Source organism: Mesocricetus auratus, unplaced genomic scaffold (genome assembly GCF_017639785.1).
Source record: "Mesocricetus auratus isolate SY011 unplaced genomic scaffold, BCM_Maur_2.0 Super-Scaffold_100676, whole genome shotgun sequence".
Classification (NCBI taxonomy): Eukaryota; Metazoa; Chordata; class Mammalia; order Rodentia; family Cricetidae; genus Mesocricetus; species Mesocricetus auratus.
In genome coordinates this window covers 128599773-128671861 of record NW_024429266.1, presented here as the reverse complement: position 1 = coordinate 128671861, position 72089 = coordinate 128599773, and the positions used below count along the sequence as shown (strand labels likewise).

At 39.5% G+C, this 72089-nt stretch overlaps 1 protein-coding gene and 1 pseudogene across 1 annotated transcript; one reads left to right on the top strand and one right to left on the bottom strand.

Moving 5' to 3' along the window:
* Positions 1-33221: 33221 nt before the first annotated feature.
* On the top strand, positions 33222-43315 carry LOC121136533 (annotated as a pseudogene).
* Positions 43316-44838: 1523 nt separating this feature from the next.
* Positions 44839-51077, bottom strand: Mad2l1 (mitotic arrest deficient 2 like 1). Its single transcript, XM_021230628.2, has 6 exons — positions 50864-51077; positions 50346-50492; positions 47342-47462; positions 46404-46507; positions 45511-45690; positions 44839-45414 (listed from the first exon to the last, which is right to left on the bottom strand). The coding sequence occupies exons 1-5, from the start codon at positions 50934-50936 to the stop codon at positions 45518-45520; spliced, it is 618 nt and encodes a 205-aa protein (XP_021086287.1). The 5' UTR covers positions 50937-51077; the 3' UTR covers positions 44839-45414; positions 45511-45517.
* Positions 51078-72089: the final 21012 nt, after the last annotated feature.

Here is a 72089-nt window from a genome sequence, read left to right as displayed (position 1 = left end):
GATCTACTGCCCAAGGCTCAATAGATTACTTAGGCCTCCTCACTGACACCCACATTCAGGGGGTCTTGATGAGTCCCATGCTGGATTCCAAGGCATCAGTCTGGGATTTGAGAGCTAACCCTTGTCAGGTCAGCTGTTTCTGGGGATTAAAGCATCACAGTCTTAACAACTTTGGTCATCAGTCCTCACTCTCTGTTACTGGCTTTCTTGAGTTCAGCTCAGTGCTTAGCCATGGGAGTGTACCTCTTCTTCCATCAGCTACTGAATGAAGTTTCTGTTTCCCAGACTCTCTGGCCATGGGATTTTAGGCTGGCACTCCCCAGATCTATGTCTAAAATCCATATATGAGAGAGTACATGCAATGTTTCTCTTTTTGTGACTGTGTTACCTCACTCAGGATGGTTGCTTCTAGTGTCATCCACTTGCCTGCAAATCTCAGGATTCCATTGTTTTTATCTGCTGAATAGTACTCCATTGTGTAAATATACCACATTTTCTCTATCCACTCTTTGGTTGAGGGACATCTAGGTTGCTTCCAAGTTCTGGCTATTACAAATAATGCTGCTATGAACATAGTGGAACAGACTTCCTTGTTGTATGAATGGGCATCTTTTAGATATATGCCTAAGAGTGGAGTTGCTGGGTCTTGTGGTAGGTTTATTCCCATTTTTCTGAGGAATCTCCATACTGATTTCCAAAGTGGCTGAACAAGTTGGCACTCCCACCAGCAATGGAGGAGTATAGTCTATGTCTTTTTATAGGTGAGTTAAGACCACTGACATTGAGGGATATTAACGATCATTGATGGTTAATTCTTGGATTTGTTGGTTGTGTGGATTTCTACCCCTTTTTCCTTTGGTAAAGTGAGATTATCTATTGCCTGTTTTTTTCTGGTTGTAGTTAACTTCCTTGGGTTGGAGTTTTCCTTCCAGAACTTTCTGTAGGGTTAGATTAGTGGATATGTATTGTTTAAATGTGATTTTTGTCATGGAATATTTTGTTTTCTCCATCTTATAGTGATTGAAAGCTTTGCTGGGTATAGTAGTCTGGGCTGGCATCCATGGTCTCTTAGTGTTGGTAGAACATCTATCCAGGACCTTCTGGCTTTCAGAATTTCCATGGAGAAGTCAGGTGTAATTCTGGTAGGTTTGCCTTTATATGTTATTTGACACTTTTCCTTAGCTTCTCTTCATACTCTCTCTTTATTCCATATGTTTGGTGTTTTGATTATTATGTGGTGAAGGTTTTCTTTTTGTGGTCCACCAGGAGAGGGACAGACCCTACCTGTACCCACTGGAATAAGAGATGGAAAGACAAAAATATAAGAACACATTCAACAACAGGAAGAACAATATGATGCCACCAGAGTCTAGGGACTCTACACCAGCAAGACGTGAACATACCCACAGATGAATCAGAATAAAACTTTTGACCCTAAAAACTTTATGAGCTCAGAGCCACCTGAGGCCTAGGGATGGCACACTTTGGATCCAATCCCAGTGGGGTCCAGCTTCCGTGTCCCTTTCTTGGCCCACAGGACAAGATAAACTTGGGTCTATTTCTGGTCAACCTTTCAGTGCCCTGCTCAGAGGAGCCTGAGGCCTGGGGAATGCTCAATAGGGAACCCATCCGACAGTCCAGCCCACCCAGAGACTGCCAAGACCCCGGTACTAGTCCCATCTCCATCCACGGGAAGAGGAGAGTTACCAGAGTATTGAACCTGCTTGCACCCACCAGAAGGGAGCCTTGGTCCCCTACCCACCAGGAGAGGAAGAGACTCCTCCTGCACCACTGGAAAAAGGGATGTGAAGAAGACAATATAAAAACACATTCAACAACAGAAAAACCAATATGAGGGATATTGGTCTGAAGTTCTCTTTCTTAATTGTGTCTTTGTGTGGCTTGGGGATCAAGGTAATTGAAGCCTCATAGAAAGAGTTTGGCAAAGACCCTTCTGCTTTTATTGTGTGGAATACTTTGAGAAGAATTGGTATAAGCTGTTCTTTGAATTTCTGGTAGAATTCTGCACTGAGGCCATCTGCACCTGGACTTTTTTTGGTTGGGAGACTTTTGATAACTGCTTCTATTTCCATAGGGGTTATAGGTTTATTTAAATTGCTTATCTGTTCTTGATTTAGTTTCGGCAAGTGATAGCTATCCAGGAAGTCTTCCATTTCCTTTAAATTTTCGAATTTTGTGGAGTACAGGTTTTCAAAGTATGACCTGATGATTCTCTGGATTTCCTCAGAGTCCGTTGTTATGTCCCCCTTTTCATTTCTGATTTTGTTAATTTGCATGTTCACTCTCTGCTGTTTGGTAAGTTTGGACAAAGATTTGTCTATCTTGTTGATTTTCTCAAAGAACCAACTCTTCGTTGCATTGATTCTTTGTATTGTTTTCCTAGTTTCTACTTTATTGATTTCAGCCCTCAATTTGATTATTTCCTGGTGTCTACTCCTGATGGGGGAGTTAGCTTCTTTGTGTTCTAGAGCTTTCAACTGTGCTGTTAATTCTCTAGTATAACTGTTTTCCAGTTTCTTCATGTGGGCACTTAGTGCTATGAACTTCCCCCCGTAGCACTGCTTTCAAAGTGTACCATAGGTTTGGGTATGTTGTGTCTTCATTCTCATTGAATTCGAGGAAGTCTTTAAATTCATTTTTATTTCTTCTTTGACCCAGGAATGGTGCGTTTGAGCATTATTCAATATCCATGAGTTTGTAGGGTTTCTGCAATTTGTGTTGTTGTTGAATTTTAATTTTAAAGCATGGTGGTCTGATAAGATGCATGGAGTTATTCCAATTTTTTGTAGCTGCTGAGGTTTGATATGTTGCCAAGTATGTGGTCAATTTTTGAGAAGGTTCCATGTGATGGTGAGAAGGTATATTCTTTTTTATGTGGATGAAATGTTCTATAGATGTCTGTTAATCCCAGTTGGGCCATTACTTCTATTAGACCCTTTGCTTCTTTGTTGTGTTTCTGTCTGGTATTCCTGTCTAGTGGTGAGAGTGGTATGTTGAAATCTCCCACTATATCTGTGTGGGGCTTTAGATGTGATTTAAGTTCTAATAATGTTTCTTTTACAAATGTGGATGCCTTTGTATTTGGGGCATAGATGTTCAGGTTAGACACTACATCTTGGTGGATTTCACCTGTGATGAGTATGTAATGACCTCCTTCATCTCTTTCGATTGATTTTATTTTAAAGTCTAGTTTGTTAGATATGCTTGTTTCTTGGGTCCATTTGATTGAAAATTTTTTTCCCAACCTTTAACTCTCAGGTAATGTCTGTCTTTGAGGGTGAGGTGTGTTTCTTGTATGCAGCAGAAGGAAGGGTTCTGTCTTCCAATCCATTCTGCTAGTCTGTGTCTTTTTATGGGTGAGTTAAGGCCATTAATGTTGAGGGATATTAATGACCATTGATTGCTCATCCTTCTTCGATTTGCAATGATTGTTGTTGGTGGAATTATGTGTGGAATTTCACCCCTTTGTTCTTTTGGCTGATGGTAGAGAGGGATTCTCTAATGACTATGTTTTTCTGGTTGTAGTTAGATTCCTTGAGTTGAAGTTTTCCTTCCAAAATTTTCTGTAGGGCTGGGTTAGTGGATACGTATTGCTTGAATCTAGTTTTGTCATGGAATATCTTGTTTTCTCCATCTATAATGATTGAGAGCTTTGCCGGGTATAGTAGTCTGGGCTGGCATCCATGGTCTCTTAGTGTAGGTAGAATATCTATCCAGGACCTTCTGGCTTTCAGAGTTTCCATGGAGAAGTCAGGTGTAATTCTGATAGGTCTGCCTTTATATGTTACTTGGCCTTTTTCCTTAGCTGCTCTTAATATTCTTTCTTTATTCTGTATATTTGGGGTCTTGATTATTATGTGGCGAGGGGACTTTTTTTGTGGTCCACTCTATTTGGTGTTCTGTAAGCTTCTTGTACCTTCATTGGCATGTCTTTCTTAAGGTTGGGAAAGTTTTCTTCTATGATTTTGTTGAATATGTTTTCTGCCCCTTTGAGGTGGTTTTCTTCTCCTTCTTCTATACCTATTATTCTTAGGTTTGGTCTTTTCATGGTGTCCCATATTTCCTGGATGTTTTTTGTTAAGGATTTGTTGGACTTAAGGTTTTCTCTGGTTGATGAATCCATTTCTCCTAGTGTATCTTCAACACTTGAGATTCTCTCTTCCACCTCTTCTATTCTGTTGGTAATGCTTGTATCGGTAGTACGTGACTGTTTTTCTATTTCCTGCCTTTCTTCAGATTGTGTTTTTATTATCTCTATTTCAGTTTTCAACCCTTGCAGTAGTGTTTGCATTGCTTCTTGCAATTTTCGGTTTATCTTTTCGTCCATTTGTTGCCTTTTATGAATTTCTTGGTTTGTTCTTTCTTCTATTTCTTGTATTTTTTGGTTTGCTTTTTCTTTCATTTCTTGAATTTTTTGCTTTGTTTCTTCTTCCATTTCCTGCCTTTTTGCTTTGTTTCTTCTTCCATTTCTTGCCTTTTTTTGGTTTGTTTTTTCTTCCAATTCTTACATTTTTTGGTTTGCTTTTTCTTTCATTTCTTGCATGTTTTGGTTTGTTTTTTCTTCCATTTCTTTGAGGGATTTTCCTATATCCTCTTTTAGGGCCTCTATCATTTTCATGAAAGTGGCTTTAAGGTCATTCTCTTTTGCTTCGTTCGCATTGGAATGTTGGAGTCTTGGTGGTGTGGAGTCTCTAGAATCTGGTGGTGTCATATTTGTTTTTCTGTTGCTGAGTGTATTTTTGTATTGTCTCTTTCCCATCTCTTCTTCTAGTGGGTGCAGAAAGAGCCCCTTACTGGTCTGGTTGTTTGGGGACCAGAGTTCCTTTTTGGGGGTGCTAGCAAGTCCAATAATCTGGTGGTTCTTCTATTCCTTGTCCTCGTTCTGGTCCCGTGGGTGGAGAAGAACAGGAAACTGGGGTGCTTAGCCTCCCACCTGGTCCCCTGGACCCATTGCTGGATCCTGTTGTACCTGATCCTGAGGCCGGAACAGCTGCTCCCCTGGTCTCCCTGGCTCATCTGGTTTCCTGGTCTCGTTGGTGGGAAAGAAGACCCGGAGTCTGGGGTGCTTGGCTCTTGCTGAGATTGGGAGCTCTGTGCAGTTCCCAGGCGATCCCCAGGCACTGGAACACAGCCCAGAAGCCATCCTGTTTTACCTGATGCTGCCGCCAGAACAGCTGCTTCCCTGGACTCCCTGGCTCCTCTCAATTTCTTTCATTAAAGAATCAAAGTTCTTGATATACAGGTATTTCACTTCCTTGGTTAACATTATCCCCAGACATTTGATGCTGTTTATGGCTATTGTAAAGGGTGAGGTTTCTCTGATTTCTTTCTCAGTCACTTCATCATCTGTATATAATAGGGCCACTGATTTTTTTGAGTTTACCTTATATCTTGCCACTTTGCTGAAGGTGTTCATCAGCTCTAGGAGTTTCCTTGCAGAGTTTTTCAGGTCACTTATGTAAACTATCATATCATCTGCAAATCGTGAAAGCTTGACTTCTTCTTTTCCTATTTGTATCCCCTTTATCTCCTTTTGTTGTCTTATTGCTGTAGCTAGGACTTCAAGTACAATATTGAAGAGATATAGAGAGAGTAGACAGCCTTGTCTTGTTCCTGATTTTAGAGGAATTGCTTTGAGTTTCTCTCCATTTAATTTGATGTTAGCTGTTGGTTTACTGTATATTGCTTTTATTATATTCAGGTATGTTCCTGTTATCCCTGATCTCTCTAGGACCTTTATCATGAAGGAGTGCTGGGTTTCGTCAAAGGCTATTTCAGCATCTAGTGAGATGATCATGTGTTTTTTCTTTTACAGTTTCTTTATATGGTGGATTACATTGACAGATTTTCTAATGTTGAACCATCCCTGCATTCCTGGGATGAAGCCTACTTGATCATGGTGGATGATTTTTCTGATGTGTTCTTGAATCCGGTTTGCTAGTATTTTATTGAGTATTTTTGCATCGATGTTCATGAGGGAAATTGGTCTATAGTTTTCTTTCTTAGTTGTGTCTTTGTGTGTCTTGGGTATCAAGGTAATTGTAACCTCGTAAAAAGAGTTTGTCAGTGAGCCTCCTGCTTCTATTGTGTGGAATACTTTGAGGAGTATTGGAGTTAACTCTTCTTTGAATTTCTGGTAGAATTCTGCACTGAAGCCATCTGTGGAGATTTGCTGTTTCCTATTATGTGGTCAATTTTAGAGAAGGTTCCATGTGGCGCCAAGAAGAAGGTATATCCCTTTGTGTTTGGGTGGAATGTTCTATAGATGTCTGTTAAACCCTGTTGGGTCATAACTTCTATTAGTTCCTTTGTTTCTTGTTTAAGTTTCTGTCTGGAGGTCCTGTCTAGTGGTGAGAGCAGAGTGTTGAAGTCTCCCACTATTAGTGTGTGCGATTTTATGTGCAATTTGAGCTTCAGTAATGTTTCTTTCACAAATGCAGGTGCCTTTGTATTTGGGGCGTAGATGTTTAAAATTGAGACTTCATCTTGATGGACTTTTTCTTTGATGAATATGAATTGTCCTTCTTCATCTCTTTTGATTGATTTTAATTTGAAGTCTAGTTTGTTAGATATTGGTCTTTTGACTGCTGAGTTAGCTCTTATTCAGTCTTCTTCCCATTTCTTCTTCCAGTGGGTGATGGTGGGTTTTTCCGTCTCCACTGGTCTCCTTCCTTCTGGAATCTGACTGGGATCACTGGAGTTTGGGGCCTGGAAGGGCTGACGTCTTTACTAGCTATCTGGGATCGCTGGAGATTGGGGCCTGGAAGGGCTGATGACTTTCCTGTGTGGGCGGGTCTTCTAGCTGGGATCGCTGGAGATTGGGGCCTGGAAGGGCTGATGTCTTTCCTGTGTGGGTGGGTCTTCTGGATGCCAGGAGTGTCCTGGAAGATCGAAGATCGAGGGGGTCAGGTGGTGGATGGGGGTCCCCCCGGAGACCCAAGCTCACCTAGCTATCTGGGATCGCCCGAATTATGAATTCTTTATATCTTTCATTAGCCTATTCACTATTTGAATTGCTTGACTTCTTGTTTAGTTCTTTCAGTTCTTTGCATATCCTATGTCAAATGTACATCTGGCCAAGATTTGTCTCCTATTCTGTGGGCTGTCTTTTCACTTCATTAACTGTCTCCTTTGCTGTGCAGAAACTGTTTGACTTCATGAGATTTTGTTTGTCAACTCCTGGTCTTATTTCCCAAGCAACTAGAGTCTGATTTGAAAGTCCCTGCCTATGTCTATATGTGGAAGTGTTTCACCTTTAACAGTTCCAGAGATTCAGATCTTATATTAATGTCTTAGGACTCTTGAAATTAATTTTTGTGAGGGTGAGAGATGGGGCTATGGATTAAGTATCTTACATGTGCGTGGTGATATATTATTTATTATTAGCTAAAGCCTACCTGAGGTTTCAGAAAGCCAATTAAGCCACAAGCTATAGAGGTTAGGCAATGGTGATACACACCTTTAATCTCAGCAGTTATAGAGCTAGGAAGTAGTGGTACACACCTTTAGTCCCAGTACTCAGAATTAAGAGGTAGATGGATCTCTGTTATTTCAAGGATACACTGAGCTACACAAAATTGATCCAGTCCTAAAGAGAAACAGCTCACACAAAGATGATCTCAGCACTTGGGATCACACGCTTTTAATTCCAAGATTTATCAGAGGAATATAAGACAAGAGCAAGGTCTCAGATCAGGCATTCATTCTCCATCTACACTATGGGTAGGAAGCATTCATTTTTCAGCCACATTGAGGATAGGGAGACATTGAAGTCTCAGGATTCTCTAGCCATGCTGAAGAGAGGCAATAGTCTGAGGTTTGGTGGAGCCAGGACTGCCTTTCAGTCTGAGGTAGAGGTAAGAGCTAGTGACCACTTGCTTTGCATTTCTGATATTCAGCTTGACGTTTGAACCCCAATATCTGACACTGCGTCTTTTATTTTTTGTGTTACACATATGGACACACCATCCTCCTGCACTGAAAGCTGAAGAGGCTGGCTTTTCTCCAGTGTGTGTTGTTGACATCCTTCTCACAGATAGGTGACTACAGCTGCACAACCTTGTGTCTGGATCCTCTGTTCTTTTCCACTGATCTGTTTCAGGTTTTGTGCAAGTACCATCATGTTTTCTTTACTATGACTCTGTAATATAGTTTGAAATGAAGTAATATCAATGGGTATAAAAATAACCACCTTATCCACTATACTGTAAGTCTCATTATTCTTTTTAACAAAATTGAAATAAAACTAACTACATTGTGAAATAAGCCACGTTAGTAATACCAATTAGCAAATCTCAGGGGAAAGGTTATTCCATCATATAATGACTTACTATCACAAATTCAAGTATTTCTAAAATGGTTATTATGGTATGAAAAAATATATGATATCAGATTTCTGGATTTTTTGTTATATCCTAATGTTTATCCATATGTTCTTTTTTAATAAAATAGAACCCAGTTTTTAAGTAATTTGAATATTATAGTGTACAGATAATACTTTATTCCACTTCTCATTCATCTAATACAATAATAATGCTACCATCCCATGAAGAACTAAAAGATACATTCCCAAACATGTAAATCTCATCACTTGTTTAATTCCAGAAATGTCAGTCCATACCATTATTAGAGATCTATAATATTGTTTTTAACTAAAATCCCCATATGGTGTGTTTTGTGCTCATTTGTGAATTCTGGAAAAGTAGGCTATAAAAGGCACTAGTTGAATTATGATGAATCATCCATATGCTATGCACCAAAGGAGTAACTCACGCTCAATCCAAACACAACCTTGTCAGCACCTGATTTGTGTCATGAACAGTGCTAGGCATTAGAAAAAGAACAATATATAAGAATCATGTTTTCGCCAGGCGGTGGTGGCACACGCTTTTAATCCCAGCACTCGGGAGGCAGAGGCAGGCGGATCTCTGTGAGTTCGAGGCCAGGCTGGACCGACAGCCTCCAAAACAGTACAAAGAAACCTTGTCTCGTAAAACCAAAAAAAAAAAAAAAGAATCATGTTTTCAATATGATGTAAGTGCATTTCCCAGTCACCCTACTGACTACAGCATACAATCATGGGCACTGACTGAAGTTGTGCCTACTATGAAGATTTTACTTCATTATGTCTTCCATGGTTGTTCCAGAAGGGGTTGCAATGCTGCAGCTGTCCACTTCTGGGTGGTGTTTGCACAGTGTGCAGAACATCAGTAAGCCAGACCCTAGTCGTCTCTTTAGTCATCTGATCATGAGTCACATCCCATAATGCCAGAGGTAGATTCTTGGGGACAGAAGACAGTGGAATAAAAGTAGAAACATAGGCATTCTTCATTACTTCCTGTGCCCTCAGAACCTGCTGAGACCTTATAACATATGGACCACTTCCATTTGATGATGGATGGCTACCGTGCACATCAAACTTTTACAAAGCAGCCTGCACCACAGTACGGGTCTGTTGAGTCTTATCTTATTCTAGCACTATACAAGGTTAACAGTTTTCCCTGTTACTTTGTTTATGGGCTGGAGTAATAAATCTATGTAAGGGTTATTGTATTTCCAGATTCTATATAGGCCTGCTAAACATTCTGTTTCTTTCTTGAAACTTGGAGGGACCAGGTGCAGTAACTTAACTTCCACCTTAGAAGGAATATTTCTACATGCTCTACACCACTGGACTCCTAGAAATTTCACTGAGGTAGAATGTCCTTGAATTGTGGTTGGAATTTTTTCTCATCTAATGTACATTTGTTTTATCAAGTCCAAAAAGGCTGCCACTGCCTGCTCACTTGGTCCAAGCAACATAATGTCATCAGTATACCAGACCAGCATGATACTACTCTGTATCTGAACTAACACCTCATGATAAATAAGTGAACAACTGTTGGGGGAAGTCCTGTGCATTTGTCAATAAAGACTGTCTGGCCAATAGGAATCTAGATAGGTGGGACTAGGAGTCCAGGAGGATTCTGGGAAGGAGAAACACAGAGAGAGTCAACATGTAACACCATGGGGGTAGGAAACCCGGAACTATTCTCCAGTAAGAGACATACTTAGATTAACAATTATGGGGTAATTACTAAAAGCAGAGCTAGCCAGTAAGAAACAAACAAGGCCAACAGCTTCATAATTAATACAGCGTCTTGTGTGTTTATTTGGGGACTACAATGCGGCAGAGCCCAGGTGGCTGGAGGGGGATAAACCAAAGTGGCTAGCAAGGAAAAGCTGCCCTTTACAAACAACCATTTAGAAGCTATTGATTTAAACTAACATCTTATGAATATAAATAAAACCTATTGAAGCTATTGACTTAGTAGATTACTAGCTTCCTCCAATCCAAGAGCTAAGAATGTCATCAGAAAACATCTAGGGCCTACTAAAAATTTTCTACATCTCTGTGTACCTCCATCTCTGGTGTGTCCACCGATGCATTTTAAAGTTGCCTTGATTTATACTTTTCTTTGTTCTGTAAAACTATAACAACTTTATGGAACTGCTTCCACATTGGAACACAGAGTTTTGGTAACCTAGATCTTTGTTCTGGGCCATGGTCACTTATTCACGAATAAACCAGGCCTTTTATTGATGTGAGTGCTGTTTCTTTTGTGGGCAGTGCCAACTTTAATGACTATATATTTTAATTATACATTCTGGGATTGTGGAAATAATCATAGCTTGAATTCTTGGATCCACTGTGAATTGGGTCTTAACCACAAAATCCCTTCAATCACCCGACACCCATCGGCCCATGCTTTAACTGGAAGGCCGCAATGTTTTTTGAGATCTCTCCGAGTCATTGTCAATTCAGAACCAGTATCCAACAGGCTGTGAAAGTCCAATAGTTTATTTTCCCCCAGTGGATAGCCACCCTAGTAAAGGCTATCAGTAATACTCCAGTTTCCAGCTGCCCAATGTGGGTGCTGGGAACTGAACTTTTGTCCTCCAGAAGAACAGCAAGTGCTCTTAGCCACTGAGCCATTTCCCTAGTACCAAGACAAATTTTAAGCAGCGAATCCACTCACTCAAACATTCTAGTTACCCTGAGGCTTCAAAACCTTCCATTAATACTAAACCAAGGGGCATCAGGCCCCTCAGTTCACTTTCAGTAGGTCTTTATTTCTTTCTTTTCTTTTTTTTGGTTTTTGGTTTTTGGTTTTTTGAAACAGGGTTTCTTTGTGTTCTGGAACTAGGTCTGTGGACCATGCTGGCCTTGAACTCACAGAGATATGCCTGCCTCTGTCTCCCGACTGCTGGGATTTAAGGCATGCTTAATACTGGTTGGCTTTAGTAGGTCATCTTTTGACAAATACTTTAGCAAACTCTTGATGTCTTTAAAACAAAAAAGGACAGAAACCTAGAAGGTCTGCTCAGTGATCTCATTTCAATAAACTCAGACTGATTCAATTTTAGTTCCTTCTGCCACCCTCCACAGCCTTAAAATCCACTCCCTCACATATTCCCCAGACTTGTACTTGAATGAAATGGCAAACTCATTAAGTTCTTTGGAAGTACAGCATACTTCCTCATGGTCCAAACTTTGTATCTCACATCTAGGGGCCTATTTAGCCTTGAGTCTAGTTATAGCTCCACAAAATGATAGACGGATGCCATTGTAGCATTGCCTGTTCTGTCATCTCCTGTAGGAAAGTTGACTACTTGCTCTACAGATGTGGCAGGAATAATTCCCTGCCACAGGCAACGGCAGAGAGAGCATCATCATTGCTGCTCAGGGGCAGTGAGACCACCAAAATCTGAAAATTCAACAGCTGCAACCTCTTAGGGTTCTCCCCCACATCTCCATTCCAAACCACAGATCTCACTTTTCAATCAGTTTCCTCACTTTAGCTCAAAGAACCCTTCAAAGCTGAGAATTAAGTTTGCATTGTTAATTGTCAAATCAGTTGACCAATTAATGAGGGTTAGGTTTGTTTTCCCACAGTTCTGATAGGAGACCCCTTGTGGAAGCCCCAGGGGACAGCACTACTTTGCCTTTTCCTTCTTTCCACATTGACTTTTGCCTTGCTCTAGGGATAGGGTCAGAAGTAAATTCAGGATTAGGCTTGGATACAATAGAGGTCTTCCTTAGTACGGGTAGGCGTCAGACACAAGCTATGAGGTCTCTGTATCTGGGCTACAATTCCACACTTACTCATTGTGTTTCCCCAAGTTGAGGCTCCTGCAGAAGTCACTACACTATAGGGTACTCTCCTCTAGGTTCCCTGCATCCTGGGAACAAAATACACCTGTGACCAGCTATTTTGTGCCATCTATACTCAGGGTGTTCAAACTGATCTTTTCCTTGGAGTATCAGAAGATGTGCACAGGCTACTGTAGACACCAAGATGAGGATAAGGAGCTTCTATTGGCTGAATCTGTGAGTGCCCCAAAGTGACTGCATGAGGTTGAGGCCTCCACCAGGTCAGGCACTTCTCCAAGATTATGTCTGGCATAGAAGGCAGTACTATGGGCCCATTGAGATCTAATTGCCCTGTAGGTGAGTAGTAGCCAAGCTAGTGGCTACTCCCGACTGTTCCAGGCTCTACCCTAGCTCCAGGGAATGCTGAGCCCCATGTTTGAAAGCCCACACTTTAGAATATAATTCAGAGCAGGGTCTGGCACTGTAGCCATCTTTATGAAGTTGGTACTTAGGTAGAGTTGCAGCCCTGCCCTGCCAACTCCATTTGCTCTTCTTGGAGTTTCAGCTCAGGCAATAGTTTTGAACAAGTCTCTGTCTGTTATTCAGAGGATCTCCAGATCCAGCGCTTACCCTGTCCTCTGTTGTTTCCTCCAAGACTTGTGCGTGTGGCAGGCTCATTTTCCATGCCAAGATGCAGAGGACGCAGTTCTAACTTGAAGTTAAGTCTTGTCCCTTAGAGTGGGGGGATCAAAATGGCTTCAGGGTATCTTAAAGGAAGGCCCCTCAGTCTCATCTCCCAAGCTCCCAGTTTTTTTCTCTAACTTCCTCTACATTCTTCTCTGTGATACTTTAGTCATTCTGGCCTATGGATGCTACAGTGATATTCAGAGCCACCAAGATCCCCCAAACACATGTCTGAACCTAAGAGATACCTTTTGTGATCATTGAGCAGAGGCACATCTGCTAAGCAGAGGCTGCACAGCCTTGCTTTCGCCACCTTGGTCTCTATAAGCCCTTCCTGGGATCATTTGCCTTCAGTGTTCACTGGGCTCCTTTTACCAGGATACTGAAGTCTCATCATACCTACTGCTCAGCTAGTATATACAGGAGCCTCAGATCCACAGCCTCCACAGTCCTCTTTCTATTCCTATACTCTGCCTCCCTACATTCATTCCTTTATTTAAGTCCCAAAGTATACCTACCTGTGCTCTTACATTGGATGTCATTTGAGTGTATAAATATTGTAGCCTCCCCTACTCTGCCAAGATCATCTTTTGCTTACATACCTTGTCACTTATATATCTATCTTCAGACCGCTTCCTCAAGGTCATGGGAAACAGCTGGTCCAGAGATATCTGGTTTATCAACCTGAGTCTGTTCAACAAGCCTACAAAATGGAAAGGCTTTCTGGCTAATGGTCAGAGGAGGAGACACACCCATGCAGAGAAGGTTGGGTTACACCTCACCCATCCTAGCACAGTTCTCCTACATCAAGACAAAAAGCCAAAAATACCAGTCTGGGGACAAAGGCCATGACTATGGTCAGAGTGTGGCATGCCAAGGATAGAGAACTGGACAGAGTCTTTTCTCCCCAGCCACCTTCAGCTTCCCACTGAGGAGGAAGAACTAGATCTGACTTCTTAGTCAGACTCACTTAGGTGTGGACAATAAGGTTCAGACTCAGCCCAAGGAATCTGCCCCAGACCTAACACCAATACTAACATCTACCTCACCGAGCCTGTTAAGGCAAACTTAGTTAGGTGAAGAGACTACATGACCATGGCAACTCTTAGAAGAAAAACATTTAATTGGGGTTTCTTGCTTACTGTCTGGAAGTTCAGTCCATTATTGTCAAGGTGGGACATGGTGACGTACAGGCAGACATGGTGCTGGCAAAGTTGCGAGAGTCCTCCATCCTGCAGGCAACGGGAAGTAGTCTGAGACATTGGGCAGTATCTTGAGCGTATATGAGACCTCAAAGCCTATCTCCACAGTGACACATTTCCTCCAACAAGACCATACCCACTCCAACAAGGCTACACTTCCTTGGAGTACCACTCCCTTTGGGGTCCATTTTCTTTCAAACCACCACAGAGTGTAGGAGGAAAACAATGCCACCATTAACCATGTGACTTACTAGAGGAGCACACAGATGAGGTAATAAAAGAGCAGTTTACCACACCGCTAACCACACCCACTTTAGGCATGACTAAAGACGTATATGGATGGATGTAAAGACGTATACGGACGTAGGCAGTGAACTATGTCACTAGTCAGGTCCACTTTTGGGCATGGATAGGGGCGTTATGGGGGAAGGTATAAAAGACTGAACAACGGAAGTCTTGGTCTCTTTTTCCGGCTTTCAGCTTCCAGTTTGGTGGCGGAAAACTACTGGGCTAATCTGGGTTACTTGTATGGTATCTTGTGAGTAATTTCTACAATAAATACTTAGTTTTACTTTCAGTAAGTGTGCCGTTTATCATTACAGCATCATTTGGTGTCAGAAGTTTCAGAATCCGGATCCAGGCGCCCAGAAAAGCGGCTGCTCCTCTGCCCAACCAGGCACACATGGACTCTCCCTTTGCTAAGTTCCCCACCACTTTGCTCGGCAAGGCACAATTCCTGCCGCCTGGAACCAGCACCTTCTACCTGCCGGTAAGGTTAGGTGGTATTCCGAGATTTCTCTCTTCGGCCACGTGCTCTTTCACTGGCGGCCTGCAGATTTCGGCGTGAATAAAACTCCACTGATAACAAACTTAACTGCTTTATACAATGTCAGCTAACAACGATGCAGGATGTTAAGAATTTTCTTGTTTTTTGTATGGATGGGATTTTAGAAAGAGTTGATGACCTACCTGAAAGGTACTTCCTACCCACGATGGTGATTATTAGTTTCATAATCAATATAATTTTGCTAAAGAAATGGTTCAAAAATAGAGCAAAGCTTATACAGGTCATACAGTCATTGCAGGATAGTTATGAAATCCTAGTACAAAGAATTCAGGAAATGCAAAATTCCTTGCAGGATAGTAAGGAAGGTTTGGTAGAAAATATTCAGGATATTAAAAATGATAATGTAGGTCTGACAAACAGGTTTAAAGAGATGGAACAAAAAAATTGAATTACTTTCAGGAAAAAATGTGTTCAACAGACAGAATAGAAAAAGTGGAAGATAATGTTGAAACGTTTAACCAACAAAACTGTTCCATGTTTGATGATTTCACTAGCATACTACAAAGACTGGAACATAAGATTGAAATGCTAACAGAAAAGATTTGTTCCATGTCTGAGAGCAATGACAAACTAGCTGATAGAACGTCATTTCTGGAAGGTAGTTTACATGCCATTGAGATACTTTCTAAGGATGAGAATATTAAATATTTGGAATCACATGTAAATGATGAATGGAAAAAAATGAAAGATTCTATGACGTCCTTAGAAAATTATTTGCCCCAAGAACTTCAAGAGCTCAGAGAAACAATGATGAATAGACTGCAGGTTTTAGAAGACGTCCAATCTGATACTTCAGAATCAGACATACAGGCAGCAGGTCAGGACAGGAGTTTCCCAACACCTCTCAAATGCCGGGAAGATATCCCTAAGGTTGCTATACGTTCACCTATGGCTTTCCCAGTATCTGTAACAGAAAAACCATCAATGAAAAAGCACTCAAATGGTCCCTTTGCTTATCAATGGGAACCTATACAGATGAAGGATCTAAAATGAATCAAGGAGGACATTGTTTCGTATGGTCTTCATTCTCCCTATGTCAGAGAGCTCCTAACCTCATGGGCCACTGTAAATAAAGTAACCCCAAAAGACTGGGCCCAATTAGCCTCGGCAGTGCTCAAAAATTCTTGTCAAATTCAATGGAGAGCTTTATGGAGGCAAGAGGCGAAATCCTTAGCGATTCAGGAATTAAAGAATGGTCATGAAGTACCCCAAGAAAAGATTCTTGGGGAGGGTGCTTATGCTGACACACAGGTTCAGTCTGCATATGACAAGTACATGTTGTCTTTATACCGTACAGCTGCTTTAAATGCCTTGGATAAGGTTTGTGAAACAGGAGAGATAATGCAACCCTATACCAAGGTAGTACAGAGTCCAAGGGAAAGGGTCACTGAATTTTTAGAGAGATTATCCAGAGCAATAGAAGTACAGGTAGCAAATCCAGAATCTAGGCAACTCCTTATAGAATCTTTGACATATGAGAACGCAAATTCTCAATGCAGGCAGGTAATATGGCCATTAAAATAATATCAGCACCATTGGAGGAATGGGTCCTATATACAGCAAACCTGGAATGTAAAAGAGAGGATACAGGAGCTTGGGTAGGCGAAGCTATTTCTATAGGCTTGAGGAGGCACCAAGATGCCAAATACCCTACCCGTGACGGTATAGAGGCCTGGGTAGGGAAGGCAATCTCCAAGAATTTTAACAGACATAAAGATGCCATGTGCTTTAACTGTGGTAAAATAGGACATCTGAGTAGGAACTGTAGACAACACATTCCTAGAAATAATGCTTTTACCAGGAATGCATCAAACAGAAGGCCTCAGCCTCCTCCTGGTCTCTGCAGGAGGTGTGGAAAGGGAAAACATTGGACAAACGAATGCTGGTCAACTACAGACAGACAAGGTAGATCTTTACAGCCGGGAAACGGGAATCAGGGCCTCAAGCAGGCCCCAGAAAGAAAGATTATCCAGTCATTCCCAGTGACAGTGAAGGACAGCCTCTTCCAGGACAATTAGAAGATCCACTGCCCATTGTAAATAATACAGCACTGGATAATACATTAGCTCCAGAGGATGAATCAATTATATCAGGAGGAAATACAAAACATATATTTTGGCAAATTTCTGTACAATATCATAGACCCAAGTTACCAGTTAAAGTAAATAATAAGGTGATTAATGGCAATTTAGACACCAGAAGTGACGTCACCATCATTAATCAGAGGTCCTGGCCCCCAAATTGGGCTTTAAAAGAGGTTAACGTTCAATTCTTAGGGATTGGAACCCTATCTGAAGTTAAACAGAGTGTTAGATGGATTTACTTTATTGGTCCAGAAGGACAGGGAGGAAGGTTAAAGCCATATGTTGCAGATATTGCTATAAACCTCTGGGGTCGTGATCTATTACAGCAATGGAATACACAGATTAACATTCCTCCTGTATCAGCTAGGAATTATAGACAAGCTCTTAGTGGTAGAAAGAATATAGTAAGGCAGTGCAGAACACAGATGCCAAGTGTCCAGGCTGTACAGAAGCAGGATGCTAGTGCCAAACCTACAGAGCAACCAAAAGCTCTACCCTTAAAATGGCTGACAGATGAACCTGTCTGGGTGGGTCAATGGCCTATGACATCTGAGAAGTTAGAGGCTTTGGAGAAGTTAGTTCAGGAACAGCTAGATGCTGGACATATTGAGGAATCAACTAGTGCATGGAATTCACCTGTTTTTGTTGTCAAGAAGAAGTCTGGTAAGTGGAGAATGGTTACTGATCTTAGAGTCATCAACAAGGTAATTCAGCCTATGGGGTCTCTACAACCTGGGATGCCATTACCTTCTCTAATTCCTAAGGATTGGCCAATTATAGTTATAGACTTAAAAGATTGCTTCTTCACCATACCGTTACAAGAAAACGACAGAGAAAAGTTTGCCTTCCTGGTACCTACCTATAATAATTCCCGTCCGGTACAGAGATTCCAGTGGAATGTACTACCTCAAGGTATGTTCAACAGCCCAACTTTATGTCAATATTTTGTGAATAAACCTCTCGAAATAATTCATAAAAATTTCCACATTCGTTAATATATCATTATATGGATGACATATTACTGTCTGATTCAAATAAGGATACTTTGGAAAAGATGTTTGAAGCAGTAAAGGAAACTTTGCCTCACTGGTGATTACAAATTGCCCCAGAAAAAATACAAAGAGGAGAATCTATTAACTATTTAGGTTATAAAATAGACGCTCAGAAAATTAGACCGTAGAAAGTACAGATCAGAAGAGATCGTTACCGACCGGACTCTTAATTATCTTCAAAAACTGTGAGGAGAAATCTCTCAATTACAGACAATTATTGGTGTAGAAGGGCATGATTTAAAACACCTGAAAATGGCTTTAAAAGGAGATAAAGACCTAAACAGCCCACGGGTACTATCAGCTGAGGCTGAAAAAGAATTATAATGGGAAGAAAAGAGAATATTAGAAGCACATGTGGACCATGTGGATCCAAAGCAGGACTGTATTCTGGTTATTTTACCATCTAGAGAATACCCCTCAGGAATATTAATGCAGAGGGACGACATCATTCTAGAATGGGTATTTCTGCCACATAAACAGAATAAAAAATTGAAAACATATATAGAAAAGTTCTCCGATTTGATATTAAAAGGTAAGTTAAGGCTTCATCAACTGACTGGGAAAGACCCAGCTGAAATTATTGTACCTTTAACGAATGAGGAAATTTCCTCCTTATTGAAGGATAATGAGTATTGGCAAATAGCTTTCAGTGACTTTTTGGGAACTATTAGTAATAACTATCCCAAAACAGAGAGGATCAAATTCATAAAGAAAACAATTTGGATTCTTCCATGTATTGTGAGGCAAACACATATTTCTAGAGTTCTTACCTTCTACATGGATGCAAACAAATCAGGTAAGGCAGGATATAAATCAGGAAATATAAGTAAAGTAGTTCAAAGCCCTTACAACTCTGTACAAAAGGCAGAGTTATATGCCATTCTCATGGTACTTAAAGACTTTACAGAGCCTCTCAATATAGTCACGGATTCTCAGCATGCAGAAAGAGTTGTCTTGCACATGCACATTGAGACTGCAGAATTTGTTCCTGATAGTACAGAATTAACCTCATTGTTTTTACAATTCCAGGAAACCATCAGAAACAGGACTTATAGAATATATATATATATATATATATATATATATATATATATATATATATATCACACATCAGATCCTATACAGGTCTGCCAGGTCCTCTGGCACAAGGCAATGATGAAACTGATCGTTTATTAGTAGGTAATGTGTTGGAAGCTTCAGAATTTCATAAGAAACACCATGTTAACAGCAAAGGCTTAAAGAAGGATTTTTCTATCACCTGGCAACAAGCCAAAGAAATAATAAGAATTTTCCCCAGTTGTTTATTCTACAATCAAATTCCATTACCAGCAGGCTGTAATCCTAAAGGTATTCAGAGAAATGAACTTTTGCAAATGGATGTATTTCACTTCCCAGAATTTGGCAATTTGAAATATGTACACCATACCATAGACACATTCTCAGGCTTCCATTGGGCTACTGCCCTCAGCTCCGAAAAAGCTGATTCTGTTATTACACACCTTTTAGAGATGATGGCTGTCATGGGTATACCTAAAACAATAAAAACTGACAATGCTCCAGTGTCTCCAGTAAATTGGAACAAGTTTTCAAATATTATAATATAAAACATGTAACTGGTATACCTTACAAACCCACAGGACAAGCAGTGATTGAAAGATCTAACCGAACCTTAAAAGAGATGCTCCATAAACAGCCGGGGAGAACAAAGACCCCTAAACACAGGTTACACAATGCTTTACTAACATTGAATTTTCTTAATGCTGATGAAAAAGGACAAACTGCAGCAGAAAGACACTGGACTACAGAGAAGACTTCTGAACTGAACCAACCAGTGTATTTTAAGGATGTTATGACCTCAGTCTGGAAACCAGGATATGTGTTACGTTGGGGAAGGGGCTATGCTTTTGTTTCCACAGGGGAAGAAAAGCTTTGGGTTCCATCAAAATTAATTAAGATTCGATCAGAACAGAAGACATCTCAGGAGGAGGAAGATAACAGCTCATCTACAAATTCATATTCTACCATGGGTAACGTGACCTCATAAAAGGAAAGAGAAGTGTTTTGTTTTTTGTCTTCACAGGTAAACTCAGCAAAGAATACTGGACATATGGATTCCTGAAGAAGAATGATTAGCTACCCTGAGAACCATCAAACAAACAGTAAGTCACTGTGTGGTATCAAAGTCTAAATCTCTCTATTTTGTTTTTTATAGTACCCTTTTATCTTTGTTTCTTCATATACTTCAGTCCCCATTCATTTAACTGAAGCTGGCTTTGGAGTTGGATTGGCTCTCCTACTCTAAATTCAAGCATATTATTTAAATAAAATTCAGAATTTCTGTATTATATCAAAGAGCCATTGATATAAGACAGAAGAAAATAAAATTAGGGACTATTATCTGTGGATTTCTTTTTCTGAAAAGTCTAATTTCCTTCATGTTTACCATCTTCCCTATTGTCACCTCTTCCAGTATGCATACATATAAAAGTTAAAATATTTCATTGTTAACATTAATTTTTGAGTTTTCCAGAGAACAAGGGATTTCCTGACAGCAATCTTCAACTGCTTCAGAAAGAGAATGAGGATCCACTTCCTTGACTCCACCTGAATCGACTGGAAGCATCTGAACTGCCCCACATCATTGACTCCACCTGACAAGCACTATATTGGCTTGAAACTACATCACTCTACACAACTCCAGACCAAGGAACTGAAACAGCACATCTTCTACAATCTGGCCAGAGCTTCAGACGAGAGCTTCAATCAACACTAGAACCCCAGTCAGGAACTTCAATCAAGCATCTCCTGCCATACAGAGACTGTCTGATCTACTGAGATTTTGTTACACTAACATTTTTCTTCTCACAGGTCCCCATGAGATTATCATCGTTCCATCTCAGCAGGAAGTAGTTTTGAGAATTCCATGTCCCCTCTCCCTACTATTGATATTATAGGATAGTTTACACCTGTTACTGTTAGTTTTCAATTATTTTAGGTTTGGGAATGGAAGGAGGTGTTCAGACTTGGGTGTTTCTTTCAGATAAGTTTAGGTTTAGATGGGATAGATGTTTGATACATTTTGATCATTGACACAAGTTAGTTGTTTTAAGTTTAAATATCCTTTTTAGACTAAAAGGGGAATTGTAGGAGGAAAACAATGCCGCCATTAACCATGTGACTTACTAGAGGCACACACAGATGAGGTAACAAAAGAGCAGTTTACCACACCGCTAATCAGGCCCACTTTTGGGCATGGCTAGGGGTGTTATGGGGGAAGGTATAAAAGACTGAACAACGGAAGTCTTGGTCTCTTTTTCTGGCTTTTGGCTTCCAGTTCGGTGGCAGAAAACTACTCAGCTCATCTGGATTATTTGTTTGGTCTCTTGTGAGTAATTTCTAAAATAAATACTTAGTTTTACTTTCAGTAAGTGTGCTGTTTATCGTCACAGCATCAACAGAGTCCATTAGGTTTCTGTAGGTATTTTCTTACTACCTTTCCCCACCCATCCTACTCATTCTTTCTGGCCTTTTCCCTCCCCCAAAAGAGACCACACTTCTGTCATGTCATGTGTACTTTCAAGTCATTAGAAACATGCCAGAGGCCTACAGTTCCAAACATTAATCCAAGGACATTCGATTTTGAACAGTGTAAAGAGAAGTTTTTTCCTTGAGAGAGAAGCCTTCCTGCCAGCCTGGTTCTAGAGCCACATCAGCCCCAAATAAACACACAGGATGCTATATTAATTATGAAGCTGTTAGCCTTGCTTGTTTCTTACTGGCTAGCTCTGACTTAAGTAATTACCCCATAATTGTTAATCTAAGTATGTCTCTTACCGGAGAAGTTTCCGGGCTTCCTACCCCATGGCATTACATCTTGACTTCTGTGTTTCTCCTTTCCAGAGTTCTCCTGGACTCCTAGTCCCACTATCTAGATTCCTATTGGCTCAACAGTGCTTTATTGACATAATCACAGGACTTCCTCCCCCGAACAGCAGCAAAATTCCTGCTGAGCAAGTTAGCTCTAGTTAGTTCTCAAGAGAAGCTTTTGAGAAAATGTTCCACTAGCAAACAAAGCCATTACAATGTGTGGTTTAAATTCTCATATGTGTATGGTGGATATTTAAAATCATGGACAAACAGTAACAAAAAGTGAGGCATTAACAATCACAAACGCTTGTGTTTTCCTTTCTGAAAAAGCCATCACTAAGTATAAGTGATTTTATGAAAGACTTCACAAGGCCAGTACTCATAGGTTCCTTCTGTGCTGCATCCAGCCTTCCCATCCTGCTAGATCTCCCACATTCTCTCCAAGGTCTAGCTCAGTGAGTCTCCCAGACATTCTCCCTCCAATGCATTCACACAATCAAACATATCTAGCCTGGCTCCCATACCCACCGTCCCTGCCTATTCTAGCCACCACGGCCTGCACTGCAACTAATTTCTAGTTGTTTCTTTTCCAGGAACTATCCTATCTACCTCTCTTAATCCATGTCCCTTCCTGTGCTAGATACAACCTTTACGCCAAGCCAGATCAACACCCACATTCCATGCTTGGATTAAGAGGTGTGTACTGTACAAAAGCCCAGTCCTTTATGTCTACCTAATATCATTCTACCTGAGACATGTCCAACTTCTAGGCAACTAATCTTCCCACATATCCTCTCTTCTGCTCCAAACTGCTCTGTCTTTATCAAACCTGGAACTGATAAAATGTCAGTAAGCTCAGATCCCATTGTAAAAATGTAAATAATGTGAAAGATCAAGCCACTGTCTCTCCTCCCAACCTACCAGTCCCATAGCAATATCTGCTAATAAGAAAAACCTAGATGAACCATAGGACATGAATTTGAAGGAACAACTATAAACCTCATCAAATGGTTTAAAGAAGAGACAACTTAATGAAACTAAGGAGAAAGAAAGAAATACTCCAGTCAAATGGGACCAGGAAGCAAGCAGGTGTCTAACTATCCTAATGTCTGACAGAACAGATTTCAAACTAAAACTAATCAGAAGAGCTAAAGAGGGACATTTAATTCTAATTAAGAGAACACTTATCCAAGAAGACATTATTATTCTAAATATATGTACATCAAACTCTGGAGTATCCAGTTTCATAAAACAAAACAAAACAAAAATCTACTACCGGATAAAAAGAATCTTTAAATCCACTAATGGCGGATAATCTAAATATCCAACTTTGTCCAATAGACAGGTCATTTGGACAAAAAAATCATCAGAGAAACATCAGAATTAGCTGACATCATAATCAAATGGGCTTAACAGGTACCTACAGAATATTCTATCCAAACACCAAAGAATACACATCCTACTTCCTGGAACTAAATTAGGATAACATTTGGAACATATATATTTGTTTCTGATTTGTTCTTGTTTTTCCAAATGTTTGAGTTGCATCATTAATCCATATTTGTTCTTTCTGATTTCTAAATATAGGCACTTAAAGTTGTAAGTCTACTTCATTGGCACTGCTTTCAAAGTGCCCCAGAGCTTTTGTTATATTATCATTCTAATTTAGTTCCAGGAAGTTTTTTAATTCCTTTCTTGATTTCCTTTTTTGACTCAGTCATCATTCAGTCATTATTCAGTCATCTCCAAGTCTGCATATTTTACTAGAGATTTACATGTTGTCCATTTCAAGTGTTATCAAATTATGGTCAGATAGGATACAAGGAGTGTTTTTAATTTTTTTGAACTTGTGATGGTTTGTTTTGCATTTCAGGATAGGATCTCCATCAGAAAATTTTCTATGTGCTGCTGAGTAGAATGTGTAAACTAAAAAGAAACTATAAATAAATCTGCCATAGGCCTCAGTTATATCATTCCTTGGCATGTGCCTAAAGGATTTGACACTCTGGAGGCTCCTAGCTCCAAATATTTAGATGTGAGTACATATAGTCTGTAGTAACTCCAGAACCAGGAAAGTAAACAGAGCTAATTCAAGGGTAGGAGTTTGGAGGAACAAAAGAGAGGAAATAACAAGGGACAAATGAATCTGATCATGGAAACAGGGACAGGGGAGGCTCTTTAGGGAAGGGGAGAGAGGTAAATACAGAAGGATGGAGGTTGGTAAAATAACAATAAGGATGTCTGAAAAGTGATAAGGAATTATACTATCAACTATTAAAAAAACCTTTACTACATGTAACTCTGAGTATAAATATGTAGATTTAATGAACTTTTCTTGTCTGGGGTGGTAGTGTTCCCTCCAAGAGCCAAAGACCATTTAACAAAAGAAGCCCTCTTTTGAGTTGTTGGCCAAGGCTGTCCAAGAGACTCCTAAAACATATAGCCTATTGCTGTTGCCCCCCCCCAGAGATAGACGAAGGTAACTCTCTATTTTTGAAGACACCATATACTTCAGAAACAGAAACAGGAACAGGGTCCATATACCAGTGAACTGGACATGACCTGACTGCCCCTCCCTGAGGACTAACTTTCATAGTACCAGAAGGCATTAGGCAAGCTTCTAAAAGAGACATGCTAACAACAGTTCTACCCAGGTATGTTGCCTATAAACATCAATAACCAGCATGGCACAGTAACTCTACGAATGCAGTAGTGGTGCATATATCTTGATGGTAACTAACAGTTCTCTAATTGAACTTAATACATAACCAAAAAGAAGGAGATAATGCCTGGTACTGGAAACCTAGCAAACTACTCATTGCTAATGAGGTTATGGATATTCGAAGAGAATCTAAATCCACTAATTTACAAAATGAGCATAATCCTTAATAATAGTCTATAAATATTTGTCCTAATACCCACAGATAAACACAGATTTCAGCCATCATCAAGGAAATTTCTGTTTGCAACAGATGGAGACTATTACAGAAAACCACAACCAGGCAGAATACAGAGATGTAGAGCCCTATAAGTGCCAGCATTTACTTAACAGGCCAAGATTATTTGATATGGCTGGCGAGAAATGAAAATCAGGCACAGATTTGAAGGACTGCAGCAAGACTAAGGCTATGAAAAGTTTATTCCAAGCAATCAGACTTTTTATACCCTTACCTGAAACAGAATATAATAGCTGTTGCTAGGACCAATACAATGGTAGTTGCCAGGATACTATGACATTTGCAAACTATACAGGGTACACAAGATTTTTTTCTTTTTTATTATTATTTTAATTTTAAATAGCTTGTTTTACATGTCAGTCCCAATTATCTCTTCCTCCCCTCCTCTTGCACCCATCCATCATCCCCCCCAGCCTCCCTCCCTATTGCCAATTCCTTCCACATAGGGGATATCTAAAGTCTGTCATTTCACTCAGGGTAGGGTCCAGGCACTCCCCTAAGAGTCCAGACAGAGAGCATCCCTCTTTGTGTTATGGACACACGATGTCTGTTTGTATTCCAGGGATAAACACTGATCCACTGCTCAGGGCCCCATAGGTTGCCCAGGCCTCCTCACTGATACTCACATTCGGAGGGTCTGGATCATTCCCATGCTGGCCTCCCAGCTGTCGATCTGGGGTCCAAGAGCACTCCCCTGTTCAGATCAGCTGTCTCTGCTGGTTTTGCCAGCCCATTCTTTGCCAATTTGCTCTTTGCTCCTCTCTCTCTATCACTGGGTTCCTTGGGTTCAGTTCAGTGTTTAACTGTGGGTATTTGGCTCGGCTTCCATTAGTCACTGGATGAAGGCTCAAGGATGGTTATAGACATCAAGTTCATTATCAGGAATGGGCTTAGCTTGCCAATTGGTGTCATCCGTTTAGATCACTAGAGGTCACAATGGTGCCTGATCTGTCTTCTAACCTATGATTCCCTCTTCCCTGTATTCTACCCCCCCAACTCAACCTTCCTGTTCCCACATGACCTACTCTTTCTTCCTCTTCTCCCCCTCTCTTCTTCCCAGCTCCCACTCCCCCCCCACCCCTCGCCATGTTCCCCATCTGTTCAGAGGATCTTGCCTCATTCCTCTTCTCTTGGGTAGCATGCATATCTCTTAGGTTCTTTCCTGTTTTCCAGACTCTCTGTCAGTGGAAGTGCAGACTGGCACTATCAAGATCCATGTCTAAAATCCATATATGAGTAAGTACATACCATGTTTGTCTTTTTGTGACTGGGTTGCCTCACTCAGGATGGTTTCTTCCAGTGCTACCCATTTACCTGCGAATTTCAAGATTCCATTGTTTTGTTCTGCTCAGTAATACTCCATTGTGTAAATGTACCACATTTTCTCTATCCACTGTTCAGTTGAGAGGCATTTAGGTTGCTTCCAGGTTCTGGCTATTACAAATAATGCTGCTATGAACATAGTGGAGCAGATGCCCTTGTTGTATGAATTTGCCTCTTTTGGATATATTCCTAAGAGTGGAATTGCTGGGTCTTGTGGTAGATTGATTCCCATTTTCCTGAGGAATCTCATAGTGATTTCCAAAGTGGCTGTATGAGTTGGCACTCCCACCAGCAGTGGAGGAGTGTTCCCCTCTCTCCACATCCTCTCCAGCATAAATTGTCTTCAGTGTTTTTGATTTTAGCCATTATGACAGGAGTAAGATGGTATCTCAAAGTTGTTTTGATTTGCATTTCCCTGATGGCTAAGGACGTTGAGCACTTTCTTAAGTGTCTCTTGGCCATTTTAGCCTCCTCTATTGAGAATTCTCTATTTAGTTCTGTACCCCACCTTTTAATTGGATCCTTTGGTGTTTTGGAGACTTGCTTCTTGAGTTCTTTGTAAATTTTGGAGATTAGCCCTCTGTCAGATGTGGGGTTAGTGAATATCTTTTCCCATTCTGTGGAATGCCTTTTTGTCTTGTTGATTGTGTCCTTTGCCTTACAGAAGCTTTTTAGTTTCATGAGGTCCCATTTGTTAATTGTTGATCTCACTGTCTGTGCCAATGGTGTTATGTTCAGGAAGTGGTCTCCTGTACCAACTCGTTGAAGAGTATTTCCCACTTTCTCTTCTAAGGGTTTCAGTGTGGCTGGATTTATGGTGAGATCTTTGATCCATTTGGACTTAAGTTTTGTACAAGGCGATAAACATGGATCTATCTGCAGTCTTCTGCATACCAGTACCCAGTTATGCCAACACCATTTGTTGAAGATGCTTTCTTTTTTCCATTGTATAGTTTTAGCTTCTTTGTCAAAGATCAGATGTTCGTACGTGTGTGGGTTAATACCCGGGTTTTCAATTCGATTCCATTGGTCTACCTGCCCATTTTTGTGCCAATACCAAGCTGTTTTCAGAACTATAGCTCTATAATAGAGCTTGAAGTCAGGTATGGTGATTCCTCCTGAAGTTCCTTTCTCATATAGGGTTGTTTTGGCTATCCTGGGCCTTTTGTTTTTCCATATAAAGTTGATTATTGTTCTTTCCAGGTCCTTGAAAAATTGTGCTGGAATTTTGATAGGGATTGTATTGAATCTGTAGACTGCTTTTGGCAAGATTGCCATTTTTATTATGTTGATCCTACCAATCCAAGAGCATGGGAGATCTTTCCATTTTCTGGTATCCTCTTTGATTTCTTTCTTTAAGGACTCAAAGTTCTTGATATACAGGTCTTTCACTTCCTTGGTTAACATTATCCCCAGATATTTGATGCTGTTTTTGGCTATTGTAAAAGGTGATGTTTCTCTGATTTCTTTCTCAGTCACTTCATCATCTGTATATAATAGGGCCACTGATTTTTTTGAGTTTACCTTATATCCTGCCACTTTGGTGAAGGTGTTTATCAGCTCTAGGATTTCCCTTGCAGAGTTTTTTGGGTCACTTATGTAAACTATCATATCATCTGCAAATAGTGAAAGCTTGACTTCTTCTTTTCCTATTTGTATCCCCTTTATCTCCTTTTGTTGTCTTATTGCTGTAGCTAGGACTTCAAGTACAATATTGAAGAGATATGGAGAGAGTGGGCAGCCTTGTCTTGTTCCTGATTTTAGAGGAATTGCATTGAGTTTCTCTCAATTTAGTTTGATGTTAGCTGTTGGTTTACTGTATATTGCTTTTATTATATTCAGGTATGTTCCTGTTATCCCTGATCTCTCTAGGACCTTTATCATGAAGGTGTGCTGGATTTTTCAAAGGCTTTTTCAGCATCTAGTGAGATGATCATGTGGTTTTTCTTTTACAGTTTATTTATATGATGGATTACATTGATAGATTTTCTAATGCTGAACCATCCCTGCATTCCTGGGATGAAGCCTACTTGACCATGGTGGATGATTTTTCTGATGTGTTCTTGAATCCAGTTTGCTAGTATTTTATTGAGTATTTTTGCATCGATGTTCATGAGGGAAACTGGTCTAAAGTTTTCTTTCTTAGTTGTGTCTTTGTGTGGCTTGGGTATCAAGGTAATTGTAGCCTCGTAAAAAGAGTTTGGCAGTGAGCCTCCTGCTTCTATTGTGTGGAATACTTTGAGGAGTATTAGAATTAGCTCTTCTTTGAATTTCTGGTAGAATTCTGCACTGAAGCCATCTGGGCCTGGGCTTTTTTTGTTTGGGGGACTTTTGATGACTGCTTCTATTTCATTATGGGTTATAGGTCTGTTTAGATTGTTTATCTGCTCTTGATTTAGTGTTGACAAGTGATATCTATCCAGGAAATTGTCCATTTCCTTTAAATTTTCGAATTTTGTGGAGTACAGGTTTTCAAAGTATGCCCTGATGATTCTCTGGATTTCCTCAGTGTCTGTTGTTATGTCCTTTTCATTTCTGCTTTTGTTAATTAGCATGCTTTCTTGTCTTTTGGTTAGTTTGGACAAAGGTTTGTCAGTCTTGTTTGGACAAAGGTTTGTCTATCTTGTTGACTTTCTCAGAGAACCATTGTGTGCAAGGAAGTCCAATATTCTGGTAGTTCTCCTCTTCCTGGTTCTTATCCTTGTCCTGTGGGTGGAGAAGAAGACCAGGAATCTGGGGTATGTGGGCTCCTATCTCGGAGGGGAGACTCAGTGGCATTCTTAAGGCACTGGAGCATGGGCCCAGAAACAGCCCCCGAAATTGCCTGGTCCCATGAGTGGAGAAGAAGACCAGGAACCTTGGGTGCGTAGGCTCTCACTCGGAGGGAAGGCTCACTGGCGGTCCCCAGGCACTGGTCTAGTGCATAGATAAGACCAGAAAACTGGTGTGTGTAGGCTCCCGTAGGGAGAGGAAACTCTGTGGCAATCCCCAGGCACTAGAAGGCAGGCCCGGATACAGGGCCTGGTTTACCTGGTCCCGTTGATGGAAAAGAAGAACAGGAATCTGTGGTATATAGGCTCCCACTGGAAGGGGAAGCTCTATGTCCATTTGTTACTCTTAAAGCCTTCTTGACTGGACTCAGAAGTAGAAGATCTGGGCAAGGACAGATTTTGTCTCTTGGCAATCTATTCCTGGTGTTTTTTCATTCTCTTGGTCAAGAGTTTAACACATTCTGTAGCTATCTCATTATTTGTTTCTGTCTTATTTTGTTTGTTGTTGGTTATTCATTTATTTATCTTGTGTGTTGTTTCTTTCAGAGCAATACTATGACATTGTTGCAGGTGGAATAAGAAGGTGCTGATATTGTGTGCTGGGCTTCTTACCTCCATTGTTTAAAGGCTTTCTGACAATGTATTGAAAATGTATTGAAAATTTTGTGGATTCTGCTAGCTATTTTGTACCCCAACCATACAGGTACAGTTATACAAGTCAGTCCAGGAACATCCTTTTCTTCTTCTTCTTCTTCTTCTTTTTTTAATACTAATCAAGTTGAAAACAGTCAGATTGATACCCATAACACATCTTTTTTTTTTTTTTTTTTTTGGTTTTTACGAGAAGGGGTTTCTCTGTATTGTTTTGAAGGCTATCGGTCCAGCCTGGCCTCGAACTCACAGAGATCCGCCTGCCTCTGCCTCCCGAGTGCTGGGACTAAAGGAGTGCGCCACCACCGCCCGGCACCCACAACACATCTTGAACAGATTTGCACATCTTTTCTCCAATGGGTCAAGACATCTTGCTTAAAGGAAAAACTTTGTTTTCTGTTCCTGTCATCAATTCAGACCATATAGCCCTTCCAATCACTAGTTTTAGGAAGCATGTTCAGTTCTCAGAGCATTATTGCCTGGGTAGATATCAGCAGTTGATATGAGTAAGCATAGGAGAAAATTTTTATGAGAGTTTAATGTATGTCTCAAGAATACTGTTTGGACCAATAAGAAATTTGGAGAGGAAGAAATATTTCTCAAAAATAAAACGTGAATGCTAATTAGAGACCCAACAGCCAAAGCCAAGAAATACTTAAGCAAGAAGACATTTCAGAGTTGTCTGCAATTCTATTATGTAAAAGTGGATAGTATGAGATCACTGGTTTGCAGAATCTATTATTATTTTATCAGTAAGTGAAGAATTAAAATATGTATACTGGTAAAATACCTTTGAAGGGGAAAGTTTCATTGTTTTATTTGTTGCAAGAATAATAATAAAAAAGTGAGAACTGGGCAGTAGTGGAGCTTGCCCTTGATTTGAGTACTTGGGAGGCAGAGGCAAGTGTATCTCTGTGAGTTTGAGGCCAGCTTGGTCTACAAAGAAAGTTCCAGGACAGCCAGGACTGTTACACAGAGAAACCCTTTCTCAAAAACAAGCAAAAAGTGAGAAAACTTAAGCAATAAAATATTCATGCTAAGATTTTTAAGAACACTTTTATTTTTTGTTTCTTTTTTTTTTTTAATAATGACTGGGAGAAAGAGGGCTAGGTTTCTTTCTATTTTTCCACTTTGTTTTTAATTGAAAAAATTTCACAAAATATGTTCTGGTTATGTTTTCACCTCCTCCAATTTCTCTCAGATCCTTCCCACCTCCCTAGATTTTATGTTCTTTCTCACTCTGTTTTAAAAACAAACAAAAGTAAGAAACACTCCACCCCACAAAACAACAAAAAGGAAACAAAATATACAAGCAAAAGATCAGTAAGAAAAAGAAGATCCCAAAATAAAGCAAAATGAGTAAAAATGTCTGCAAAACATCATTAAATTTGTTATGTGTTGACCAACTACTCCTAGATATGGGGCCTGTCTGGAAGTGTGGTTAATATATACCATGATACTCTGTTGTAGAAACCTAAGCTTTTCTTTGACAGTGGGTATCAATTGAAGATAATTTGTTAGGAGTGGAGGCCTAACTTTGTTTGGGTTAGTTAATATTGCTATGATGAAACACCATGACTAAAAAGCAAGTTGGAGAGGAAAGGGCTTATTTGGCTGATACTTCTACATTGTAGTCTGTCACTGAAAGAAGCCAGGGCAGGATCTTAAACAGGTCAGAGACATGAAGACAGGAACTGATGCAGAGACTGTGGAGGTGTGCTGCTTACTAGCTTGCTCCCCAAGGCTTGCTCAGCCTTCTTTCTTATAGAACCCAGAACCACCAGCCCAGGGGTAGTATTATCATCAATGGGCTGGGCCCTCCTCCATCAATCACTAATTAAGAAAATGCTCTAAAGGCTTGTGTACAGCCCAATCTAATAGAGGTATTTTCTCAATTGGGGTTTCCTCCTCTGAGATGATTCTAGCTTTTATCAAGTTGACATAAAATTAGCCAGCACAGAATTCATATTCACTTCTCCCTTTCATTGTTGGGACCCTGACTGGCTTGAACCTCTGCTAGCCGTTTTGTGTGTTGTCACAGTATTTGTGAATTCAGTGTGTATCAGTTCTGTTGTGCCATTTAAGACTGAGAGTTTCGAAGTCTCTCACTCTTTGCACATGATGAAATTGTGGGTCTCTGCGTTAGTTCCAAAACTATCTACTGTGAAAAGGAGCTTTTCTGATGATGGCTGACAGAGGAACTGATCGATGGGTATAGTGTGTACCATTAGGAATCATTATACTGCTATGATCCTTTCGGAGAATAATAGCCTTTTATTTTCCTCTAGGTCCATGACTTATCCAGTCTTATGTTCTTGGCTACTTTAGCAATGCCAGGTTATGGGCTCCATCTCACAAAGTGGGCCTTAAATCCAACCAGAAGTGGTTGGTTACCCTCATAACATTTGTGCCACTATTACACCAGTGTATCTTCCAGGCAGATTACTGTTGTAGGTCACAGGGCTGGTAACTGTATGATATTGATGATTACCTTTTCTCTCTGGAAGTGTGCAGAGTACCTTCCAGTACTACGAATGCTATCCATTAGGGGTGAAGTTTCTGGTTAGGAACAAGTCAAATTTCTCCTTGTTTGATAACACAGGTGTTTTCCTCAGCAATAGGTCCTTGGCATCAGGTTGGGAAGAGTAATCAAATTGATCATCATGGCTCTTCCTGTATGTGGCCTGAGGTGACCTGTGAAAATGGTTCACTACTCTCTTGACCAAGAAAATAGTACAAAATAAACAAAATTAAGGGTTTCAAATCTTTATGATCACTTTAAGAACACCCATGAAACCGCCCAGGTAATCAAGTGATGGGAGATGTCATTCTGAATAGAGTACTGTTGGCCAATAGGGAAGTAAGATAGGTGGGACTAGGAGTCGAGGAGGATTCTGGGAAAGAGAAACACAGTCAGACATCATGTAGCTACTATAGAAGTAAGAGGTCTGGACCCTTTCTCCAGTAAGAGAAATACTTAGATTAACAATTATGGGATTAAATACTTAAGTCAGAGCTAGCCAGTAAGAAGCAAGCAAACGGCCAACAGCTTCATAATTAATATAGCGTCCTGTGTGTTATTTGGGACTGATGCAGCTCTGGAACCAGGCTGGCGGGAAGGCTGCACTCAACAATCAAGGGTATTCATATCAGAAAAGTCACCAAACTATTTGAAAGATGTCACTTTCAAGAAGCAATATTTGCCCAGACCAAACATGGAGCTGGGCACAGGGTCAATGGCCCTCAAATGGTGCTGAATTATTGTTGCACAGGCTTAAAATTGCGGAATAATGAAGGACTTAGGGAAGCATTTTGTTGACTTCAACTTGGTGATGATGCAGAGGAAATGGAGGGGGTGGGGAGCGCTGATAATGAATTCTCTAGTTAAAAATAAGTATGAATGTTGGTATGGTTTTTTTTAGGGTAATAGATGTTTGTTACACAGTCCCTGTGAATAGAGCAATTCCATACATGATCTTCCAGGTACATGAACATTTGTGCTAGCCTAAGATTGTGTACTGGAAAATAACCTGCATCCCAAAAATCAAACCTCTGTTTGAAATACTACATCATTCAAAGAAGCCTCAGACATATCATAAATAGTTTAGTTAGCAAGTGCTCACGAGGCAATGAAGAAAATGGCTGAGGCAGCAGCTGTCCTAACACATGTAAGTCACTGATGAGAAGGGAGCTGAAAAAGTAGTTCCAATTTGGTTTTGTTTGTGAAATTTTAAAACAATGTTCAAATTTTGGGAAAACTGCTTAAAAAAAACAGCAAATAATATTGGAATAGTCAAAAAGTTTCTCAATCCAAGGGAATTCTTTGAAGTTAGTTTGATGTTTTTCCAGCAAGACTATGTGGCCACCAAGGGTAAAACAACTAAATTGAGCAGAATGTAAAAATCTTAAAACCAGACCAGGTCTTAGATTTACAGACCTGTGGAACACAGACACAGCTCCCCTGAGAGTCAAATCCGCTTGCTCAAGTTTGACATCGTAAGTTACAAACACCAGTCACTTCTCATGAAACCAATTCTAAAGCTGAGAATTAGCACACTGGGATGTCACCATTCTGAGGTTCTTGCCATAACTGAAAAACTCATACACTGGCCTGATTTACTTCCATTTTTATAAGCTTCCAAAGTCTTTATCTAGATAATCTTAAATTCAAGGGCAATTTCAAAATCTAATGCAATCTTGTGTCTAGTTTGCCCAAACTGAGGCACAATATTATAAACAGATGTGGCAGACTATTTTCTGTTGCTTAATCTCTGAGGTTGAATGAACAGCTCAGGTAGTTCCATGGAGGTGGCCTCTGGTTGGGGTCACCTAGTTTATGTTACACCTTAGAAAAAGGCAGGCATTACAGCAGGCACTCATGTGAGGGAGCACATGAGAAGGTAGGAGCCAGAGAGCATGCAGAAGTCCACTCTTGCTCTCTGATAATAGCGATTCTTCAAGGGCTAATGACAGTCTCACTAAAACAGGGCAGCACTTCCAATGACAGGATAGCTGTCTTAGAGGCCCAGTCTTTTAAAGTCCATCATTTCTCATTGTAACACTAAGGACTAAGCTTCTAAAACACAAACCCCTGAGTGCCAAGTCATATCCAGTCCCAGAACCAGGATGTCAATATTGATACTATTAAGACATAGGACAGTCATTACTATAAAGATCCTTATAGTCTCCCTTTACAGTCACACCAATTATCTCCTCCTGTTGGCTTCCCTGCAATAACTAGCAATCACTTATCCATTCTCCATTTCTAAGCGTTTTTTTCTTTTTGGAATGATGTGCAATTAGGACTATATGACATACAGCTTAGAGACTTTTTTTCCATTCAATATAATTGGAGAGTCATTCATATTATTGCTGATATCATAAATTGTTTTTGTCTGTGTATATCTTAGTTGTATTGTATTGCAGTTTATTTAACCTTTTGGGTCTTTGAAAGGCTCTTGGATTGTTTCCAGATTGGGCCATTATAAATAAAGTTGCTAAAATGATTGGTGCATAGACATTATATCCTGAAGGTCATAATGAATTTACTTTTTAAAAACCAGTATCACATTGTTTATGGTGACCAGTATATATACATGGTAGTGAATTTTCTCTTGGGTATTCACCCTGCAATATTTTTATATATGTTATTGTTTCCTCAGGGCAGAGAACATCAAAAAATAGAACTTAATTGGACTTACATGCTAACAAGTTTGGTGTCTTGACTCTTAATTAATTTACATACCCTGAGAATCAGTTACGATGAGCAAAGGTTTTAGGTAGCATTCACTTAAATTTCTCTGGACTTTAATGGTTAATTTTTGTAACTATGGTAAAAGCACATAATACCATTGTGAGAGTTAATATTGTCAACTAGACAGGATCTAGAATCATCCATGTGCCAAGCCCCTCGTACATCTCTGAGAGGCATCTGTAAAGGGTTTCTTGGTGTAAGTTTAGTGAGAAGACCTAATGTGTGCAGTGCTGATGAAAGACTTGGTTTTTCCCTGTTTGCCTTTGTTTCTGGGTTCTACAGACTCTCTAGTACTAAGAAAGCCATGGTTGGACTATCATACACACAACCAGCCTAATACTTTCATGTTATACTGCACAATTTTAATGATGTTTACATTTAAAAAAGTAAGCTGGAGGTGTAGCTTGATTGCTTAGTGCTTGCATATGTGGGCATGATGACTCATATTAGTGATCCCAACACTTTAGAGGTAGAGGCAGAAGGATCTAAAGTTCAGGGTCATCTTAACCAACACATCGAGTTCAAGGCCAGCCTAAGCTAGATAATTTGTTTCAGAAAAATAAAATAAAAGCATTATCAAAATGAAGAGTCAAAATTTGCTAGAGGGATGGCTTAGCAGTAAAGGTTTAAATGCTTACGGCTCTTCCAGAAGACCCACATTCAATTCCTAAAACCCAGTCCCAGGAGTCCCACGCCTCTTCTGGCTTCCACATGCACTGCAAGCATGTGGTACACAGTCATACATGCAGGCAAAACATATAAAACTAAGCAATAAAATAATTTTAAATGTTAATTTCCAGTCATATGATTCATGGATCAAGAGGTTATGCCATTGTAGCTTCAAAGGGAAAATGCTGCAGTGTGCCTTTCCTCAAAGGGTACCCTGTCTAAGGAACACATACACTTCTCTCGTGCATTCACCAGCTTTTCCTTAGCTAGTTAGTATTTGATGTGAAGAATGGTGAGGGCTGAACTTCCAATTCTGCAATATCTCATCAGTGCATCTCAATGCTAGCCTTTCTCTCTTCCAACTAGAAAATGTGGAACTTCAGAAGGGAACAAAGACCGAAAACGTAAGGCACAAAATTACTTAGTCGTTTCAGTTCATGTTTGTATAGTTGGATTTAGATAATCAGTCTGAAAGAATCAAAAGAAATCCACAAATGGTCCTTACCCAACAAGTTTTTTGAGGAATTTAATGGGTATAGAGGTCTATAAAATACACTGAAGGAAAAGAAATCAAGCAAAAAGGCAAATCGTATAGTAATTCTAAAGATTACATTGGTAATGTAGGCACATATAGTACACTGTAGCTACAAAGTAGTTAAGAGCACTTATTGTTCTTACAGAAGATCTGGGCTTAGTTCCAAAACCCACATGGTGGCCCATTGCTGCCTAACTCATTCCTGGGGATCTTCCTGCTAGCACAAGGCATGGACATGGTATACAGACGTATATGTAGACAAAACACCCATATATATATATATACATATATATATATATATATTTAAAATATAGGAGTACTTCATTATTACACTTAGAAGGGTCAGATCTGGTGGATGAACCACAAGCCCATCCACCAATGTCACTGAAGTGTGACTTCTTCCAGAACTTCCTGTCCTGCCTGGAATAAGGCAAGGAAAGGCCTAGAAAGAGCTGATGGTGGGCATCTATTGCTTCCTCATCTTGAGCACGGCCCTACTGCTACCCTGGACCAACTTAGTCAAAGTGTTCAGTGTTTCACCAAGAAGATGGATGACACCAGGGTGCAGGTGTCATACAGTCCAGTTTTTAAAAAGAACATTAGGGGGTGGGGGTCATTTCTTTTGCCAGGGCTTGAAGCTGGCCTCTCAGCGGGTCTGAAGAAGGTTATGGCTTTCACTAAAGCTCAGGAGGATGCCATTAGCAAACTCTTCCCACAGTAGCACAAGAGTATCTGGACTATGTAATGAACCTGTCAGCGCTGAGTCAGGAGCACCTTAGCTAAGATCTCAGACATCAGCTGTGTTCAGAGAGCTATTACCATGGTGCAAAAAGGTGGGTGACCAGTGGAAGAAGATTGAAGATCATCCAAACTAATAGCATTTGAAACAGCTGCAACTGCCTTGGCTGTGATATATCACCTCCCTCATATCAGAGTAAGACTTGAAATCGAAGATTTAATATTTCTTACAACAGCAAATAACATTTTCCCCAAAATGACCCAGAAATTGAGAGTTCTTCCTAAGTATAAACATATTTAAGACCAGACATAGGATTGTGTCCTTGCTCAAGAAAATCTCTTCCAACAGGATAAAAATTACTATCAAAAGCTTGCTGCCAGGCTGGAGAGATGGCTCAGGGGTTGAGAGCATGTCTGCCCTTGTAGAGGACCAGAGTTCAATCACTAGCTGAGAGCCACCTGTAAACTCCAGACCTGGGGTCTCCTGGGACACCTGCACTCAACCATAGACACATAGGGTCACACATGGCATATAGACACCCATGCTTAAAAATACATATTTAAAAAGTAAACTAATGCTAACTGTCAGTGGCACAAGAATGGTTTTGAGTTCAAACCTGGCTGAGTACATAATGGAGGAGAGAAACAGTTAGTGTTTAAATAATAGGTTGAAATAATAGGTTTTATGTAGGAGACATAGAATTTCAATATGTATCATTCAGTTCACTGGGATCAGGAGCACTAACAAAGGGTGCAAACAATAAAATGGTGCTGCAAAGGCAGGTAGAGGCTTGGTCCTTATTTTTATCTTAAAACCAAATACATGATCAGAGAGATGTGGTGGAAATCTTCAGAGACATTTAGCTTTTGAAACATATTAACACATACTGCACTAGTCAAATATGACCTTCTCCTTCTTCTCTACCCCCCCCCCAGCACCCTTCCCAGTGGGAGCCCACAGAATCAACTCCATTCCATTGTGATTTAAGGTGAGAGATTTTTTTTACCTGCCCTTGCTCTTTCAAGGTGAAACAACAAAGATGTCTGGCCTAAGATGTGGATGCAACAGCTTGTTTGGCCTAAGGTGTAGTCACTACATGTCTTGCCTAAACAGCAGAATACATAGTTCAGGATATGGTTACTTGATGTTTCAGATATTGAAGGGGTTATTACTCTGTTTGTTCCTTGTATCATTGGAAAGGAAGTCTTTTGCCTTCTCCCCCTTTTGATGGGGGTAAAGTAAACTTTGAACAATAAGCATGGGTGATTTAGATTTCAATGGGTGTTTTCCTGACTCTGTTTCTTTCCTCAATTTGCACTTCTCTTCTCATGTACTAACCCAGATTAGCTGGTAGGACCAGACACTTCTGAATACCTGCTTTGCTTTCAAGTCAACACATAGTGCTTACCTTTTTTTTTCTCCCTGTTATTTGACAAAATCATGTGGTTCTATCCAATTTATTGCAAATGACAGATTCCACTCTTTATGGGTTATAATCACAAAGTATTTGTAGTTTTAATTTGCATTTCTGTGATGACTTAAGATTTTGACTTTTTTCATATATTTGTTGGGAATTTAAATTTCTTGAAAAATATCTATACAGATCATTTGTCCATCTTATAAAACCTATTAAGCCTTCTTAAGATTTGCAAGTTCCTTATACATTATGTATATTAAACTTCTGTATTAGCTAAGGATCTGTAGAGGACAAGAACCAACAGGATAAAAATTTTGTGTACACAAATAACATATACTAAATAGCTCAATCAGACCTGAGAGGCCAAGTATGTAGTGTTTGTTTGGTCCTGGAGGTTGAGTGTCAGCAGTCAGAGCAGTCCCACAGTGGCTGTCTCACTGGAGAGGCTGAAAAGTTGGTACATGGGGGCTGCAAGCTTCAGGAGTCCCAATCCAGTGTCAAAACCCTGGAAACACTGTTATCAGTAAAGAATCCACCAAAGCAACAATATACATAATCTTTTGTCAAACCTTTTCTTTCCCCTTCATCTTTGTGTCTACCAAAATGTGCTACCCACATTTGGGGTGGGTCATTCCATATCAATTAAGGCAATTAAGACAATTCCTCAAGCGAAGCTCCCTACACAGGTGGTTCTAATTTTCTGAAAGTTGCTGTTAAACCAACCATCACAACTTCTACCCAAATAAACACTGACAAACATGTTCTTCTACTCTGTAGGGTATGTTATCCCCTTAGCTGTGCTTTAGGGTTTGATGTGATGCTATTTGCCAGTCCTTGCCAAATACTAATGTCTGTATAAATGCCATAAAGTGCTTCCACTATGTTTTCTGGTAGCTTTTATGGAGTTTTATGTTTGAACTTTGGGTCTACAATTATCTCGAGCAGATTTTGTACAGGGATAACAACCTGTAAAGGGACAAGCTCACTGGGTAACATGGCTCTTGTATCAAGTCTCCAAGGATCCACTTAAGGTCTGAAATGCTAAGTCTCATTTCTGTACTTTTTCTAATTCCAGAATATAGCAAGCCCACTCTCCCATTCCCTGCCTTTGGAGAAGCTAGGGACCTCTGTACTTCTAGCATCTATTCATTACTAACAAATCCTGCTAGGCATTAAAAGTCCCTTGGAGGAAGTTCCAGAGACCCCTATCTCCCACCCCACAGGTCTAGAAATTCATCAGATCCAGGAAGCCAGCTGATTCTTACACTATTTTAAGACTATGAGAGTTAGGATTTTTTTTAAGTCTTTCTTTTTTTTTCCCTTCTTTCATCCCCCTTCTCTTCTTCTTTCTTCCTTCTTTTCTTTTCCTTCAACTTTTGAGACACAGGGTCTTCTACGTAGACCAGGCTGGCCTCATACTCAGAGAGCTCCTCCTGCCTCTGCCTCTGGAATGCTAGGACTAAAAGTATTTGCCTTAGCTGGGCTGTGGTGGTACACACCTTTAATTCTAGCACTCATAAGGCAGAGGCAGGCAAATCTATGAGTTTGAGTATAGCCTGGTCTGTAGAGTGAGTTTCAGGACAGTCAGGGCTACACAGAGAAACCCTGTCTTGAAAAACAACAATCGAAAATTAAATAAACAAAAAGTGCAGAGTGATAGCACTGTAGACCCCTGAAAATCCTGTCCAGCTCCTCCAAACTTCTTTCACAGTGCAGGTGAGTAAACCTTTAAATGTATTAGCAGTTAGGACGAGTATGTCAAATCCACATTCTTCAGGAAATAGTTATGTGTTGTATAACTATGTAACAATGCTGACTCTCTTTCCAATGTCATTGTTGAGAGGGGGTTCTGGGAGTAGAAGCACCTCTTTAGCAGAACTGGGAGGAAAATTCATATTCCAGGCATAGTGCAACCAGAAAAGAGCAGAAATGGCTGTACCAACACAAGGCTTTCAAGCAAAAAGACAAAGTACAATGGGTATTATATATATATTAAGGGGTCAATACAGAAAGGAGACATAGCAAGTATAAATATTTACAGACCTAAAACACCATTAGGATATGTGTTGCAAGATGGAAAGGTTTTGAAGACAGTATACTATCAACAAGGGGCTTTAAAATCTTGTCATAGATGTTTCTGTTCTGCCTGATTCTGCCGTCCTTCAGCTCCAAATAAACACAAAGACATATTAATTATAAACTGTTTGGTTGCTGGCTCAGGCTTTTTACTGGCTAGCTCTCTTAATTACTAACCCATAAATATTAATCTATGTATTTCTACATGGCCTTATCTTGCCAGAGAACATCTGGAATGTCCTATCTTCACTGCAGCTACATGGTGTCTCCTTGGCAGTTCCTTATCTGCCCTCATTTCTCCAGAATTCTCCTTGTCTGGTGGCCCTGCCTGTATGTCATTATTCATCAACCAATAAGAGAAACATATATACCGAAGGAAACCCCCCATCATCTTACCAGCACTAATGTATTGAACAGATGGAAAGAAAAGCTAAATTTACCAATAAGAAAAGTTAAACTTATTTCTGTTCTCAGAAATAAAAACCATTGCAGAAAACAGTATGCTGGTTCCTCAAAAAATTGAAAAACAAAATTTTTATATACTCCCCAGTGTATTTGGGTATATCCTCCAAATGACTGAAAGCCTGGACTCAAAGTATATGCATATTCACAATTATAACTGCATTATTCACACTAGCTGAAACCTGGAAGTATCTTAAGCATTCACAGGCAAATAAACAAAGTGTGGTTGATACACACACAGTATATTAGTAGTTAAAAAGGGAATTCTGAGACATATGGGTCACCTGAGGACATCAGGATAATAAAACACACAAGCTGACCAACAGTGTGATTTCATTTGTATGAGATACTTATAAATAGTCAAAATGAGAGACAGAGTCAGCCACCAGATTCAGGGGGGAGAAACAGGAACATACTGTTCCAGGAATAGTTTTACAAGATGAAGTCTGTGGGCATGGTTGGTGGAGACAGCAGCATAGCATTATCAATGTATTAATGTGAACAGCTGTATTAGAGAGCAGGAAACACTAATGCATGGTAGCTTATCCTGCAAGTCCAGCACTAGAAAGGCTGGATTAGGAGAGGTCACAAAATCTAGAACAGCCTGTGCTACATGAATTTCAAGACCAACCTGGATTACAGTAGGAGACTTTGTCTCAAGAAGTCTAAAATATTAGGAAATCAAGTTAAATTTATATTAGGTGTCTTTTCCTTCAGTAAAAGAATTGGAGAAAAAGGAAAAAAGAGGTCTGTAAAAATTCTTGTTTTTAAAATAAAAAGAAAAAAATGTGTGGATGGATGTGCACCACGTGCGGACAATGCCAGAGGTTAGAAGACGCTGGTTCCTCTGGAAGGGGAGTTTTAGAGGGTTGTGAGCCACCATGCAGGACTGGGAATTAAACACGGGTCTTCTCTAAGAGTTTCTGCTCTGACTGAGCCATCTCTCCAGCCTTCCATTGTTATTTCTTTTAGAAACAGTTGGTTTTTTTTGTTGTTGTTGTTGTTTATTCTTTCCATGACAGGGTTTCTCTGTAGCTTTGGAGCGTGTCCTGGAGCTCACTGTAGAACAAGCTGGCCTGGAACAGACAGGGATCTGCCTGTCTCTGCTTCCCGAGTGCTAAAGGAGTGTACCACCACTGCCTGGCTTATAAATAGCTTTTCATGGATGACTGACTAGCTTTGATTCTTGGTCAGTTCTATCTGCAATAACAAAATACTGCAGTATCTGATAATGGAACAGATATTGTTTCTTAACACTGTGGAGGCTGGAAGCAGCCCCATGTCTGCATTCTGGTGAGGGCCTGTTTAGTTTGTTCACAGTCATCTTTTCAATGTTTTTTCATGGTAGGGAGAAGACAGATATTAGCACAGGAACACAGGAGTCTGAGGGAACACAACACAGAAGTCTTTTTATCACTGAATCCCTTATGGGTGCCTAGACAGAACCTCAGGGAACAGCTGGGTTGTGCTGCAGAGAAAATGGAGTCCATATACAAGAAAGCTCGTGGAGGTAACAAATGATATAAGTGAGTCTTAACAATTACAATCTTAGAGGCTCAACTCAGAAGGGTTGTAAGTATCTAGCTTACAGTCTCCTGTGACCTAAAACAGGGTTTAGGAATTGCAATCCTTAAGACAAATTGGATCACTTGACATCTATAGTTGAAACTTATTTTTTTACCCAACATCAAGTTCAAGAGATAAGACAATTGTAGGCCAGTGAAGCCAACTTTAGATGTTTAACATCGGACATAAAACCAAAATTATTTCCTTAATTCTAGTTTCTTAATAAATACCTACACTGGAAGCAAGCTTGTCCTTGGTGCTCACCCCCTCCTCTCTGTGGCTGTGAACGTTTGGCCACTGTTGATCATGTCCTCAGCTCCAGGCCTGAGTTCGCAGCAGCTCCTTTGATTGACAGTGGCCTCCAGACCCCCACCCCTTAGGCTTCTCACAGGTGGGGCTGAGGACTGAAAACTGGGCAGGTGCTGGGAAGGTCTATCTATTTGTTCTATGGTAGATGGTGAATCTTCCCTTTTGACTATGTCTACTCGGTGCTCCATCTAGCCTTCACTCCAGTCTACTGTCACTCCGGCAAACTTGTCTACACAAAGTGAAGGTGACCCTGACAAATGTCTTGGTTGCCTTTTGCTGACAAAAGCTGGAAATCAGAGTTGCCTTGGGCAGGAGAATAAAGCTAGGAACACAAAATTTGAAGATGCTAATCAGTAGGATTTAGACTACGTTTTGGCATACTCCAGCAGCATCTTTCTTACAAGTACAGTCTACTTGGTGGCCTGTTGTGTAGCCATGAAATAGGCTGTAGCTCTATTCAGAGGCAGTTTTATCAGGTTTTCAGTCAGGGGCGCTGTGGGTTGCTGTCACCTGCTGCTGGTTCATAGCCAACCACTCACTGAGTGCCATGATCAGCTTCCCATTCATCACTGCTGGTCCTGGACTTATCCCTGTGCTGCGGATTACCCTAACTTTCCAGGAAACACAACTTACTGATGATACTTGCATTCTGCATCATTGTGATGGCCCTTGTGCAATGCTTTTTCTGAAATCTAACTGTTCACAGCAAGACCGGCAGATGGCAGTAGTGGCTAGTAGAATGCCTCTCCTGCACAAGCTAATACTGCAGACTGCTATGTAGTCTGTATAGCAACTGATGTCTGCCATTCTGCGAATGAATGGATAAATGACTGTTTCCTACACAAACATGAGAATGAAGAGAGACAGAGGAAAGCGATTCTGATGAGCCAGCAGGACTTCTCTGAGTAGCTCAAAGATGTGCTGTATTCCTGGATCATCCTGTTTGAGGGTGCTGGTTCCATCAGTGTCTATGTCAGCATTACAATCCAGAAAATAGGGTGGGGTTTATACAAAGGAAATTACCACCCAAATTTATAACTTATTAAGGAAGAGGAGCAGAAATAAATACTTAATTGGTTGAGGAAAGGAACTCAAGATTCACCTTATAGAATCCAAGTTCAAAGATATGGGGCCCCTTTGGTAGAGAAAGTAAATGTCATGGTTGCTAACTGAATGTTTAAAAGGCCAGCTCATTGTTAAATTACTCTTACTTTAATATTGCTCAACTCTTTTGTCTGCCCTTCTTAGTTCAAAATTTTTGAATAATTATTCCAGATAAAATCAATAGCAAATCACAATATGTGATTTAATGTATACATTCACAAGCAAGTGTGTATACGGATGGTTCCAGGTTCAATTTAAAGGGAGCATATTTATTGGACTGCACAGCTGTATTTTTGTTCTTAAAAAAGTTAATTAAAATCATTTTAATCAAAAGTGCTTTGTTTTGATCCTATTTTAGCTGACTTCCAGGAGACAAAAGAACACAGCAATTGTATTGATTCTTTAAGAAAGCCATGAGCCCTGCCAGTACACGACCACGGTGTCTGTACCCTTAATATAGTAACCATGTTTGGCTGTGCCTCTTACTCATTCCCTCCTGATACTGCAGTCCTTTGCTGTGTTAGAGAAATAGAATGGCATCCCACACCTGCCTGGGCTTAAACTTCATCAATGCTCTGAGTTACATGGCTCGGACCTGAGCCCTTGGCATGGCATGTTTCCTGTGATGGGGAGTTAATAATAGTATGTGTCCTGAAGTCTGGTGTCCACTGTAGTTAAATCTGTAAGTATGTTCACAAAGGTCTTGCTGCCTGACAAACATTCCAAACAGTTTGCTATTGTTAGCACATGTTAATCAAGGGAAAACAAAGTTTATGGACAGGAAAAAACTTGACACTTACCAAAACTACTGTCCTAATCTCATGCCAATTTGTCTCTCCACAGCAGAAATGTCACTGGAGTCCACCTAATCATTAACTTGCTAGCACAGACAATATTTGATAATGTCTTCTATGCATTTCAGTTTTTACTTGAAATGTCATTATATTATGCTGACATGACAATTTTTGATTAAATGTATACAACAGGAGAAACAAAACAAAACAAAAAACAAACAACCCCCCCCAAAACCAGTGATACTACAGCCTGATATTTGAATTAATTTCAAAGGAAATTTGCCTCATCACGTAATCAAAATGAACAATCCACACACTCAATCCACTGCAGTATCTGAATATATTAATACCACACCATTTACCAAAGATATTATAACACAAATTTAGAACACAGGAGTTATTTTCTTTTGTATAACTGTCATTTAAACTTTGATTTTTTTTATAAAACATTAAAACAAGAGTTCTTTATTACAGAAATTAAATGGTATCAACTGCTTTTTGAGTTCAAGGTATATACACTGAAATCAAACAATTAGTATGTGTTTCAATATGGGTCTATACAAAGAGAAGTGACAAATGGGCCCAGTAAAGCAGTACTCATGACTCAGAACTAAACAAAGCTTTAGTTCCTTCTACTGTATTTACATTCTGAAGCTTCTCTGGTCAAGATTCCTGAGCTAACTGGTTAGGGGATATATTTAGCTTTCTAACAAAGGAATTTCTATCTACAATGACCACTTCTAAAGGAATCCACTCCACAATTCTTGACAAAATCTGTTGGTTCCCCTTAATAATGTACAGCAATCTTGTAATGTTGACTCTACGGCAAGTCCAGGAGGAACCCAAGAAATGGAACCATGGATACATTTATCAAAGTAGGATCCTGGCTTTCTTCACCTGAAAATGAACCAAGGAAAGAAAATTCATCAACTATATTTGACTTGGTATCTGGAAAAACACACTTGAGAATGCTAACTCCACCGTTTTCCTCACCTTCTCTTCAGTCATTGACAGGAATTTTGTAGGCCACCATACTGTTCACTTTGTGGATTGTGGTAGTAAATGAGCGTAGACGGACTTCTTCAGAATTGGTAATGAACTGGGGTCCTGATTCCTCCCACTTTTCAGGTACAACCAAATCTTTGTCCGTGTAAATCAGCAGATCAAATGAACCTAAGTTGGGAATGAGATTAAAGCACAGTACTTTTTAAAAGTGAAGCTGTCCTCCCCACCTGTCTCACCGGGACTCATTGAACCGCCCCTCCTAAGGAGATAGCTTAGCTTGCTCTAATTATAATTTTCCTCAAGAAAACCTGAGTTTAGAACAGAGTAGTATACTTTGTAGTAGGAAGTAAAAGTAGTAAGAGAAATTGTGAGAAAACGTACAAGTAGTACTGTACAATATCTTAATTGGTCAGCATTTTCGTTGTTTCCCTTCATTTTCTTGAGTGTGTGTGGGAAGTGTACATGTGGAGGTCCCAAGCTAATGACTGCTCCTCCATTCACTAAGGCAGGGACTCTCAAGCAAATCCAGAGCTTGACAAGATGACTAGCTTTGTTAGCCAGGTTGCTTGCGTGACTCTACTCTGCCTTTCTGGGCTGAATTATAGGTGGGTGCCCAAAACCACCTGGAGGGTTCTGGTGGTAGGGATCCTAACTCAGTCCTCACACTTGCTCAGCAAGTACTTTAACCACTAAGACACCAGTCCTTGTCTTCACATTTTCTAGAACACACATCTGTTATTTGTGCTGCATTCTGCTTCCCATATCCCATTTATATTAAAAGGCAGTGACAAATTAAGAAGTTTAAATAAATGGGAGATTCTCCCAACAGCAGCATACATTTTCCCAATCAAATTTAAGTCAAGAGGTTGCATAATACTTACAAGAAACTTCCAGAAGTGGCAGAAAGGTCACGGTAGCTGTGATTTGCCTGATCACTGAACGGATTTCATCTTGAATGGCTTTGTGAGACTTTTCTCTACAAACACTATAGAAGAACCAAACAATTTACTCTAATTTCATTAGGTTAACTAAAATACACTGGTGACCATTTATCTGAACAAAATGCTCCCAACAGCACAGAAGCAACATATTAGGAGACTAAAGATTAATGGCTAAAGGTATTCTTGGGCTACTGTATCTGCATTTGTCCTTCTCATCATCCTTCAAGGCTGATCTTTGTGTCAGGTCATTCAGTGTATGATGATTAGTAAGTTTCTCAACCATCCCATATAACGATAGTTTCAGTAACTCGGGAAATGAATTCTAACACATACACTTAGTAGAATTTTGGCATTATTTTTTAGTAACACCTCAGTACCTAATTCCTTACTGAATCAAGTAAAATAAATTACACATAAAATTTTTCATAAGCTAAAAATTTGCTACAGACAAAAGAGCTCTTCATTATAGGAACTTACGGAAAAGTGTGCCTAGCATAAGGGCATTTCTGATGTAGAGCGACTGAAATCTTAGTTTACAAAGTTCACGGCATTAGATGAAGTAGAGCTACATCTAAGCTAGGGATGGGTCTAGGCTCATCTCCTGAAGGTAACAGTAGCTTTAAGCACTTGATTAAATGGTCCCCATATTATATTATATCATAGTTTTAGTATAACCAGAAACACAAAGGTAAGATTCACTGGGTTAGCCTAAAAACAGCATGTTAAAAGCATCTTATCTATACAACTACTGACAGGCTAAGAGGAACTCAAAACTTACCACAGATAAAGAATGTAAGAAATCAGTTCAAAACAATTTGAACTCATCATGTGACAGCAGACCTTGAAAAACAAGGTAGGAATAACTTAGTCCTACTTACCCATCTTCTTTTGCAGTTTTGTCACACTCGATATCAAACTGCCATCTTTCAAGGACCTCCCCACTTTCAATATTTGAGATGACCACCACAAGTTTCTGAACGGAGCACTTGTAGAGCCACTCTGCAACACATAGGCGTCTCTTATGCTCTCACTGCAGCGTAACTCTCTTCTAAAAACCCGCCATTTAGCCTTACAACATTCGAACACTGGTATTTCGGACTTCCTTTCATACACAGGGAAAAGTTCCCCACTAATAATTTAGCCAATTTTTAAATTCTTCTCATTACTAATAGGTGAACCAAGGGCATCACAGTGAACCTGTGCTTACTTTCACTGTAACTCCCAGTAAGGGAACAGGGTATAGGTTTTCATCTAACCATTTTCAATACAACTGTTCTGTCACATCTGTGGTGGCTGCTAGGAACAGAGAGATAGTATAAGAGCATAAAAAAAAAAATCTGATCCATTCTGGTAGGTGAAGGAAAGATTAGTTTTTTCATTAACTCTGCAAAGGAGAGGTTTTAAATACTCAAAAGAGAAGAGCATATATAATCTGGCAGGACAATGTAATTACAAAGAAAGGGAGAATATACTATTATGAAAAATCAAGATGCTATATCCTGTAAAATCTTATGTGTAGAGGGCTGGAGAGATGGCTCAGAGGTTAAGAGCACTGGCTGCTCTTCCAGAGGACCTGAGTTCAATTCCCAGCAACCACATGGTGGCTCACAATCATCTATAATGAATATGGTGTCCTCTTCTGGTTTCCAGGTGTTCATGCAGGTAGAACACTGTATACATAATAAATAAATCTTCTAAAAAAAAAAAAAGAATCAGGAAAACCACAACTGTGTTTTAAGAAGAGTGAACAATTAACCTTGTGTTTCCAAACCATCATCCTTGGTAGTAAGTTAGCTGGAGGGTGCAAAAAGGGGGTCTACAGACACTAGGATTCAAAGTTCATAGTATAAATTGGTAGAGAGGGAACAAAGCAATTTCATACTTAAAACTGTTAAGATTTATTCAATTAGCTTTGAATAAGAATCATTTTGAGGTAGTTTTCAGGTTTCTAACTTCATTCCTAGTTGGGCTGTTGACCTAGTCCCTGATGAACAATTCGGGAGATCATTCCACATTTAGTTTTTATCCTGCAGAGTACAAAGCATTTCTAGGACAACCACACAGAGATGTCATGTTGTTTATGAATTTGGAGTAGAGGGTTAGCTTAACCACATAAAATCTGGTAGTAAAGTTGTGAATGGCACAGATAATCTAGCAATTATAAAGAGGACCTCAGATGGAACCCGGAGTTAATACTGGAATTGGGATAGCAACTTAGTATACATCATTTTTCTTTTGTAAGATTAAAGTTGGAGGGAGATGAAACCAACAAGGAGAATTGAAATCATAACAGAGAAACAGAAAATGTAAGAAAAAAGAAGTAAAATGCTTCTAAAAAGGCTAGAGTAAATGGGACTGAAAACAAAGCAAACAAGAGCAATTCCTGTGTTTTAACTAAGTTAGAAGAGGTGAGTGACAACAAAAATGTCGATGAGGTAAAATGTCACCAGTGACAGCCTGTAACCCTAGTGTCAGTTAAGGCTCTATCGAACAGGATGATGATGATGATACCTAGCCATAGCTGTCCAGAGCTCCATGTCAAGTATGAATGACCATACATGATTCTTCCCTGACCCACAATTTGGGAGAATGATGAGAGATGGGCTGCTCCTCTCAGCGTATATGTATCTTGCTTGCTCTTGAGAATAGAAATCTATCTCTACATCTAGCTGTCTCATCTACCAAAGAAGTTCTCAACCAAGAGCAAACTTTATCTACAGGGCTTCCTGTAGCGATATACAGAGGTATGGGATAGTCATAGCCAGGAATGTGTTCATTGACATCTAGTGAGCAGGAGCCAGGATGGTGTCACATTATCTTATGATACACAGGAAAGCTCCCCACTCAACATCCAGATCAAAATGTCAGCAATGTAAGGTAGAGACAACTTGAGAAGAGTAAACCCAACCTTTTCTGCTTGTGAATTCATATTCAACCTGCAAAAGTGTTGATGGATACTCTACTATAGATACGAACAGCAAGGAATGTTTTGGAGTGTGGCCTTAAGCTGGACATAGTGGCAAATGCCTTTAGTTCCACGACTTGGGAGGCTGTTCTCTGTGAGCTTAAGGTTAGCCTGGTCTACATAGCAAGTTTCAGGATAGTCAAGAGCTTTGAGAAACCCTGTCTCAAAAGTAAAACAAAACAAAAAATATATGGCCTTAAAGAGATGTCTATGTTCACTTGGTCACCAAAAGGAGGTCGTTTTAATGCTGAAGTTAACAACAACAACAAAAGTGCAATGAACACTGAATTAAACTACAACAGAAACAAACTAAAACATCTTAAGAAAAAAATTTCTTAGGAGCAGTAGTGCTCTTCCTAAGAATACAAGGCTAAAAACAGAAAGATTATAATTAGAATGGCAATCCTACATTAAGTGCAACATGAGAAACAAGGATTCTAGAAGGAATAAGTATTGGCCAAACAGGCAGCACAATACTGAGCTAGCAATGAATAAATAAACTGTCCAGATATTGAATTAAAGCCTCAACTTTTAAGAAAGGCAAAGAGAATAGTTAAAAAGTAAAAACGGAAAACTTTCCTGTATATTGTTATTTAGTAATACCCTGGTTACAACAACTGCAACATATTAATGTATGTCTCAGAAAAGCAAAACCATTTTGTGTAAAATCATCAATTTGTTGTACCTGTTTAAACCGCAAAATCCATTCCTAAAGCAGCTGATAAGACGCTTCAGACTCCAAGACTCCTAACATCAATACACTGAGTCTACTTAAAAGCAGTGGGAAAACGGATGGGATTTCTCTCCATGACTTTCCCCCTCCCAATCCAGAGGCACTATATTTGAGAAGGCACATTGCTTTATGCCACCCTCATAAATACAACCCGGTTAAGACGTGAAACTCAAAACGGGATTACCTTTCAGCTGCTCCACCACATTATTGAGATACTTAATGAGCTCGGGGTCAGTAGTTACAAGCAGGGTGAGTCCATATTTCTGCACTCGAGTAAAGGTTTCCGATGGATAGATGCCGCGCTGATACAGAATGCTGTTGATGCCAAACGCTGAAAACCAAAGGAATAAATCTATTAAACGCCTGCTCCCGTTTCCACGTCTTCCACAAAGCAGAGCAGACACAACACGACTCGGAAAACCTTTAACCCAGCAGCAACGCCGGGTTTCGCCATATCGCAACCTAAGCATGTGGTGAGAGCATGTCAACACAGAACCCCGGCTTTCAAAGAGCGAATGGCACGATACCCCAGGGAAGCCCCCCTCCGTTCCAGGAGGCCCAGGCCTGCCTGCGCGGTACGGCGCAGCGTTCCCGGCCAGCGAGAGGAACCAGCAGGAGACCGTGCGGCGGTTCCGCCCCAGCGCGCGTCCTCGGTCCCGGCCAGGCCGCTCTCCGGCCGCGGGAGCCGCATTCAAAACTCACAAAAAAATTCGGCCACGATTTCCGCGCTCCCGCGCAGGGTGATGCCTTGCTCCCGGGCCAGCTGCTGCGCCATCACTAGGTCTAACGGAGAACGCTGTCAACCTCACCGCACACCGCGCCCTCACGGCTCAGCGCCCCTCGGCTATTCCCCGCCACCCGGTTCAAAAATAACTACGCAGCCCGCGGGGCGCGCCGTGCGCAAGCGCAACGCGCCCTAAGCCCCGCCTACACCGCCCGTTTCCGGCCCCAGCCCCCGGCCTAGAAACACCTCCTTTCTCCCGAAGCCCGCCCCGTGCTTCCGGTTTCCGCCCTAAGTCCCTCCCACATGACTGAACCCGCTTTGCCCGGCCTCTTCCCAAGAGTCCGTCCTAAAGCGCGGCTTCCGCTGTAAGCCCAGTCCCACGACGGCCGGAGAACTGCCCCTAGGTTCCGCCCAGAGAGCCTTGTGTCCGGCCCTGGCTCCGCCCTCGCCGGCAGACTGCATGCGCAGGCGCAGAGTGGGCCTGGCGCGGAGCTCTCCGGCCTCACGCCCGGGAGGGTCGTTGGTGGGTGGGGCCTCTGGTGTCCTAGAGGAGCCCTAGGAGCCAAGTTCGCCTGCCAAGCCGGGGTCCGAAAATTAACTTAGCCTGCTTTTACGTTCTTTGGTCACATGCTCTTCCTTTTTGCGTTTTTGAAGCCTGTACCATGCCGGGCAATGGTGACGCTCGCCTTTAATCCCAGCACTCGGGAAGCAGAGGCAAGTGGATCTTTGTGAGTTCCACACCAGCCTGGTCTACCAAGAGCGAGTTCCAGGACAGCCTCCAAAGCACAGAGAAACCCTGTCTCGAAAAAAAAAAAAAATGAATAAAGCCTTTGCCAGAGCGTGTCAGATTACATAAGGGATTCACGTTATAGTTTTTATATTGGATAGTATATGGGCAGATTACATAAGGGATTCATGTTATAGTTTTTATATTGGACAGTGTATGGGGTCCAGGAGATGGCACGTCTTCCAAGTGTCCCAAGTGTTTCTAATGCTGGTACACAGACCACACTTTGAAACCAGTCGACTTTATAACATGGATGTTTAAGAAGCTGAGAGGCTGAACTAAATAGTTGCCAGAGAAGTGGAATAAGGGTTACACCAGAGAGAGAAACTGGAGCAAGAGTTGGTGACAGATGAGGAAGAAGAATTAAACTGGCATAGGTAAAGCTGAGGTACCATGCTCTTTACTCCCAAATGGGGGATTTGTCTAATTACCTATCACAGTAACATTTAAGATTCTGGAATCTTTGAAAGTTGATTTCTTTCCTGTTAACTTTTGGGCACCCCTCCCCTTGTCAAAAGCAATACTATAAAATGTTTCTTTGAAACTTCTCAGATTAAGTTTACTTTTCCTCATTCAGTGAACTCTTGCTGTGTATTGTTTAGGGAAAGGATGTTTGAACAGGGGGGAATAAAAGTTGAGCCTTTTTGTCTAAAGCGAATTCAAACAAACAGTCATTCTCTCATTAATAAGACAAATAAATATGGAGATTATGTCATAAGTAGGCCTATATTTTATATTAAGGCATTAAAACAATTATTTGATTTTTTTCTAAATCTAGAAGCACATGAAGACTGAAGAACTCCATTAATGACTTAGTTAAGTAATCTTATAGATAGGAACTAAGATCTAGGGTGGTTATAGAGTTAGTTCAAGAACCAGCACCTAGTTAGTGGCAGATTTATTGCAGAGTTTAAACTGCTTACCTTAGTGTCCTTTTAAAGTATATCTATTTGGAACATGCCGATAGGTTTCTTTATTATTGTGAATGTGTGTGTGAGAGAGAGAGAGAGAGAGAGAGAGAGAGAGAGAGAGAGAGAGAGAGAGAGAGAGAGAGAGAGATGAGAGAGAGAGAGATTCTGGCCAAGACCATAATTTCTTCACAGATTTGCAGTAATAAGCTATAAAAAATTTTGTGTAGATACACAAATATTTACAATTGCCAGAAGAGGGCAGTATTTACCTGTACAATAAAACCTTTGAACCTAGAGCTGAATGCTTGTTAAGAATGAAATGTTGAATAGAAATATAATATGGAACTTACATTCTTTATAGAATTTAATACATATTGAAAATATATGTAAATGTATTCTTGAAACTAAGTAGTTTATTCTAAATCCCACAAAACTGGATATACATGTCATATTTTTGTGTAGTTTTAATCTGTTGATTTTTCTTTAAAACAGTATTTTTATACTGGGATTGCATTATAGAATTGAAGTATTTGGGTTTTTTTTTAGTTCTGTTTTCTTTTTGTCACAAAATTTAGTGTTACTCAATTTCCTTTTTTGTGTTGTTCTTGAAATGGGCTCCCATGTACCCCAGGGGGGCTGAAAACTTTTTATGGAGCCAAGGATGACCAGAACTTCTTCTCTTCCTGATCCCTCAGGCAGACGGCTAGAACCACAGATGTGCGTCAGTCACCATGCCCAATTCATTCAGCGGTGGGAACCGAAGCCGGGACTTTGTACAAGCACTCTTTGAGCTGTATCCTCTCTTTCTTATCACGTAGAATACTGTTCACTTTATGTGAACAAGAATTGTAAAGCACTTATTTCGTGGTCTGATTACCAAGGCTCATCTAATATGTCTAATGAATGCACGCATATTTTACATGGCTTTCATAATTAAATTATAGAGTGTAATTCTCTTAAAGTCCTGGTCCTCATACTTTCCCCCCAAGCATTCTTTGATATAGGACTCAAGTGCCCAAACAAAAACACGTAACAAATTTTATGATGACATTTAACTAATTACCAATACTTTAAGTGTTATTATTGTGTATGCGTATGTCTGAGTGAGGGTTTATGCGTGTGAGCGCAGTGCCTGTGTGGGCCAGAAGAGGGTGGCATATCCCTTGGAGCTGGAGTGATGTGATTCATGGAACTTGGTTCCTGTAGACCAGACTCAGGTCCTCTGGGGGAACAGCAAGTACTGTTCACTGCTGAAACACCTTTCCAGACCCAGCATTGCTTAAAAAAAGCCAACAGACATATTTCGATAATGGTAGAGTTTATATTTTTAATGACATGATTATGCACATGGTAAATTTTAAGTAAAACTTAAGTATGAAATATTATTGAAAACTAATATAAATTCTTACAATAAAATAGGTGGTTTATTATCAGGAAGCATTACCATGTTTTGTTATTTAACTTCATTTGTTACTTATGTGGCATTTATTGCAATGTTATCATGTTGGTGGTAGTTACATTCTACTTTTTAAAATTTATTTTCTGGTAGGAGGGCTTGTGTGCATGTGTGGATATCAGAGGACAATTTGTAGGAGTCAGTTTTCTTCTGCTACATGGATTCTGGGTATGGAACTCAAGCTGTCAGACTTTGTCAGTCTATGTATATTTAATTGCAAGGGAAAAGTAAACACATATACACATATTTGGAATATATTATATAGACTATAGATGTGTATATTTAAAATACAAATGCGATTGACATTTAGAACATCTCAAAAATAGTTTAGATATCAAAACTAACTGCACAGCACTCCTGTTATTACTAGGTAATAAACCACAACCCTTTTTAAATGAGTACAATATACTTATTGTGTTAAATCATTTAATAATTACGTATTGTGGTGGTTTGAATAGGAATAGCCCTCCAAACGCTCATATGCTTGGTCATCAGTGTGGCACTACTTGAGAGGGATTAAGATGTGTGGTCTTTTTGAAGTAGGTGTGCCCTTGTTGGAGGAAGTGTGTCTCTAAGGGTGGCCTTTGGGTTTTCAAAAGGCCAAATCAGCCAGGCCCAGCATCTCTCTCTTCCTGGTGCCTGTGGATTCATGTCTGTCCGTAGGCACCATGCTTTCTACCATGATAACAATGGATTAAACCTCTGAACTGTAAACAATTTCCTTTATAAGGGTTGCCATGGTCCTGGTGTCTCTTATTAGCAATAGAACACTGATATATTTAATGTAGATATTTTATGTTTACAATTTTATCTGTTTATGAATATATCAAATATAGAATTGTTTTGCTACCTGATATGAAAATACAGATGGAGTTATTTTAAACATACTATCTAATTGTTAAGAGAAGCTTTTTCTTTTGCTAGCCGCTTTGGTTTATCCCCCGCCAGTCGCCTGGGCTCTGCCGCGCCAGCCTGGTTCTAGAGCCGCATCAGTCCCAAATAAACACACAGGAGGCTATATTAATTATGAAGCTGTTGGCCTTGCTTGTTTCTAACTGGCTAGCTCTGACTTAAGTAATTACCCCATAATTGTTAATCTAAGTATGTCTCTTACCGGAGAATAGTTCCAGGCTTCCTACCCCAATGGCGGTTACATCTCGAACCCCTCGTGTTTCTCCTACCCAGAGTCCTCCTGGACTCCTAGCCCCACCTATCTAGATTCCTATTGGCCAGCAGTAATTTATTAACATATACACAGGACTTCCCCAACATCTAATAATAGAACTCTATTGTTTAACCAAACAGAAAAATATTTTTGAAAGAGTACTACATCTAAAGTTAGTAGACCATAGATTTGGGTCTTTCTTGAATATTTGTCAATACTAAATATTGTGGAAAGATAATGCTTAAACACAAAATCAGGTTCCTTCAGATTAAAATTTTTTTTCTGGAAGAGTTTTCCTAAGTTTCCTTGTGTTTATAGTTCATTCAAATACCATAGTGGCTATGCTGGTTAGCCTTTGTTTTCAGCTTGGCTGCATATAGATACCTAGGAGACACACTTCTGGGTATGTCTGTGAAGTCATTGCCAGAGAGAATAAACGGAGACCTTCCCTGAATGTGCTGGGGCCCTGGACTGAAGAAAAGGGGGAAAGAAGGAATTTTCCACATATAAATTGAGTATGGCAGTTTTTCTTGTGTATAACCCTTTTAACACCAGCCACCAACAAAAATAAATGCTCGCCGAACCCAGGGTTTTGTTTAAAATTGGAGATCAAGTAGATGGTAATTACCTGATGCCAATATAACTGTCAGGTTAGATGCCATCCCTTTGCTTCCAAATAGATGGCGACTCTCTGTTTTAAGGTATTTTTTAAGTTGAACCAAAATAAGCCTTTCCTAATTCATGTCACTAGCATTCAACATGAAGGAAAAAGTTATCTCCAAAAATATCCTTATAGACTTCAATATAGAAATAGCACATGGTATATAGTATTTGTGTATTAATAATTACCTTTTGACTTGTCTGGTGAATATTCTTCATTGTATTCTTCCTTCTTAAATTTTGGTTTAATTAATTTTTGAGGAATGATATAGAGTATGATATTTCTTCTCATAGTTGGTATTGTGATTTGGATATGAAGTGCCTTGAAGGCTCATGTGTTTAAGCTTGCTCCTCAGGTGGTGGCTCTATCAAATGGTGGGTGTGTCATGAGGACTCTGACTTTATCAACACATCAGTTATTATAGTCATAGTTGGTAGGCTATTAGTAGTGGTGAAAGTGTTAGGAGGTGGAGCCTAGTTGGAGGAAGGATGTTGCTGCAGGGTGCCTTTGAAGGATGTACTTGTTTGTAGCTTTTTCCTGTCTGTTGTCATTTCCTATACACCACGGGATGAGCTGTTCCAGCTGTTCTCCATGACCACATTTTCCTGTCCATGGTGCTCAACCTTGCCTTAGGTCCAAAACAATAAACTGAAACCTCTGACCCTGTGCACCGAGGTAAATATTTCTTGCTTTAAGTGGATATTTTCTCATGTATTTGTCAGAACAGTGACAGGCTGACTAACATAGTTTAATTTAATGTTATATTTTGTCATTAGAGATTTAAAAAGGCAGAAATCTATGAAGACCTACTGGGGGAACAGTTCATGGTTGATTTCTTCATTATTATGTTAGCTATTTTGCAAAGATTTCGTGAAAAAGTCCTATTAAATTTCCATTTTCCTGGGGTCAAGTATATGTAAAGTAATTAAGTAAAGTAATTAAGAGGTGAGATACATTTAACAGGCTTTACTACACTCCTTTTTCTCTGAGTTTAGAACTCTTTTTAGTCCATAAAAATTATAAATTAGTTGGAAAACTCTTTTCCCAAGGTTTCATTTGTGATGATAGAAATCAAAATAGTTGGAGCATAGTATTTTCCCAGTCATTAGAAAAGGACAACTTTTGTTGACAAAACAGAGTCAGGATTTGTTTCTCTTAAATCCCTGTTAGCATGACAGAGAAAAGACCCAGCCAATCTGGCATAGTTAATATGTGATAAGAGAACTATATTTTAACAACTACCCACTTCATAAACTGGACAATTGGTCTGAATAGATATTTCTCAAAAGAGCAAGTACAAATAGCCAATAAATATGTGAAATAAAACCCCAAATTAACAGGGGAATAGAAATTAAAGTTACTACATAATAAACATTCATATGTGATATATCACTAGCATATATATGGTGTGTGTTGGGAGGGTGGGGTCCTAGACTGAATCCTCAACATTGCAAAGAGAAGAATATACAAAAAGAGGAATGCTTGTGAGCATGTGGAGAAATGGACATTTCCAAATTAGAACAGCCATTATAAAGTAATGTGTCATGATGCCTCGAAATACTGAAAAGAGAACTGACACACAATCCACTTCTGGCCGTTTCTTGGGATACTTCCAAAGGAATTGAAACAAACATTCAAGGAGGAATCTGCATGGCCATGTTTATTTGTGGTATTATTTTTAGTAGCTAAGATATGAAATTAGTTTGGTAGCCCATCAGCAGATGAGTGGATAACAAGAATGTGGTATGTGCATATTCACCATGAAATATTATTTAGCCACAAAGAAGAGTGAAGTCCTGTTATTTACTGTAAAATGTATGGAAACAAAAGACATATTAAGTAAAATAAGGCAGATATAGAGAGATGATTAATTCACATTCTCTGTCATATGTGGAAACTAACTAAATACAGTCAATTAGAAGCAACAGTGCTTACCAGGTATTGAAGGATAGGAGCAGAAGAAATCATGGCTGGATTTGTTCTGTGTGTACTACAAATGCATGTATGAAAATGTCACACTGAATCTCATTAGTTTGTATAATCATTAACTGTCAGGATGAATAAATATCCAAAATAATAGGATTTAAAATGTTGTGAATAATTATATACAAAATTTATGACTGAAGGATAAAGTGGTACTTGAAATCCAATCTATGCGATTTTTCAACCCTGGTAGTTCCAGCAGAAAGGAATATAAGAGGAATACAAAGGGATGATAAATCCAGGAGTAGTTAGGAGAAGTATTCAGGAGTGCTTGTTTGAAATGTGGAGAACAAAGTGAATTCTTATAGGGCATAGTGGAGCCGTATAATGGAGACTCAGAGGTAGCTTATGACATCATGTTAGGTGAGTTAGTCTCCAAGCCAATATAAAGGTATCATGTTGGATATTTTTAACAAATTAGTAAAAAAAGCCTGTCTCACCAGTATGCCTGTTACACACATTTTGATTTTCTGTTATTTTGTTTTAAAAATCCTTTGAGTGACTTTATAGGAAAAGAAATGACTTGGGGAGGCATTTGCAGGAAATGTATAGAAATGAATAAAGCAAGACATGGAGGAATGAACTAGTGAAGGAAACTTAGAAGAACTGGGAAAAAAAGAGAATGTCATAAGAAACATATGTTACAAGAACAAGTGAGTTCTTGTTCTTATAACATCTGTTTGGAAAAATATTGCTTTCGTAGTCTAGGCCGCAGATCAGCCCTAAAGAAGACTGGTTTGGAAAAGTCCTAGGCTGTCCTCTGAAATGATTGAATCCTGAAGTGATAAGTGTTGGGTGACATAGTACAGCGTGTAACTCTTACACAAAGTGAAGGAGAAGGACGATGAAACAAACAAGATTTGTAATAGAAATGGGTCGTGGAAGCTAGCACAAGTCATAAACAGGTAAAATTGTTTAATTTTTTATTTTAAAAAGATTTATTATTATGGATGTGTATTATGTATGTATGTATGTGAGTATGTATATATGTATGTGTGTACCACATGTGGGCAGTGCCTGTGGAGGTCAGAATAGGGTGTCAGACCCCCAGAACTGGAGTTGTCAGTGGTTGTGAAAGGAAAAAGGAAATTAGCACGCTTTAGCGTTATTTAAACATGAGTGACAGGCTTGCTTAGAAAACACTAAGATATATAAGACACTAAAATTTTATTTTATCTTTTAAGTTAAAGGGGTGAGAGATTAGTCAAAGAGACAACTTTTGTAAATGGATCCATTTTGAAGGTCAATTAGAATAAGCTCTTTAAAATTCTGTGTGGAAAATGCTAATTTCATAATGAACATATTTGATTTTTTGTGTACATAAAACATAATGCTTCTTGTAGCTTATAGAATAACCAGCTTTCCTAAGCTAGACTGATTATCTGAAAACAAAGCAGGCGATAAAAATGGAAGGGACTCAGGAGATGGATTTGCCTGGAGGATGCAGGCAATACTTTAAGGAGTAAGTGCCATTTCATGGGCATCTGGGTCTTTTGTCATGGTTTGGGTGGATGAGCTGACTCTGATACGTAGGTGAATCATGTTAACAAAAGTCTGCTTGTCAAAGGCTATGATGAAAAATGAATTGGTTACAGCAATGAGGTGATTTCTATGTTTGGAGAAACAATGATACTTAAGTGTCAATGAAAAACACTAAAATGATTCCATCTGTAAGACAGCTGTGTGTGTGTGTGTGTGTGTGTGTGTATGTATGTATGTATGTGTGTGGTGTGTGTTTTACAGGACTACCTTTACAGAGTGGTATAAAATATAGGAAATGTTTGATTTATTTGATTATAATTTGTAATACTTTCTTGGATCACCAGCCCCCAAATCATGACACAGAAACTAATTATTAATTATGAATGTGGAGACTTATTACTAACTATAAATGCTTGGCCTTAGCTTAGGCTTGTTTCTAACTAGCTTTTTTAAAACTTGAATTAACCCATTTCTTTTAATCTAAGTGTGGCCATGAGGCCTGTTCACCCAATCTACATACTGTCTATATTGCTTTCCTGCTCCCTCCATGTCTGTCTGTTTGGCCACAGCTGGCTGGCCCCCAGCTGGCAGGCTGGCTCCCCTTTTTCTCTGCCCACCATCCCTGCCTATCCCTCATATGCCTAGATATTGGCTGTTCAATTCTTTATTAGACCAATCATGTGCCTTTATTCAGGCAAGGTGAAAGAGCAACATATTTACATAGTTAAACAAATGTAGCATGAATAAAAGCAACACATCTTTATATAGTTAAACAATTACTCTGTAGCATAAGCAAATGCAACAATCTTTACATAGTTAAACAAATATTCTATTCCACAACAATAGTTAATATGTATGAATATATACTGAACAAAAGGCCTGGTATGTTCAGTTACATTTTAACTAGTAGTAATTTTACCAACCTGATATTTACAATAATGTATATTTTTATTTAAAGAAAATTGGAATCAAGAAAAACTGCACTTGTGTTAAAAAAGAAGCTTGTTCTTTTGAGGTCTTATTTTTCTCTATAACCCATCCCACTCACAGGAAAAAAAAACATATCTAATCTTCCAAATTAGTCCAGGCCTTAGGTGACCAATCTCCTGCAGCCGATGCCTGACTCAGCCAATGAGAGAGGAGTTTCAAAAGCAGTTTTGTGTTGTAATCAGAGTGCATTTGGTGAGGGTGATTAGAACTCTGTTAAACCCCACAAAAAGTCTCTGCAGCTCAGTCTGTGGCCACTCTTTGTGAACCAAAGTTAGTGTTCCACACATTTATCTTCTTTTTGTTATTTGTTTTTTCCAGACAGGGTTTCTCTGTGGTTTTGGAGGCTGTCCTGGAACTCACTCTGTAGACCAGGTTGGTCTTGAACTCACAGAGATCTGCCTGCTTCTGCCTCCCGAGTGATGGGATTAAAGGCGTGTGTCACCAACACCCGGGTCACATATTTATCTTGACATAAGCTCAATAGAGTTTATACAGCTTGTAATAACATTTGTATGCATACAAATGTAAGTGATTGCAGTTTGAATTTTTATATGTATTTGAATTAAACTGATTTCAATAAATCTAAAAGTAATGTCTATGTCTTAGTATGTGTTTTTCTATGCTTATTGATAACCAAATTATTAGGTGAGCATTCTTTAAACTGAATCATGACCCCTTGACATGATTCTGACACTCATTTTCTTTAGGTACCTTTACAGCCTCTTCTTAGGTGGATTTCCTTTGCATTGGTTTCTGAATGCTGTTCTTCCTATCTGATGCCTTTCAGTTCATATCATATCATATGTGAGTGGACAGTATCTGAGACAATTTTGTAGTCAAGATGTAAGGATTTTAAATTAAAATTTATGTGCAATGTGTATTAAGCCTAAACTATTAGTTGACTTTATTAATGACATGTTGGAAATAAATGAAGTAAGTTTCAATGAGTATAACAACAACCAAAAGCCAACTGTATTATTTTAGAAAATCATTGTTCAAAATCTGATCACTTTAGTTTCTCAAAGACACCTGAAGGAAAACGTGAAATAATTTAAGAGGTCTCATAGACATTTTCATATGTTGTAGGAGAGCAGGGTTATATATCAGAAGCATCAAGTAGAAATGTATAAGGAGTATGAGGAATATTAACCTCACTGATTCTGAATTCCCTGATTCTACTTCACTGTGTAGTTGGCAGGCCTACTTTTTTCTGTCCCTTCTTAAATTGTACAAGTTAGTGCAATCTGTGGAAAGTGATAGCCCAGTCTGTGGAAAGTGATAGCTCTGTCTATGGAAAGTTACAATGTAGCCTGTGGACAGTGATAGCCCAGTCTATAGAAGGTGATAGCCCAGTCTATGGAAAGTGGTAGCCTAGTCTGTGGAAAGTGATACATCTCACAGTGAAGGCTGATAAGAAGGCTAAGGGAAAAGGAAAAACAGATGATATTTAAGAAGGATTTTATACTAATTACCTCTCTCATTTTATACAACTCAAATATCAGGAAAAATAAAGGATTACATTGAGTCTCAAGATTTTTTGGTAGATAAGAGATCCGAAGAGATAGATGTCTACACAAGATTTTAAAATATGGACATTCTTATTAATCCAAGTGTCAGCCAAAATCCCAGTGACAATTTACTCTGCTTATTTTACTTGCAAGTCTGTTGTGGAATATTAGCTTAAGATGTGCTACATTCGTTTATGCTCTGGAATATCTGTTTAATGATGCAAAGATGTATTCTTTAACTCTGCAAAGCTATGCTACTTTGCCTGCCTAAAACACCTGACTGTTCTGAACAGTCAATAGCTACACAGGAGAAAGGATAAGCCAGGCTGACGTGCAGTGGAGGGAGGAGTGAGAAAAGGAGAAAGAGAGGACACCAGGGGGTCATCTACCAGCCACATGGCCAGACAGAGTAAGAAGGAAAGAAAGATACATAGAATAAAGAAGGGGGAAAACCCAAAGGCAAAATGCAGTTAAAGAGAAATAGGATAATTTAAGTTAGAAAAGCTGGCTAGAAACAAGCCAACTTAAAGCCGGGCATTCATAAGAAAGAATAAGTCTCCATGTATTTATTTGGGAGCTGATGTCTGGCCCCCAAAGAATTAAAAAAAAACCAAAACAAACAAAATAAACCAACTACATAATACACAAATCTTATTTTTTTTTAACTGGAAAAACAGCTCAGTTCCAGATCTCTTGCTCAGCTACATTTTAGATTCATAATTTAATTATTTTACTAAATAAAAGTTCACAGTTGACTTGGCAAAATTGACATTTAGTGTTCTACAGTAACTTTTTGGCTTAGATGTGAGTGATTTTCAGAATATAGAGTTTTGCAAATGAAAATTCTTCCTAACTGTGGAGCTCTTACAGAAGAGATTATTCATGGGCTATTTCTTCCTTAAACACAACCACAATTCTACCATTAGTAGTGTTGCTTAACAATAATTTTGTTATAAAGTTTGGCATTAATTTTCTTCCTTTATTCACTAATCCCTGTACAAATTTTCAAGGGCAGAAGATAGCTGGCTTGTTCCCAGTGTTACTAATTTGAACATGATGCTGATAAGAGCCATTTGATGGGAATCAGTGTGTCAACTGTCAACTGTAAGGAGTATGTTTCTCTTATTAGGGGCTACCAAGGTTTTTGTATATATAACTTACTGTATATACAACTTATATAATGTCTATCATATAAGAAATTAAAACAGAAATTAAAAAATCTTTTCTGTTTCATTAAAAAATAACAGTGAAAATATTTTTGTTTTTTAGCATTGATGACTAAATTGAGGGCTTTGCATGTGCTGAAACTAAATCCCAGCCCTGAAAATGCATGTTGAGTTTTTTCTTTTTGAAACAGAAGAAAGAACTTCCCCGCCACATAGTGATAAGAGCAGTACTGTTTTACATTTCTTTTGTAAATTCTTTTTCTCTGCAGTTTAATAAAACACAGATGGATTCTCCTATCTTCTGCATTCCACTAATTCCACTATAGCATTCTGGTTCAATGAAGAAAAAGCTGGCTCCACATAAATATGCAGTTTAAAAAATGTGTACTTTACTAACTTTTCCAAATTGTTGTGGGCATTATTCGTTGCTAGTTCTCTGCATCTCAACAAGAGAGCTTTTTAGATTAGTTTTGTGGGAAATCTGAAACTATACAAGTAAGGTTTTAGAACTTTGGACTCTTAGACTGTTTCTTAAAGATTGTTTCCAAAGGAATCCAACTTTTAATTTAAAAATGTAATATTCCAAGCATAATGAAACAAGTCCAAAGACATTCTAGAGTATGATTTTCATCAGTTACCTTCTAAAATAGAAAAAGGTACCCACATGTCTGGTCTTGGTTTATAGTTCTTAGGCAAATTTGCCTTAATGTTTATTATTTATGCATCCTTTTTCTTATCCAATCTTTTTTTCTTTTAAGTTTTGGACTCTACTGTTTTGGAGACTCAATATATATGGGTTAAGTAGATACACCAACATCAGGGCAAGCAAAGGTTACATTAGTGGTATTTGGCGTGGTCTTCTACTCCTCTGAATATCTGTGCTCTCTGTGGGCAGGAAAGAAAGCCATCTAAACACAACTTTTACTTGAGTTTGAGGACTAGAGTGATTTTAAAAGAAAATGTTTGTTTTAGTCGTAAATGTTTGTACCCCAAACTGACGTCAGAATACACATTTCCTTTTATGACACACTAAACATTATTAAAAATTATTTAGATTGTGCCCACACATTGCTTTTGATGATGTCTCTGTTTTCTTTGTAAACATTTGTATAAAATGTCTCAACTACTGCTTATCAAAACTTAAAAATACTCTTACTTTCAAAGTAAGAAAGATTTCCTCTGTTTCAGATGACTAAAAATAATGATGGCATTCTTTATTAACAGGTCAAACATGCCTGAGGAAGGATGATTCCAGAGGAACTGTACTCTGCCTTCTGTTCTTGTCCCAGAGAAAGCCGTCTGGTCTCCTTTCCTGTACTGGCTCATCCCCACTGTTTGTGTTTGTCCTCGTTGCGTTCACCATGGCTTACAATGGTGTATTTCCACAAGCAGCTGATTAGGGTCTGCCTTCTTCACTGCACTGTGTGCTCCAAGAAGGGAAGGTCTGAGCCTGCATCCTCCACTCACATGCCCAGAGTCTAACTAACTCACTGGGACACACACACACACACACACACACACACACAACACACACACACACACACACACACACACACACACACAGAATCCTGGATGGCGCTGAATAGATGAATGTGTGTGTGCTAGTGATCACTGATGTACAGGAGATTCCCCAGAATATTTCCCTGTACCTTTTGTATATATAGAATTATTTATCTTAAAATTGTCTTCTGTGAAGAACATATTTCTCGTTCTCTGTTTCCCTTCACATGGACTGTTCCATTCTTCAGTTATGGTTTTTCATTTGATTTCAAGAACTAGAGGCAAGTGCTTGAGGCAAATTCTGTCTTAGTTCCTTCCCTGCCTTTCTCCCTCTCTTCCTTTCTTCTCTCCTCCATACCTTCTCTTCCCTTGCTTTGAGCTTCCTCTTTTTTCTTCTGAATTTTATCAGTAACCATAAAATCTATTTTTAAAAAAATGAGACAGCTTGGCCTGGAACTCATTTTGTAGCCCAGGCTAGCCTTGAACTTGTGGCTCCTACTTCAGTCTTTCAAGTACCAGGATTACAGGTATGAGTCATCATGCCTAACTAATTTCTATGATATATCTTCTCTCTCTCTCTCTCTCTCTCTCTCTCTCTCTCTCTCTCTCTCTCTCTGTCTCTCTCTCTGTCTGTCTGTCTGTCTGTCTCTCTCTCTCTCTCTCTCTCTCTCTCTCTGTCTCCCTCCCTCCCTCCCTCCCTCCCACTTGCCCCCCTGCCTCTCTCCTCTCTCTTTCTAAGATAAGGTCTCATTATTTAGCCTTGGCTATTTTTATCATTTGTAGTCAATTCTAGTCCAAAAAATTTTTGTAAATTTAAGAAATAAACCACATTTAACCCCTAAATGTGACTTACTCTTTTTATACTGTAAGCTCTATTAATAGTCACTTGCCCATTAATAAATATACTGCATTTACCTGGAAGAAATAATTTATATTTCTTAAGATTAAAAGCCAATGAATTTGAGGGGTAAGCAGGGGTGTTTGTAGTCGACTAGACATAGGAGGAGTTGAAGGTAGGAAATGATGTAACAACAGTATGTGTATATGGAATTTAAAAGATAAATCTAAAAGGTAATAATAACTTTTGAAAGGCTTATGGCTTAAGAAGTATACACCAGCCACTGAGCAAGCCTCACTTACCAAGAATAACCTCCCTTTGGGAAAGTCCCTTGCTCTATCCCAGAGAACTGACTTTTGAACATCCTTCATCCAGCAGCCTGGAGTCACAGTGCCACTAACAAGGTGGCCAAGTAAATCAATTCCAAGCTGTTTGGGACAGAATTGGCTACTCCCAAGGATTCTCATTCATGTGGAAACCTGATTTGAGGTAAGAGGAATACCTCTGCCAAGAAGTTCTGTATCTATTAATGAGGAAGAAGTAACTTCAGTGCCACCCTCAATCCCACAAAACCTCAAGTCTGAGACATACTAGGAACACATATCGTTTCATCCTTGAAGAGACCTTAATCATAGATATTATTTTGAGTATTGTGGTTTCAGAGATTTTGATTTTCTTTAGTAGTTTCAAGAAAGTAAGTCTAGCTCCTGGTATGTCATCTTCACTGCAAGTGGAGATGCCACTGATTTCTAGCAGTTGCCATCTGCCTTAGATCCTTGTGTAAATCCCACTTGATTGTACGTGTTACCCTTTTCTACAATGTTGGCTTGGATTTGCTATGTGCTATTGAAAAACTTGCGTGGGTGTTAATGAGTAATGGTGTCTTGTTCTTTTAATGTCATAAGAACTTGGAAATATATTCTCTTCTAATTTCTGGGGGAAAGTTATATAGAATTTATATTATTTCTTAATTAAAGGTTACATATACTTCACTAATGAAAAAACTGAACTGGGCATTATCTTTGTGAGAATTTTCTTTCTTTGTCTTCCTTCCTTCCTTCCTTCCTTTCTCTCTTCTTTTATTTCTGAAAATTCACCGTACTTACAGACCTAGAACTATTTGGGGTTTCCCCCCTGGAGAGAGGATGGATACTATGAATGAATGTTCCTGTAAAGATTGCACTTTCTATGGAATCTTCTGTAAGGTTGATTGAGTTTTAGGAACTTCAGTTACTATGGAGAGGTTGGAATGTTGCAGGTGTAGGGCCTAATTATAATTTACCTTATTTTTCTAGCTTTCTGAATGGCCACTCCTTGCCTACCTCTGTGTCTAACCTGACAACACCCTTGTGACCAACTGGTAAAAACTTTCGGAATGTATTATGTTAACAGATTACTGCTTCTACCAACTGAAACACTGGGAGTGCCACCAGACAGCATCTGAGACCTATTGCAGAGCTTTTCCTGCTTTGCTTTAACTGTCTACGTAACATTTCCACCAATGAATTTGAAAAGGGCCTTGATTGATGACATTCTTTGTTCTGTTACTAAAAAACTTTATCAGACTGTTACCACATTGGAACATGGAATTATGGAATTAGGAATAATTCAAATGTGTCCTTGGACCATGGCCACAAACTATTTTTTAACCTTTTTGAGGGAAGTACTGTGTACACACACACACACACACACACACACACACACACACACTTTGCTTTAACAAATTGGTCTAATGGATTCACAGCTTGAAAGAGTAGAAGCTGCTAGCAAACTGTTGTAGTAATTCTGAAGATGGTGGCATTATAAATGAAAGTAGAGATGGGGTGAAGCAGATGGAGTTGGGGTTGTGAATGGGTTTTGGGCATAGAGTTTATGATTAGATTGGGGTTAGACTATCTTCTACAAATTACTTACCATGTAACTGTGAACACTGACTGGAAGAAATCAGATTTGCTTCTTTCTCATAATCCCTCCTGTTTTCTAGTCAGAGAAAATATTTCGTAGAGTCAAGCAGCAATCCTTGCTCAATTGTATTTGATAATTTTGTATTTGATACTTTTTCAAAGCTGTGACCTCAACAACTAAGAGAACAACTTAAAGGTTTATTTGGCTCTCCCTCTTAAAAGATACAGTGCATTCTGGCATGAAATCATTGTAGAGCAGCCAATACCATGGGTGACAAGAAGCATAGCAAGGAATACAGGAAGGAGCCAGGACTAGATAAGGCCCCAAGAACATTCTCCCAGGATCCCACTTACTTATTTCTAGAACCTCACAAAACAGTGCCACTGTATAGGGACAAACTTTCACCACATAGGTCAGTGGAGGGAATGTCATATCCAAACCTCACCAATTATGACATGAGACTGTTCTATGCAAAGGCTTGGCCTGAGAGAGGTCTGGCCATAGGCAGGCTGAAGGCTCCAACCCCCAGGGCTGATGAAATGTGCACTTACACACACATAGTGCCTGGCGTTGCTGATTTCAGTTACATAGACTTTCAAATTTTAATTTACATAACATTAACACTTTTTCCTGAGAAGCCACAGTTTATAGAGACTTTTTCTTCACTGTCCTCAAGCAATTAAAACCCCTGCAGGGCATTCATTCACACTTGGAGAAGTGATAGGCTGGGCTTTGTGCCCTCTCATTTGCACTGCTTCTGATCGTCCCTCACTAATCAAAAAGGGGACCTAGGGTAATAGAAACAGTGCTCCTTGGCAGGAAGTTTTTGTTTTGTTTTGTTTGATTGTCTTGAAGAAGAAGAAGAAAAAAAGATGTATGTTTCTCATGGCCTGGCTCTCAAGAGGTTGAAGAGTTCAACTGTTTGTACCATCTTCTGTGGAACTTTCAGTTTATTTTCTATTACTTGTCACCCTGCTCTATTTTAGCCAATAAGGGCAACCTTTTATCATCAGTCCCTTTGTGAGGAAGGCGGGAATTAAATTAGGTCTTGGAATAGGGACATGATTTTAGTATAAGGAGAAAATGTAGCTAGTTATATATAGTTAAGGGAAAAAAAGTCAGTTGGAGCTTAGATGGGGGAGAATGTCGGGCATATTTTATGGGTTAAACAGTGACTAGCTTTATTAGATAGCAATGATGGGTGGCTAATATTGATTCACAACTCAACATACCTATAAGAGTGGAGTTCAACTGAGGAATTGCCTCCATCAGACTGGCTTGTAGAATGTCTGAAAGTCATTTTCTTGATTGAAATGTATGTGGAAGGTGGTGTCACCTCTGGGCAGATGGTCCTGGGTTGTATGAGAAACCAAATTAGAAATCATGGGGGAAAAGGTAGTAAGCAGCATTCCTCTGTGGTTTCTGCTTCCCTCGCCTGCCTTGAGATGCTGCCTTGGCTTCCCTTGATGATATCCTATAACCTGTAAGCTGAAGTAAGCCTCACCCACTCCAAGTTACTTTTGATTATGGTGTTTACCGAAGCAACAGAGAGGCAAATTAAGATAGACATTGGTACCAGGATGTGTGTGATGGCCAGGGATGTGATGGCCATAGCCACATTGGTTTGGGGAGTACTGTAGAAGGAATTTAAAGCTTTGGACTGGAAAAGTGTTTCAGTGCTCATAGCATGATGGGCTTTTCTGTGGGAGCTTGCAAGATAAGGAAGCTAAAAGAAATGCAGACCAAGGATGACCCGGACTAAGAATCTAAGCAATAGTGAAAAGGCTACCATAAATGCCCTTCCCTGATAATGAGATTGATGACTACCTTATATACCATCCTAGAGCCTTCATCCAGTAGCTGATGGAAGCACTGAGCCAAACTCCTGGAATCCAGTTACACAGAGGGAGGAGTGATGAGCAAAGGTGTCAAGACCAGGTTGGGGAAACCCATAAAAACAGCTGACCTGAACAAGGATTGACAGCTGGGGAACCTGAGTAAGACCAAATCAGACAACCCTGACCGTGGGTGTCAGTTGAGGCTTGGGCAGTCTATGGGGCCTCTGGCAGTGAACCAGGTAGTGTTGTGGCAGCATGAACAGTACTGTATTAAGGCCTGGACACTCATGACTGTGAGTTGAAAATATTTAAGCAGATATTAAAATATCTTTTAGGTTATTCAATTTAGAAATGAGCAAATGAAGTAGACATTTCTCAAAAGTAGAAATGCCAATGTCCAACCAATCCATGGAAATGAAATCTTGATATTATCAATAGCCACCAGGGAAATGCACATCACACTATAATGAGATACCATCTCATCCCAAATAGAATGGTTATTGTCCAGAATGCAAAAATAACAAATGCTGGCATAAGTGTAGAGGAAAATGAGTCCTGCCAAAAAATGAGACCAAATTAATCCCCTTTGATTCCCTTTGATGCTGCTGACACAGTACCTTCTTCTAATTTCCATTGTATTCTAATAATGCCATCAAATTATGGTTATGGAATAAGCCATCGGTTAGGTCAGAGTCTCCATGGTCTTCTGAACCCATCAACTGCTGTGTAAGAATTTAAGTATATGGAGCTTTCGGTGATGTTTCTGTTTTTAATCATAATACACCAGCATAGATTTTTTTTTGGTCTTTCAAGACAGGATTTCTCTGTGTAGCTTTGTAGACCAGGCTGGCCTCGAACTTACAGGGATTTGCCTGCCTTTGCCTTCCAAGTACTGGGATTAAATGTGTGAGCCACTACCATCCTGCAGAGGCTCTTAAAAAGCCTTAAAAATAGATCTATCATGTGATCCATCCATCCAATATCTCAGGATCTATTCAAAGGAATTGCAATCAGCACACTGAAGAGATGCCTACCCGCTCATGCATACTGTGGCATGATTCACAGTTATTAAGACACAGAGTCCACCTAGGTGCCTATCAAAAGAGGAATAGATGAAGAATGGGATCAAGCATACAGTGGAATGCTGCTCAGCCCTTTGAAGAATGAACACAGTTTACAGGGAAGGGAAAGAAACTGGAAGATTAACTAAGTTAAATACACCACACAGATGGTAAATTCCTCATGTTTTCCATCGTATGGAGATACTTGAACTAAGAATCAGCACTAGGGTGTGGAAAGGGTGAAGAGTGGAAAAGGGAGGTTGTATTTGATTGGCACATACAGCATGTATTTGCTGAATAATTACATGGAACCCTTCAATCTGGACAGTTAATGTGAGTCCCATCAATAAATTTTAGGAAAAAGTTCTGTTACCCAAAGCATTGTTCTGTGGTTTGTTTGGCAGCACTTTCTTCCTTTGCAGAAGAATAATGGCATTCTTACAATCACTATGGTGATTCTGATATAGATCATATGATTATAAAATTCCTGAACTGAAAAATAAAGATATTTTTGTTGTTGCTATATCTTTTAAAGGGTTGATGTGAATTAAGTTATATCAAAGGAGGCATTGAAGCATTTTTTGGAAGGACTGAAAATTACAATGTAAAGGGACTTAAATTTTCATATCACAGATAACATTCTTTCTAGAATTGCTTTCCAAATGTGTCCTATAAAAGCAAACTTCAAAGTATCACTTGAGGCCATACATAAATACTCTGTCTTGTTTCTTATACACAAGCATCTTTGGAAACTTCATAGTTTATTTTGGAAGAGGATTTATCACTTCATAAGTTTACGTTTAAGACTGTGATATTGAGTGATTCCTAATCTGTAATGGACACAATAAATGACTGCAACAATCAATATGTCGGCATTGTTTGCCATCTCTCTATTTGATAGTTTTTAGAGAGGCCCTCTGATCCTCCTCTCTGAAGAGGAAGTCAAAGTTTGCTCTAGTCATTTCACTGTGTCTGTAAATTTAACTTAAGCTGTTAAATGAATATGGTAACACTATTTCACCAGCATCAATAAATTCTGATAATTCAAGAGGAGTTACTTAAAGGCCAAACATACAATTTTCTTTTTACTATTTCTAATAGAACTGTTACAGTTTTTAAAATAACTTTTAAATTTTTATATGCATTGGTATATGTGAGGATATAGGATCCGCTGGAACTGGAGTCACAGACAGTTGTGAGCTGTCATGTGGGTGCAGGGAATTGAACCTGAGTCCTCTAGAAGAGCAGCCAGTGCTCTTAGCTGCTAAGTTATCTCTCCAGCCCCAGAATTATCACTATTACATAGACTTCTGTTGACAGGTACAGAAAACTAGATGTTAAATTTTTGTCTTCTGTGAGAATCTCAGGGGAGAAACCATTTTATATGTTGATGGGTCTTTGGTTTGTGCTTGACAGCAGATGAGGGAGAAGTACAATCAAAACTAAATAATCCCGCTTTTCTTGAAAAGCAGTTCCTTCTGGCCTTCTGAACATCAGTTGATTGCAATGCCAGAGACCTATTTTGATTCCTACCCTAGGCGAGGGATGAGAAGATAATTATTTCTTCAGACAGAGTTGTTGCATGTTACCGTACCTGTGAGAGTTCTTACCTCATCACCCCAATTCATACTTTTCTCTTTTTGGTCAGAATATAACTATACCCAAAATTTGCCATGCAGCTTCAAAGTTTTGGCAAAGTAGATGGCTTTCTCCATTTCTTCCTTCCCAGGAGGCTTGTGAGCTGTGTGCTTCTGGCTTGTATGTTTTTCTGTCATGTGTCTCCTTAAAAGGTTATTCTTGCCTGTGTTGGATGTGACTCTGTCTAAAACTTTGGCCTTTTCTGTTTTCAGTACAGTGAGCATACAGCTGACAGAGTACTCCTCTCCTTATATTGCTGTGATTATCACTGCTGATTTCCTGTTTAAGAGTCCTATATTAATCATTCTGTTAGAA

Excerpts from the sequence above, each read along its gene's own strand:
- Mad2l1 (XM_021230628.2), bottom strand. The coding sequence starts at position 50,936 with ATGGCGCAGCAGCTGGCCCGGGAGCAAGGCATCACCCTGCGCGGGAGC. Across the intron at positions 47,463-50,345 it reads TGTGGTGGAGCAGCTGAAAG|AGTGGCTCTACAAGTGCTCC; the intron begins GTAATCCCGTTT and ends TATGTGTTGCAG. Across the intron at positions 45,691-46,403 it reads GCCACTTCTGGAAGTTTCTT|GTTCATTTGATCTGCTGATT; the intron begins GTAAGTATTATG and ends TTCCCAACTTAG.